This window comes from Nicotiana tabacum, chromosome 17, assembly GCF_000715075.1.
Source record: "Nicotiana tabacum cultivar K326 chromosome 17, ASM71507v2, whole genome shotgun sequence".
NCBI classification, from domain to species: domain Eukaryota; kingdom Viridiplantae; phylum Streptophyta; class Magnoliopsida; order Solanales; family Solanaceae; genus Nicotiana; species Nicotiana tabacum.
The window spans coordinates 105,007,279-105,079,367 of NC_134096.1; the positions used below are offsets into that span (position 1 = coordinate 105,007,279).

Sequence of the window (72,089 nt, forward strand, 5' to 3'; positions counted from 1 at the left end):
ATCTGAGAATCCATTTCACTGCATGACAATGTGCTTTACCAGAGCAAGCCATATACCGGTTTACCACGTTCACTGCTTGTAAAATGTCTGGGCGTGTACAAACTATTGCATACATAATACTGCCGACTGTACTAGAATAAGGAACCTGTGCCATGTACCTCTCTTCTTCCTCTGACTGCAGGGACTGAGTAGCTGATAACTTAAAATAAGCAGCAAGAGGGGTACTAACTGGTTTAGCATCTTTCATGCCAAACCTCTCCAAGACTTTCTCCAAGTACTTCTTCTGGGTCAGAAATAACCTGTTGGCTTTTCGATCTCTTTTGATTTCCATGTCAAGGATTTTCTTAGCTGCTCCCAAATCTTTCATCTCAAATTCACTTTTCAGTTGACTTTTCAAGTTGTGAATTTCTGTTAAATCCTTAGCAGCAATGAGCATGTCATCAATATATAATAATAGGTACACAAATGATCCATCATTTAACTTCAGGAAGTAAACACAACTATCATACATGCTCCTCGAATAATCATGACCCAACATAAAGGAATCAAACCTTTTATACCATTGTCTTGGAGACTGCTTTAATCCGTACAAGGATTTCTTCAACAAGCAAACATGATCTTCTTTTCCTTTAATTTCAAATCTTTCGGGTTGATGCATGTATATTTGTTCCTCAAGTTCGCCATGTAAGAAAGTTGTCTTAACATCAAGTTGTTCTAATTCCAAATCATACATGGCAACGAAGGCAAGCAAGATATGAATAGAGATATGTTTAACAACATATGAGAAAATATCATTAAAATCAACTCTTTGTACCTGACTATAGCCCTTTGCAACTAATGATGCCTTATACCTCGCATCTTCAACCCCTGGAATGCCATCCTTTTTCTTGAAGACCCATTTGCAACCAACAATTCTTTTTCCTGATGGCGGCTTCACAAGAGACTAAGTACCATTCTTGTGGAGAAACTCAATTTCTTCATTCATTGCAATCAGCCACTTGGCTGAGTCAGCACCAGAAACTGCTTCTGAATATTTTGATGGTTCTCCAATTTCTTCAGTTTCCTGTGCAACTGAAAAAGCAAATGCAACATAATCTCCAAACCTTAATGGTTGTTTACCTTCTCTTATTGGTCTATGTTTGGCTATAGAATACTCCTCTTCTTCTGGTTCAACTTCAGGAATCTCAACTTCAGGAATTTCAGCTTCTGTCTCAACTTCAGGAGTTTCAACTATATTTTGCTCCAAAGTTGATGAGCTTGGCTCAGAAGGAATGCCAATCTCAATCTCCACCTGGTTCTGTGTACTCTTTCCTTTATTTGTATTACAAGAACTAGAAGACTTTTTTCTAGAATGTAACATAGAGGATTCATCAAATGTTACATCTCTACTAATTATAAATTTTTGGTGTCATGGGATCAGGATACCATAGTCGGTATCCTTTCACCCCAGATGCATACCCAAGAAAAATGCACTTTTTAGCCCTTGGCTCTAATTTCCCATAATTTACATGCATGTATGCAGGGCAACCAAATATCTTTAAATCGAAATAATTAGCAGGAGTACCTGACCACATTTCCTCTGGAGTCTTAAAGTTCAAAGGTGCAGAAGGAGCTTGGTTGACAATATAACAAGCTGTAGAGATAGCTTCTGCCCAAAAGGCGTTTGTCAACCCAGTATTTGAAATCATGCAACGAGCCATTTCCAAAAGAGTTCTATTCATCCTTTCTGCCACACCATTTTGCTGAGGTGTCATTCTCACAGTACGATGTCGAGCAATTCCTTCATTCTTGCAAAATTCGTTGAATTCATCATTACAAAATTCCAAGCCATTATCTGTTCTAAGACGCTTAACCTGTTTTCCTGTTTGCTTCTCAATCAAAACTTTCCATTGTTTGAAATTTAAGAAAACATGACTTTTATTTTTCAGAAAATAAACCCAAACTTTCTTTGAATAATCATCAATGAAAGTTAACATATACCTGGCACCACCTTTTGATGGGGTACGTGAAGGACCCCAAAGATCTGAGTGAATGTAATCCAAAGTACCTTTTGTTCTATGAATCGCTGGAGATTTGAAGCTGACTCTTTTCTGCTTCCCGAACACACAATGTTCATAGAACTCCATATTTCAGAAGAGACCTCTTTTACTGAGGATGGAAAGACCCTTTTCACTCATATACCCTAATCGCATATGCCACAATTTGGTGATGTCAGAATTTGATTTATCTGATATTGAAACTGCAGCAATACCTGTAACAGTATATCCCAAAAGAGTATACAACGTACCAGATCTGCGTGCTTTCATGATCACAAGAGCACCATAAGAAATTTTCAGAACTCCACCTTCACCTGTGTACTTGCACCCAAGAGATTCTATAGTGCCCAAAGAGATGTGGTTTTTCTTCAAGTCAGGAACATGTCTAACATCGGTGAGAGTTCTCACCACACCATCATGCATTTTGATTTGGACTGTACCTTTTCCAATAACTTTGCAGGCATCATTGTTGCCCATTAAGACAACTCCACCTCCAATAGATTCATATGTGGTAAATAAATCCCGACTGGGATACATATGATAAGAACAACCCGAATCTAAAATCCACTTATTGTTAGATTTGAAACTATTATTAGTTGCTAAAAAAATAGTTCCCTCAGTCTCATCAACAACTACACTTGCTTCAGCAGTGTCAGTATTTTTGTGCTCATTTTTATTTTCTGTATGTTTTTCTTTGTTTTTCAATTTAAAGCATTCCGATATAATGTGACCTTTCTTATGACAATATTTGCACATGACATTTCTATATCTGGATTTCGACCTTGATTTAGGTTTCTCACTACTTGAATCTTTCTTATTGAATCTACCTCTTATGAATAAGCCTTCCCCTTGGTTCACACTAGTTTCCCAGTAATATCTCTATCTATTTGTTCTTTTGATTTCAAAATAGATTTGATATCTTTATAAAAGATATTATCATTTCCATAAAGCATAGTATCTCTTATATGCTTAAACGACTGGGGTAAGAAAATAAACAATAACACAGCTTGATCCTCATCTTTGATTTCAACATCTATGTTACTTGAATCCATAAGAAGAGAAACAAAAGTATCAAGATGTGTAAGTATAGAGGCACCTTCAGCCATACGAAAAGTGTAGAGTTTTTGCTTTAGGTAAAGCCTGTTTTCTATTGTTCTTTTCATATATAGGGTTTTAAGCTTTTCCCATATGCCTTTGGCTGAGCTTTCTGCTGCAACTTCACGCAAAACCTCATTTGAAAGATTTAAAATAATACTTGTTTTTGCCTTTTTGTCTATGACGACAAACTCCTCGTCCGTCATTTTATCCGACATCTTTTCCTTTACTTGCAATGCCAAATCTAAGCCATCCTGAATTAGTATAGCTTCCATCTTTAATTACCACATTCCGAAGTTTGCACTTCGGTCAAATTTCTCAACATAAGACTTTGTTAGAGTCATTTTAGCTTTTTAAACTAACCCGGTTAGATCTAGCTCTGACACCAATTTGTTAGGATTGAAAAATCGGGTAGTGCAGAATTTAGCCAAACAACATTATAATGATAATAACAAAAATAATGCAAATTGATAATAACAGTAATTAAAGAAGATAAAGAAGACACAAATTTAACGTGGTTCGGTCAAGGTGATCTACGTCCACAAGCGGAGAGAAGCAATTTCACTATACCAACAAGAGTACAAAATCAGAGTAAATACTCTAATTACCAAATACCCCAAGAGAATAACCTCACAAGATCACTCCAAAGAAAGGGTTCACACAAGTGTTTTCCAACACTCACTCTCTTACAAAATACTCTATAATGAAATAAAGGAGGAGAAATAAAGACAAGAGTGAAACGCTCTTGAATTGATGTGTTTTCAAATGAGGAGAAACTATTCTATTTATAACAAGAAATCCTTGGCCTAATAATGGATATTATGTCATGACAAATGTCATGAACTACAAATTTGTTATAATGAATATTATGTCACGGCAAATATCATAAAAATTTATCCATATTACAAGCGATTTAGAGTGGCAACTTGGTGTCATTTCTACAAGATTGAAGGCCTTTGCCATCCCATAACTCGACTACTTTAGCATCTCTGCGTCAAAGTGTTATTTTCTTTAGACTTGAATATCGTGTTGCTACTTATCGGAATAAAGTTTTATAGTTCCTTCAAAGTATATATTTGTACATAAAAAGGATGCAATTGCCGCACATGAATCCATAGAGTAATCTTAGATACAGAATTAGTAGGTTGAAAATCAGTGCAAATATATACATTGGTTGAATCGAATAAGCTTCTGTTGTTAGTTAACAAAAATAAATTTTATCTTCTTATTCCGTTAAAATTAATTTGACTCAAACTACTGACGGATGGTAAATCTAAACCCTTTCTAAAAGAAAATTTAGATCTTTTACCAAGAAAATATCAACGGGCAGAAGAATTTTCTATTCTCATTGAAGCGGCAGAAGAGTGACATAAAAAAGCAATGTGTCGCTGTCGCGTGCAAAGCTGAACAACAATTAAAGAATGTTTCATACATTTCCGCCGCGTAAGGCTTCGGTCATGTCCCACTCCACTGCCTCGTCGTTTTCAGTGACTTTTAATATATCCTTATCAAAACCTAATTACTTTTTCTTTAATCTTCTCCCTTGGACCCACTTTATTCTATCACACTTTATCCACCGTTGATGTACAAAACCAACGGCTAAAAACTGTTCTTGTAAAAAAGAATCTTGGGAAAACGATTTTGTAACTGATAATCAAAGGTCCAAATTAAATAAATCCAACGGTTGGGAATTGTTTGAGGAACGGTAGCTGATCTCAGCTTAGTGGGTCTGAAAGTTGGTTCCTTTTTTTCTTCTCTTATTTATTCATGCAATAAAGCATCTCCAAACTTCTATTCTTATTCATTCTCTCTGCTTTCTTGCTTCATCGAACTGGTGAGTAGTTGTTTTGTTTCCTTTTTCTTCTATTTAAGAAAAAATTAACTCTCTTTTTGTCGATATATTTTATCCTTTTTTTTTCTTTTTTCTTTTTTTGTTTCTGTGGGTATTAGAGGTTTTGTGCTTCATTTCATATATTTGTCTCATGATTTTACTACTTTCAAGGTTGGGCTTTTTCCTTAGCAAGAAAGAACTATTTCTGTTTATGTTTCATTTTTCTTTTGGACCTTGGTTTTCTGTTCTCGAGGATTGTATCTGTTAAAAATTGAAGTACTTTTTTTTCCCTTCATCTTTTTAATTGATGTTCTGTTTAGTGTTATTTTCACCTTTTATGGCATTTAGCAATGTTTGTGCTTTGACGGGTTGCTGTTATAAACATAAATTTTGGGAAAATAATTACCAGGTAAACTTGTTATTATGCAAGTGCAATTTGTGTGCGTGTGGTGGTTTTGTTGCTAGGGAGCAAGGCATGTGATTAGTGATAAGAGGGTTAAAAGGGGAGTAGATAAACAAAGCTCCACTTTTTAGGCTATTGTTTTTACTTGGGTTCTTCCATTTTTTATTATAGCTTGATGAAGTAATATGTAGCTTATAAATTTCCCAGAATAAGAATCATCTCTTGCCTTAGAAAAAATAATTTACCAGTAAGAGCAGAATATATGGTAGGATTCATCCACTCAACTCCAATTAGTTTGTGACTGAGGCAAAGTTGATTGAGTGATCGATTGAGTTTAGTCTCATTAGATTGTCATTTATCCATTAAAAACATGCAGCAGGCATAACATGAGTGATTTGATCTTCTGAGCATTTTCTCTTGTTTGTTGAATTTAATATATCTTCACTAATTGCTTGGCCTAAATTTTATTAACTCAAAGTGATGATTTGCCTAGGTCAATATGGGAGCAAAAGCTTTTCTTGTCACCATTTTACTCTCATCGCTGTTATTTCCTTTGGCCTTGTCTACGTCAAATGATGGCTTGGTTAGAATTGGACTGAAAAAGATAAAATTTGATCAAAACAATCGACTTGCTGCACGCGTCGAGTCCAAGGAGGGCGAGGCTGTGAGAGCCTCTATTAGGAAGTATAATAACTTCCATGGTAATCTTGGGGCCTCTGAGGATACAGACATTGTAGCACTGAAGAATTATATGGATGCTCAGTACTTTGGGGAGATTGGTATAGGCAGTCCCCCTCAGAAGTTCACTGTCATCTTTGATACTGGTAGCTCTAATTTGTGGGTGCCTTCATCAAAGTGCTACTTCTCAGTAAGCTTTCTATTACATTTTTACTGTCATAAAACATAACAGAGAAAGCTAATGTTGGCGTATGCATAATTAATATTTATGTTTCTCTATGTTTGTGCAGGTTCCCTGTTTTTTCCATTCCAAGTATAAGTCAAGCCAATCAAGCACTTATAAGAAAAATGGTCTGTTTCTGACCTTTGTCTATATTTGATAATTGCAACACGACACGTGCTTTTCTCTTATACTTGTTATTTATGCTCAATGCTTGCTTGTAAGAGAAAGCGTTCCATTATTGGCATTATACATGACATGTCTTAGGTTTTGAGATCAAAACTATTAACTCTGCTACCAACTTAGGATTTTTTTAAAAAGAAAATAAAGGAAACCCTCACCATTTTTATTGTTGTCATCCAATTATGTGCCTTGTATCAAAGTTTTTTGTTGAAAAATATAATTTGGCAAGTTTATGTTGTTGGCTTTCCCTGCCAAAAATGTGCTAATGTTATCTCTCTGATTTTTTTTACTCATGATTTGCAATAAAAGCTTGTGCCTTTTAAACTGTTTTGTCTATCAAGGAATCTGTTATGCTGGAGTTCCTTTATTGAGTTTTGATATCTATCATAATTTACTTTCCTGGAAAATTGATGTCTGCTGTGTGTTTGATATGACCTTTGAATATTCTTCTCTGTCGTTGAGTTGGTCAACGTGTTCAATTGGTTGTTGACCTAAGAACCTGTTCATCCAAACCTTTTTCTGTTTAATATGCCATACAGGGAAGTCTGCTGCAATTCGTTATGGTACTGGAGCAATATCTGGATTTTTCAGTCAAGATAGCGTTAAAGTCGGTGACCTTATTGTGCAAAATCAGGTGAATGTGGCTTCTCACTTCCTTTTTTTTAATTTTTTTTTATGTTTCTTGAATATATGGTCTCTCATCTGTCGAGATTGTTAATGACATCAGGAGTTCATTGAGGCAACAAGAGAACCCAGTGTGACTTTTTTGGTAGCCAAGTTTGATGGTATATTGGGTCTTGGTTTCCAGGAGATTTCTGTTGGAAATGCTGTTCCAGTATGGTATGTGGGTTTATTTTGTTTGCGTTCTCTTCTTTCCAAATGTTTCTTCAATTTCCTATTAACCAAGTGCGTGCCTTGTGAATTTCATTATTATTGAAATGATTTTATCTTCTGGATTGCAGAATTTCATGAACATTTTCTTCTATATAAAGTTTTAAGTGATACCGGTCTTGACGGTTTCTTCTGTGTTTTATAGGTACAACATGGTCAAACAGGGTCTTGTCAAGGAGCCTGTCTTCTCATTTTGGCTCAACCGAAATACAAAGGAAGACGAAGGGGGCGAAATTGTGTTTGGTGGGGTTGATCCTAACCACTATAAGGGAAAGCACACCTATGTCCCAGTCACACGGAAAGGTTATTGGCAGGTAAATATCCCTATATCTTCGGAAGATTGATGTTTTGCTTTCTGCAACTGTTTTCTTACTCTTCAGAATATAATATGCAGTTTGACATGGGTGATGTTCTGATTGATGGTCAAGCTACTGGTATGTTACGTTACTTCCTTTTCTATTTTTTTGTGTGTGGAGATTTCGAGGATATTGATGAGAGCACTTTCCCATGATTTCCCTGCTTTTTCGTTGTATTGACATACTGAATAATGTAGGTTACTGTGACAATGGATGTTCTGCAATAGCGGATTCTGGGACTTCTCTCTTGGCTGGTCCAACGGTATTCTCCAAAGCATATTCCACTTTTTGTCCCTATTATTCAGCTATTTTCAATAGTGAACTAGCTCAGAATATTTTTTGTACCTTCTTGTTCATGTGTAGCTTCAACAATCTTCGAGCGATGAATAGGTTTAGTTTTTGGTTGGAATATCAGTTAAATAATAATCAGCCATTCCTTTGAACTTTTCTCGTTTTTTCCTTTTCCTATTCAAAAAAAGGACGACGGGAAGTGCAGTGGAATTGATGTTCATCCCAGTATCAGGACAAACTACCTTGTTGATTGTCATACCTAAGAAATGTTTTTTTTTAACTTTTGCCTGTTGTTTCTGTCTTATTAAATTAATGCAACTTGAGAACTGCTTCTTTCTTCTCATCTTTAAGGCATGGTTGACAAATATGATACAAGGAAAAAGCTGCAGCTTTATTTGTCTAGACAATTGCAGTAGTGAAATGCTTTACTACTACATTTTCTAGTTCTCATCACTGTATCCTTCCTCCTCTATCTTGCAGACTGTTATCACTATGATTAATCATGCCATTGGCGCCTCGGGGGTTGTAAGCCAACAATGCAAAGCTGTTGTTGAACAGTATGGACAAACAATAATGGATATGCTTTTAGCGGAGGTGAGCAATTAATTATTTTAGTTGATAGTTTGTTTTTGTTTTTACCAATAGTTTTCCGTGGTATCTGCAAAGAGGGTGGTTTCGTGCTACTAGTTGCCTTCCCAATATTCTGATGGATTGGCGTCTTAACAGGCACATCCAAAGAAGATCTGCTCGCAGGTTGGGTTATGCACCTTTGATGGAACTCGTGGCATTAGGTTAGGCTAATCATTTCTTTCCTAACCTTGGCCAATCATTTGATATGTTAAATCCTATTATAAAATGTGTGCTGAGTGGATTTATGTCCTCCACGTGTAGTATGGGCATTGAGAGTGTTGTAGATGAGAATGCTGGCAAATCTTCAGGACTGCATGATGCTATGTGCTCCGCTTGTGAAATGGCGGTTGTCTGGATGCAGAACCAACTTAGACAGAACCAGACCCAAGAACGCATCTTGAACTATGTGAATGAGGTAAATAGCATCAGTCACATGCTTTCTCTTCTCATCTTAGGTTAGATTACTGACCATCTTTAACAGCTTTGCGAGCGACTACCAAGCCCAATGGGACAATCTGCTGTTGATTGTGGAAAACTTTCTGGCATGCCTAGTGTTTCCTTCACAATTGGTGGCAGAACATTTGACCTCTCTCCTGAGGAGGTATGTCTGATATCAATCTTCTGTAGTATACATGGTGTCTTCTCAACTTGTAAATGGCTTTTGATTCTTCTGAACGACGTGGTTGGTTGTAGAATCCTTTTGTCATGTTTCAGTTTGGCAGTTCAATTCTTTTTGGTTTTCACTAGATTAGCTAGCAAGGTGTTACGCTGCTTTCAAGAGAAGTACACTTGTCTTGTAGAAAATTTCAACCATGACAGCTAAGTGTAGTTTGGATAATTAATGATATTGAATGTGTCGAGCTTCAATATCAGTTTCTTTGCTTGATAAGTTAACTTATGATTGGATAATTAATGTCATTGAAGTGTGTCGAGCTTTGATATCAGTTTCTTTGCTTGGTAAGTTCATATGATTGTACTAAGCTTGCATGCTTGTCTTGTCACCAGTACATACTCAAGGTGGGCGAGGGTCCTGCTGCACAATGTATTAGTGGCTTCATTGCCTTGGATGTTCCTCCACCCCGTGGACCTCTCTGGTATGTTTTCTTCTCGTCTTAACACACGTGCAGATTCTGTTATTCTAGAAAAGTTATACCAGCTCCCTTTTGATAATGCTGTTTGCTTATGGCTTTGGTGGTGCAGGATCTTGGGGGATGTTTTCATGGGTCGATATCACACCGTCTTTGATTTTGGCAAACTTAGAGTTGGATTTGCAGAAGCAGCTTAGTGAAATAAAAAATGCAAAAGCCACCTCCACCCCCTGTTCCCTTGCTCCCAAATGTTGTAGTGACTTGCCCTTAAGTTGGTCATCAGCAAATGGGATTGTAAAAGTGTGAACCTAAGGTATTGCAAGAGAAAAACCTTGTAAATATTGGCTTCTCTCCTTGACAAGATATGTGGTACCGTTAGTGTATGCTTGTTCTTATTGTTGTTTTTCTTGTGTGTATGTATCGTATGGTAATACACTGGTTGAATGTGTTGTCGTGCATCTTAATTAAAATCCATTGCTGCAAAAATCAAATTTAGTATTGCCTAATGTTGGCAAGAAAGCTCAAGCTTAGACCTAGCTAATGAGGACCACATGGAAATAGGGTGCATTACTAAGCGGTATCAAACGACTGACTAAATGAGCAGCAGGTCTGTATCTTATGATTCGTCAATCCTTAGTTCCCATGTAGGTTGGATTGTAATCATACAGGGGAGATACAATTTTGCGGTGTTTACTTAATTTCAACTTTAAGAGTTACAAATTAAATAGATAATACAGGTCTTAATTATAGTACATTTAATGGAATCTTACATGCAAAGGTTTGGTAAATACTTTTTCCGACTAACAGATGTGGATGCATCCTATGTTGATTCATTTCCAAGTTCCAAGTCTTTATGACCTCCTGCGACTCACGTACTTGTCAACATCATGGTGCAGTCTCCATCTGGCCATGGTAAGGTATAATTTATTTGGGTGAAGAGAAATTAAATAAAACGTTCATTATCAGAAGAAAATGAAAAGCTAGAAGATAAATGCACAAAATTTCCTTGAAAATCAATTGCAGTTCAAGACATTAAAACTAGGATATCAAAAATCAAAACTACATAGTACTTTTCAGACAGCTGTCTTGACAGATAAATTTGGCAATAACAGCACATATAGACAAGTTGTAGTAAACTAATTGAGGAAAGATTCCATCAGGCAATGCAGCTCGCTAGGACAAATATTTGAAGTCCTTCATAGAGCCTATTCCGGAGTGAAATCACAAAAAATTATGGTAACTTAGAATTTCCTACACTCTGGTGTCCATATTTTGAGCACGAATGATACTAAGCTATTAAAAGAAAATCACAACATAACTTCGTAACGACGGAAGATATGTGAAACGAGATTCCTTATGAATCTTTTTTGGTATCAGATGACAATCTCTGATCCAGTGCTTGCAATTGAGCGCGGAGATTCTGGTTATCCTCAAGTAAGGAATCATTTTCAAGACCAAAGTTTTCTGATTGCTTTTTAAGAGCAACTGAATTGGCTTCTGCATCGCTTGTTTCTCTAGCCTTTTCCTCCAGACATAACTCCAGCTTCTTTATTTTTAAACGCAATGCACTTGCCTCTTCCTCCAAAGACTTCATATCGTCACAAGCTCCATTTTTCCCATCCTCAAAACCTCTGTTTTGCTTGTTCACAGCTTCCATGCTCTTCCTCCTTATACGAAGTTCTCTTATATAGTGGTGCAGTCTGTCAACCATCAGAGCAAGGAATAGGGAAAAACCTGCACAAAAATCCCATGTGAGACTCAGACTCGGAAGAAAGACGTTAGTGGGACAAGAAGAATGAAGAGAGAAAAGGCAACAAACTTATAACCCCTTGATAAGAGAGAGATGCTCATCAATGGAAGCATTAAACCCTTCAAAGTTAACAAATTCTTTAAATTACACCTTTCTGGTTTATTTCTCAAATTAATATGCATAGATAACATCCAACAGAAAGCACATCACGTTCATTGCAAGCCCTAAAGAGATCTTGATGCTCCCCTAATACTGGCATTTTTCCATTCTGTAGTGGTAGGACAAGGGAATTCCTTCCATTAGCATTTTGCACCAATATTTCAACTCTTCCCTCTTTCATCCAAAGAGCACCAAGGTTTGCGTGCTTTATAGTTCTTCTAATACCTCTTTATGTTTAAGGCAATAAAGATCAAATGCATCACTTCATGTTACAAAAGAGAATAATTTTAGATAATTACATAAACCATTGTGGTGCAAACAGAACTGTAGCTGAGAACTTAAACACATGGTATAGACATAAAATTCATTCCAAGTATCTACACTTATTGATTGGAGGGCTACAAAAAAGCCAGGAGAATTGCTTGTACAAGGAAAGGAAAATCACAAAAAGAGATTCTTTCTCATATTTTGTTTTAAATCCAGCTTATATCTCAATCTTTACGCTAAACAAGTTAAGAGGTCAAGCAAGTCCAGGACCTTTTGACATTAATTCAGTGTGTAACATCCAACTGAAACAAAAGCTATTCCCTCTGTTATCAATAGACATTCTTTGTAAGTGAAACCATCTAAAAGCATTAGTTTCCAAGTCGGTCATTGATGTTTATTTAAATTCCACAACTAATTAATACTGTATCAAATATAACTAATAGTTCAATTCATGGAAGGATCGAATCCAAAAAAAACTTACAGAGAAAAACAAATATGCATCAGTTTTGCAGTTAATACAAGAAAAAAAAGCTATTCATGTAGAAAAAAGATCAGTTAGTTGTTATTTTTGGGAGCCAAGATTTTCACTAAGCGAGTTTAAAACATAAAAAGTTAAACCCATGAAAGAGCTAAGGGGTGTTAATATTACAGTAGTATATACACATAGAAAATAATTTTTTTATCTAGCTACTCATTGTAATTGACACCCCTCGAATACATGTGGCTCCACCATTGGTTATTGAAATCCAAAACCTAGTACTTGTAGTGGCGGGGCCACGAATTTCACCAATGGAATTGAAAAAAATGCTCTCTTGCTTGTAGGGGTTCTACAATTGGCATATATACACATAAAGACCTTTTCACCTATATTGACAGCACAATGTCTAGGGATTAAACAATTGATATATATACATACAGATATTTTCACCTATATACAACAACAATCATCAGTTCCAACAAAGTTGAGTTTGACTATATGAATCCTCATAATACATAGTAGTATATTTTTTTCACCTATATACACAATATAACTTTGTGGCTAAGGGGATTCAGTTGAACCCCTTGCTCCGCCACTGGGAGCACAAACGCAACTGTATGATATACATACATATCTCTATAGCATAAATTACAATTAGGTGAGCACGTAGTACACATTCTTTAATTTTAGCAACAAAAGTTATAAGATCGTATATCAATTGCTAAATCACTCAAATCCATAGAAACAGATTCAGAAATTACCCATGAGAGAAGCTTCTAGAAGATGTTGAGCCATAAGAATCTGATCAGTAGGAGTAATATTGCCATCTTCATCGATCCAGCGTTTGCGGATCGACACCACACTGTAGATTGTTGAGAGCATGACAACGAAGATGGTGCCGCCAATGGTTTTGACAACAATTGGGCCGCGGCCTCTCTTAATACGGTCCAGGCCCATTATCACCAGCTTCCTCAATGGCGTCTTGAATACGAACATCACGATTAACGCCATTTCGGCGAATATCACACTGAATAACACTTGGATCATTCTCCTGGATTTTGTTTTGTTCTTTTCTTTTTCAGATCGAGAGAAAATACGTCGGGTGTGAGCAGTTGGTGAGCGTTTAGTGCAAAAAAGAATTTAATTTTGGTTCGAATCGAGTAAATAAATACTGACTTCGTTTAAGAGAGGAACAAAAATATATATTCCCATGTTACACAATCAATATAGTACATCTTATCTTAGTTTCTATTTTATCTTTTTTTAATAAATTTATAGCATCTTATTTGTTTGGTATCTTTCAATCATCTGAGTTTGAATTTTATCAATTTGTTAAAGTGAAATCGGATGCTGAGTTAATCATATCAATATAACGCAATAGTACGTTATAATCATAAGTCACTAGTTATTTAGTCTGAAATTTGGAAGGTAAAAAGTGTCAAATATTCTGAGTGGATAGAAATAATGTCTTTTAATAAAATATTCTAGGTATATAAAAAGTTATGTCTTTTAATATAATAAAATGTTCACATAAAATTGAAAACTTGTCTGTAATTGACTTTCGTTTAGAAGTTAAATTAAAACATTTAGTGGGTGTTGAAAGCTTCGTGTGCATCTATTAAACTAAACTTTATGCATTTTTTAAAATAGTTTTGTTGTGTAGTTAACTTCTAGTGATGGTGAATACTCGTTGGCAAGTTTTTAGTATTTCTTTTATATTTTGTTTGGCTTTATTAAGGGGTTACTTTATCGAATTACCTCATTTTTCTTGATGTTATCAATGAAAAATGTTACTATGTTTATTGATAACATTCCCTGCTCACCATGAGTTGTACATAGAAAATTGCAGCGATTTAGTATATAGATGATGGATCTATTTAAACAGATTTTTTATAGTCAGATCCACTTTTCCCGCAGTATGGCAAAATAAAAATGAACAATTCTCTTTGATCTCACATTTTTCCATTTCTGTCATCCGTCATTTTCCGTATAAAAATATTTTAATTTGGATTATTTTGCAAACAAGTTTAAAGGCATTTTAGTCATTTTTATAAAACCAAATATACCAAAGGCTTATTGTTAGTTTGATTAAAACTACACGTAACTCTTATTTATAGAATTAATTTTAACACTTAAATAATATATTTTAACAATTGATGTTTATCAACTACAATTCTAATCAGTATTTTTTGCAGGTTTTCAATTCATAATTGCTAGAAAAAAATTACCTGTAATTTGCTTTTGTATGGCTTCACAGTGTGGAAACTTTTTTCTTTCACTAGCAGCGCATAAAAGTTTAACTCTTTTATTATTGGATGAGAGGGTTATAAGGAATTTTTGGCCGTCCCATATAGATTCACCATAGAGGTTTATGAGAGATTGATTGATGGACTTAAAGCTAAAAAACTAATTTTTAACCTAAACCAAAATTTATAGGCTGAATTACTAGAGCAAAGGTTTAGTTCAAGACCAGGAAAGCAAGTTATATCGAAGTTTAATGCCAAGCAAAGTCCTAGACTACAACTGAAGAAATTGGGTTCAACTAGACAACTACCCAAGATGAGGTGGAGCCTTAACCCGACACAAGAGGGAGCCTCTTGCCTCTTGCATTTTCATATTTCCTAATACTTTCTCAGTAGCAGATGAGTCCGAGATAGAATAAAATGCATTTCTTAGTGAATCATAATCGCGAATATGGAAAGGAATTAAAGAGAGGCTCGAGCTGAAAAAATGGTAGTCCAATACACGAAATATATATCCCATATTTCGCATGGTCCGAGCTCGAGCTGAGTTTAAACGAATTACAAATAGATGTATTCTTTTGCAACTTCGTCATCTGAAATTACTTTAGAACTTGTGAATAATGAAAAGTTTGTACAATACGTGCAGAGGGTCTTTAAAGATTTTCAAGTGAAACTTTAGCTACATTCTCTCGCCTGAAATCATGGCTAAGTTGGCTTTTCTCAATCTCTGCATTCTTTTATTCAAAATCTGGTTTGGCGTTCACACTTTCTACCCAGCTAGACGTCTTTTCCTCTCTTTGGCTTCTTTCCCATAATTCAAACAACTCTAATAATAACGTTAAAAAAAAAAAAAAAGAATCAAAAGCAATGCTAAAATTCTCAAATTTCTCGAGTGTCTATTATTCATGCTTACGAATTATTCCAAACACTTGTCCATGTCTCAGCCAAGTCCTTATAGAGAATATTCCCCCTATTTTCTAAAACCACTCCATTCCCGTTTTCATCCCGAATTTTTTGTCCACATACGTACCATATTTTGGCTACATTCGGCCATATCTTTGGCCGTGAATGGAATTTGGGAATGGATTTCTCTCAAATTCCATCCATCCCACCACACTGCCAACGTAAGACACTTAGAATTTTTGCACCCACCCCACAAATTATAAGATCATACCCAAAGTCCGGACAACAGTGACATGAATAGTTTAACGTGTCATCGTTTAAAAATACCACGATTATACTTTGGTATGTTAAGATCTTAATGAACGGTCTCCTTATTCATTTAACGAAGTTATCACGAATGAACCGCATATAAAGAAACTTTTGAATGTGTCATCGCACGTCAATATTCATTGGCTCGGTCTAGCCAGGGTAACGTAAATAATGTTCTTCGCAAAAATAAAAGTAAAGCTGACTATACAGATGAGAGGGGGTCATGGTCTCCGAAATGCGGAATTAGAGAATTGTGGGAGATTTGGTATGTTTCCTTGAGGACATACATTTGCCTATGTCAGCCTCATCTTTTTCTTATTTGGCCTCACTTCACTACTCATCATTCTTGTTCTTAAAATACAGTTAATTAAATTGCCCAACAAGGAAGGTTACTCTTGTGCGTTTTTTTTTTCATCTTTTTTTTTCTTTCTAAAAAAAGAAAATATTAGTATATAAGTAATATTTATCATTATGAAGAGGTGTTAATAATAGCATAGTTATCCAAGCTAGTAACATCCAAGACAGTTTTAATAAAAGTAATTCCTAATTTATTACTATGTTTATAACATACAAAGGCCTGAAGGATGTGTTGGGATATATACTATTAACCATGAGTTTGGTTTGGATATAGTATTTATTATGGAACAATTATTCATTCAATTTTAGTAAAGTTTTAAATAGATCATATATTAGTCTGTGTCCTTTGCTTAATATAGTAGATGATTTAGTGTATAGAGTTTAGCTTATACACGGAAGATTAAATCATCGGTTCTTATAAGTATAAAGTTTGAGTTCATAATCTAATGATGGACTTGGACAAACCATCAGGAATGATTGTAGCATAAGATTAAATATAATTTATCTTGATTATGGGAATAGTTTAATTCCAACTTCTTGTGCTAGTACATTTTGTATGTATTGAACGGATCAAGTAGAGATAAGTATTTTATACTGACTTAATAAAATAAATTCTCTTGCCATTAAATGTACTTATACTCTTAAACTTGATATAATTATTATTAGATGTGTATATTATTATTGTTTTAATTTATTAAAAGGCGGGATTCTTTCATGGGTCAATATACCTGATAAATTGAATAATAATAATAATAATAATAATGTATATTGGCGAAATAATAGTTAGTTGATGGAATCCATGTCTCAGTTTAGAGATTGGTGATACACCTTTATGAAAGCGTATAAATTTTTATGTGTAAATCCAGCCGATAGATTTTGTATCCGACACATGAAATAAGTTAAGCGAAAGTCTAAAGGAAATAATCAATAAATTAAATTGTCAGTAATTTAATTTAATTGATTAGTATCTGGATCTTAACATGAGAAGTTAAGTAAGATTTAAATCTGGATCTTAACATGAGAAGTTAAGTAAGATTTAATGGATGAATAAGGAGTGCAATTACGAATTTTTAGTGAAATAATTCGTAATTAATTGTGGTGGATATTAATTTCGAAAATTATAAATTAATTCCATAATTGGAAGCCTTGTTAATTAAATTCGGTGATCCCCGATGTGCCTAAATAATAGAAAATAAAGGAATCCTTTTTCTGGTAGAAAAGGTGTCACGACCCAATTTCTTCTATAGGTCGTGATGGCACCTAACGTCGCCACTAGGTAAGCCTACGGTGAAGTTACTACATGATTTCTTCTTTTAAAAAATTTTCAAGTAATTACATCCCATTTGTTTAGAAACTTTGAGAAATAGAGAGTCAAATGATTAAAATGAAAATAACTGAATGCAAGCATAAATATGTAAATATCCCAAAATAGTAAAGTCTACTAGAGCGTGTGCCAAGATCTGGTGTCATAAGTTTATGAGCACTAATAGAATATACAAAACTCTAACCACTGTCTGAAATGACATAGACAGAAAATAAGTACAAAAAAAGGCTCTAGGTGCTACAGAACGACTCAGGATGAAGCTCACCACTAGGCCTCCGGGTAACGGGGGTTTGCGCCGATATGTCCACCAGATGCACCCGCCTCAGATCCTTCACAGTTAGTGCAGAAGTGTAGTGCGAGTACATAAACAATATGTACGCGGTAAGTATCAAGTCTAACCTCGAAGAAGTAGTGACGAGGGGTCGACATCGACACTTACTATGGGCTATAAATAAAATGCGAAAATTATAAATAAGCATGGATTATGTAAGAAATTAATACCATACAGTAATAAGTAGTGAATAATAATTTCCTTCACTAACAATAATTTCGAATCAATTTTCATACTTTAAATAATAGTAACCGCTCAAGCCATAAATTAATATCAAGTAAAAGTTAGGCTCCAAGTATTATCACGCACGATTTATGCCGAGGTCGTATGACCCGATTCAAAAATAAATTGTACACTGTCGAGGGTCGAACGACACGAACCATAGATGCATCTATTAACCTGCCGAGGCGAACCGCCCGTTCCCATGAGAGTAGAGGAATGTTTTACCTCGCTCGCGAAAATACTTGCGACGCGAGTGAACGTAAAATTATCAGAGTTCTTATAAATTCCTTCAATTCTTTTCAAACATAAGAAATCCAAACTAGAGACTTAAAATATTAAAATCCTTAATCTCAACTCATTTCAAAGCAGTTAATGTGCATAACCAACATAATAGTGCAACCAAAGTATGGTGTAAGCCTAAGACTACCCGGACATCACATAGAATATAGCTATGGACGGACTCTCGTCACCTTATGCATACGTAGCTACCTACACATATAATTCACAACAAATATATACCTAAGGGAAAGAGTTCCCTCTTACACGGTTAGACAAGAGACTTACCTTGTCTCAAAGCTCGCTTTCCGGTCTTAAATTTGCTCTAAAGCCTCCACTCGGTGCCGAAGAATCTGAAACTAGTCAAATGTTGTATAAATAAATCAATGTATGTTCCAAACTTCATAATTTAGCTATTAGAATAATTTCTCAACCCAAATTGGAAGATTCTTAAAATTTGCCCCCGGGCTCAGGTGCCCGGATTCCGTAAATTTTTTGAAGAAAATCGTTATCCATAACCTTAAGAACTCAAGTATATAGTTTTCATCCCATCCCATAACCATTTTCATGGTTAAAATCACATTTTAATCAAAATCTAGGTCTTTCAACTAAATCCATAATTTTCACAATTGACATGTTAACATCTACTCATGAACTATGTATTTAACTTACATTAGGTAGAAATTACTTACCTCAAATAGGTAGTGAAAATCCCTCTTTAACCATCTCCAAAATCGCCCCAAGAATGAAATGAATGAACCCAAAAATGCTCAAATCCCGACTTAAATGAAGGCTCTGCCTTCAGCGATTTTCGCACATGCAGAGGTAAGGCCGCTTCTGCGGAAAAATTCTCGCAGATGCAGTCTTTTCCAGTTGAGCCAAAATCCGCACCTACGGACCACTGGCCCGCTTCTGCGGGTCCGCTGCTGCGACTCTCGCGCCGCTTTTGCGGCTTTGGACGCTCTTGTGGCTTCCTCTACCGCACATGCGTGCCCGCAGGTGCCCAAATTCTCTGTTCCTACGATTTCTAAGCTGCCCTTGCTGGACCGCTTCTGTAGCTTCATGCTCGCTTCTGCGAGCTTGCACCTGCGGCTGACCATGTGCAGGTGCGGTCACACCAGAAGCTGAAAGCTTCAGCCATTTCTTCTTAGTCCAAACTTGGTCCGAGCCTAGTCCGATTAATACCCGAGGCCCCCGGGCCCCCGCCCAAATATACCAACAAGTTTGAAATCATAAAACGAACTCGTTCGAACCCTCGGGATGCTTAAAACAACATCAAAACTAAGAATCACACCCCAAACCAATTCAAATCAACTTATGAATTTCAAGTTCTTCCAATTTACTCAGAACGCACCGAAACATACTGAAACTACTCGGAATGACACCAAATTTTGCGTGCAAGTCTTAAATCACCATACGAAACTATTTCCGATGTCAGAATCCCGATTGGACCTCGATAACACCAAATCCTATTTCAAACTAAATTTAAAGAATTGTAAAACCTTCAAGGTACAAACTATCAATATTAAGCGCCGAAACGCTCACGGATCCTCCAAAACCCAATCCGAACATACGCCCAAGTCCGAAATCACCCTACGAACCTATTGGAACCGTCAAATCCCGGTTCTGAGGCCGTTTACTCAAAAAATTGACCAAAGTCAAACTTAACCCTTTTTGCTAACCTTAAGGAACCAAGTGTTTCGATTTCAACCCGAATCCTTCCAAATCCCGAACTAACCTTCCCCGCAAGTCATAAAATAATAAAAGCACATACAGAGAGTGTTATTTAGGGGAACAAGGTTCTAAAAAGCAAAACGACCGGTCGGGTCGTTACAAAAGGAAACCCAATAGGTTTTGAAAAAGGGTTTTAGCCCTTAAAATCTGTGCGATAAATACATAATGTTTTCCACCTAAAGGAAGAAGAGAAGGTGGCCGAATTTTTCAGCCTTTTTCCTAAAAAATTTCTCCCACACGAAATTATTATTTTTGGATATTATTTGGGTAACACGTAGAATACCGTGGAACGTTCGGAGAACGTGATTGTGCGGGTGGTGGAGATTTCTTTAAGTTTCTATGTAATTGGAGGCTTACGTGATAGGGAAGCTGTATTCACGATTCAAGAAGTAACCTGTGAAATCTCGTTTATACTAGTTATCTAGATTACATGTGATTTTGATACTGAAATTGCTTCTGCTGCTTATTATAATCCAATTGGAGCAACTGCTAGATAAACAAAAGGTTCAAATCTCATTATAAACTCGTACAAATGGTTCCACTTATTGCCTTTTGGTTATTCGATTGTCCCCGTGGGAACCAAACAACAAATTAAAGGTTAAATAATCTAAGGTATATATTACTAGTACCATTTTGGAAGTTTAGTTAACTTTAGTATATGCTAACATTAGAATAATAAGTAGAAAAAAATCCCTACGTTCTTAGTGAAATTTCTTTTCCAGATCTAGTTTAATTAGAATAGTTTTTCGAGATAATATATTATGATTCACAAGATTTAGCTAGGAATAACACATACTTTAGAGCTAGCATGACGTTTGCACGTTTTTTATTTTGTTTTTACAAGTGTAACCGTCAAAATCTTTAATTTTGTAATGACCTTTACCATAATAAATATAAAAATAGAGATTGTTCAGAACGCACCAAGAGGGTAAGAATTGAAAAGAGAAGAAGATTATACAGAAAAAGGAGATAACAAGTCATGTTGAGAAATTTAATTAAAGCTATATTTATTCACCCTCGAAAATGGATAACAGTTATATTTATATGTGGTTTTAAGGATACATAGATTAATTCAATACAAATGATAAATTACGTTAGATTAAACCGATAAAGGACATAATAAATTGTCAAACCAATTAAGGTGAGTAATCCCGGACTCAGTAACAACTTTAATGAAATGCCTACCTTCGATTCCGGGCTCACGATAATGAAGAACTGATGAACAAAAGTAAAAACTTTGAATAAGAGAGAAAATAAGAGTATATTACCTTGATATGCGTGTTACAATGACCCCTAATGAATAGTTAGACTTCCCTTTATATAGTAGGGGAATTTTACCCTAAGTACAATTCCAAAAGAGGTAAAAATCTTCCATTTTACTAATCACTGATTTTTTGCCGATACGTGTCGAGATTCACGCCGTAACATCCGGCTGGGCATAGATATCACGGCCTTTTGTTTATCGTGCTCGATTATCTGGTAATGCTCTCCGAAGTTTTGGGGTTCGAATCGGACTTGGGGGACGTGACCCCGATTCTTCCAAGGGCAGGTATTTTGCCCGGACCCCGACTCAAGGGGCTCCTTGCCCCAATTTTGGTTTCTTACAAACACATCTCTGCTCCGTTTACTTCATCGGGAACCGAGGCGTCCAAAGAGCTCGGTTTCACCTGTATATAGATAGTTCCCTCGTTTCTCGGAGAGTAAGTTTACGAAAATGACGAGAAACGACATATGCACTTCGATTTCTTTTTCAATACGCCGTGACAGAAATGACAAAGAATCTGAAACGTCTCGTCAATCGTGTCATTATGACTTCAAACACACGTCAGCCATCGGCAGGTCATCCCTGAATGAGAAATGGTGCGAAACCTCTATAAATACTTTTCTTCTTCGTTCATTTTTTACCTTTTGACCAAGCTTCTACCTTTGAGTTTTCAGGATATCACTACCCTTCTTCATACTCTAATATTTTCACCTCCGTTATTCAAAACGTCTTAGTAAGTTGCAAGTTTTTACTTATTTTCTACCCAAATCAGCGCACTTAACCTTTCATATTTCAACCTCTCTTCATATTTTTCAAGATTTTTCCAGATAACAATGGCTAAAACTTCCAAATCTGTTCCCCAAAAAGTCGTTTCTTCTTCTTCACAACTGGCTGCTTAAATCGACGTGACTACTCCCAATGTGTCGTCCTCGAGAGGTCCACTCCTTACGCAGGTTTCGATTAACCGACGGTTTACCACCGATTACCTTCTCCGCCTATACAGTCCCCGAATCTTTCGAGGGGGACTAATAAAGCTCACATGCCGGGCCAGCAAAGCCTTATTCTCGAGCATCGATGAGGACCGGGACCGAGGCTGGCAGGGGCATTTCATTCGGGTGAAGATCGAAGACTTGGTTATCCCCGAACTCATGCCGTTCCCCGAAACATTGAATGCATCTTGTAAGTATAGTTTCCCCTTGAACGCCATTTTACCTCCATCTTCCCTTTTCTTACTGGTATTTGTGGTGGTGCAGCCGTAGCTCGAGTCCCAAATGCGATCCCTAGGCTGAAGGAGTGAATCGAGAGCATTTGTTCACAGATGCCTTATTCCGAGCGCTCATGGCGCAAACTCTAGAGGGGCCGCTGGGAGGCCCGTTCTCACGGTAATACCCTTCCTCGAATAGGTAACATCTAGATCTGCTATTCACATCGTATTTACCCTATTTCCTTCATTTTTCCCTTTGCAGGTTTGCCTAAATCCATTGAGCTTAGGCCTGCAAGTAGGAGAAAAGAAGAAAAGGAAGGGTCTGGGCTATCCGGGCTCGAAGAAGAAGAAACCAAAGAGAGGGTTGGCCCATTAGCCAAAGGAAAGTTCTAGCTCTTGAGCACTCGAATCGGATTCATTTTTTCGACTCAGAGAAGAGCCCGGGGAAGACGATCTTTTCATGGCCCACGTACCAACATCCCCCTAGGAGCGGACAACTGTTGAAGAGGAGATCCATGAGGCCGATCTCCCTCAGACTAAGGAGATGATGAGGAGACCGGGACTGAGACTTCCCGGGATGCCGGCCATGCCCTAAAGGAGCTGCCCGGTGTAATATATATTTTAGGGTCGCCTTCTTATATCGAGTCTATGATCAAGGAGGCCCGAGCGGGGAAAGAGAGGTCTAACGAAGGGGCTCATGGTGTGGACGGTCCCCTTCATTCCTTTTTTAATGGCATGGACTAGTCCGTCTTGGAGGACTTTTCCGGGCTGGGCAACCTGGAAGTGCCGAGGAAAGATCCGTCTATAGAGGTTGGCGGGCTGAACTCAATCCCAAAGTTAATCAACTAGTTCCCCGTCCCGAGTATGGATCCCAGTCATAAAAGGTCGATAATCATCACCGTCCCAAAGGATGCCCGGGTTCTTACTGCTCCCGTGGGAGTAGCGAGCTACCTCCAGTGCCTGGTAACCGAAGAATACCAGGCGAAAATGAATGAGGTGGATGTGCCGTGCTTGTTCAACGAAGCGCAACAGGCGCTGAACCGAGTAAGGCACCATTGCACTCTTTTATCCTTCGACTTAGTTCTTGATATTTCTCATGACTTCTTTCCTTTATCTTTTCGCAGGCCTCGGTACTCCATCATGAAGGCCTTTTTCGGTACCGGGCTGAGATCTGAGTCCAGGGAGATTGCCGAGAAAAGAGACATGTATAAGCTTCTCAGCGAGCAACACGAAGGTGTCGTCAAGAGTCTCCGGGACGAGTTAGATGCAGCTCAGAAGGAGCATGCCGACTTGATGGAACATGTAAAGGTTTTCGAAGTTAGCCATGGCGACTAACGACCAAATCTTGTAGGCTCAACAGAAGATTGACCGGAGTGACCAACTCTGGCTTAAATGAATGAGGTCCAGCTGTCCAGGCCATGGCCAATGTCTGGAAGGGAAAATGGACTGGCTGGCTTCGGAGAAGGAGACTGTACGAGAGCAGCTGGCATTGGTAGAGATTTAACTCTGAGTGGCGAAAGAGAAAGCTGATGCACGGGCTCGACAAAATAAGAACCTCCAAGCTCAACTGGGCTCGGCCATTGCTGAATGGGATGCCCTTGGCAAGGAGCTCGAAATAATGAGGTTCGAGTCAGAAACAACCAGGGTTGATGCTGAAGAGATGGTGGCCCAGTATAGGGCTGATGTTAAGGCAGTCGAGGCCCACCTGAAAGTCACTATTGTGTACGTGAAGCAGTTGTCTCGAAGGGAGACCCTCGAAGAGATCCATGCCCGAGATTTAGACCTGTCGGCCGAGATCGAAAAGGTAAAAAGGCTCGAGGTCGAGGCTAAGAAGCTTGCTGAACCCGAGGGTGAAGAAGGCTCTGAGGGCTCCGATGAACCCGAAGATGGAGAAGACCCCGACGGCTCCGGTGTCGAGGCGAGTTCTGATGGAGATCAGGCATAGGTGCCCTTAGGAATTTTTTTCTTTGTTTTTGCATTTTGTACTTTTATTTTGTTGAGTCCGTTTTCATTGGCCTTTGTAAAGACATTCTGAATGTATACATAAGGATTTTTCCCTTTTGGCAATTTTCAAGTCTATTACCTTCAACATCTTTTTTATAATTGCAAAGATTTCAAATGCCTTAGCATGTAATAAAACATAGTAATAAGTTATTTTTCGGAGGTCCAAACAAGACTTGTTCTCGATGCAAGTTTTGTTTGAAACTTATGGGGGCTCGGAATGACCGGAAGCTTTTTCCAAAATAATTTTGACAAGGGTAACCTCTGAATTGGTTCAAAATTTTAAAGGCCTTATATTTTGATTACGGGCTTTGGACGTCTCTGAGCCTTTTTTAGGGTGGCCGTAGCCTTTTATGTTTGGGCACTGCCTAATAGGTCTTGTGCCTTTGGGTTTCGATAACCCGAGCCGTCTGAAGTTATCAAAGACGACAGTCCCTGAGTGGGGGTAGCCCTTTGGGCTCAGATAGGGGTGGCCCTTGGGCTCGATAATTCTCAGGCAGTAGTTGCCCTTAGGCTCGATACTTTTAAGAAGCAAAAAATGTTTGTTGGCAATATAGAAACTTTCTTTCATTTTTGTGCGTAACGTACAAGATTGTATAAAAACTCGTATTGCAGCCGGTATGACCTACGCGGGCACGGTTTATTTGACCGTTTGGCCTCTACAATGAATCCTAACTACCGAGTCTAGACAGATCGAGCACAGAGTTTCCTTCCTTTATAAAAATCATGACCCGAGGGTGATGGCCCTCAGTATTCGAGGTCGATCATCGAGAGGGCTTGGATACTGTTGATATGACCATCGACTCCGATTCAAAACCGGTCTTTGATTCTAAGTTAGCACGATCCACTGTTGCCTCGTTAAAAACCTTGCCGGAAAACCCATTTGGGACAAAACCGGTTCAAGGGAAAAAGAGTGCAATACGTGCTTTCAGGCCTAACAACTACATTATCCTTTAGTTGATACCTGCAAGTATTAGTCCAATTCACAATATATATATATATAGAATAAATGGGGTCGTACCTTAGCAGTAGTATCATTTTAAGTGGGTCACGTTCCAGTTATTCGGTAGTTGCTCATCGTTCCCTGCTTCGAGTTTTTACGAACCTTTATCAGTAATCTCGATAATTTGATATGGACCTTCCCAATTCGGTCCCAACCTCCCTTCGTTCGGGTTCCGGGTGTTCAATGTCACCTTTCTTAACAATAAGTTCCCAATATTGAAGTGTCAGATGTTGACTCTCCGCTTGTAATACCTTTCGATCCACTGTTTTCGGGCGGCTAACCGGACGAGGGAAGCCTCGCGACTCTCATCCAATAGTTCCAAGATCGTGCTCATGGCCTCACCGTTCGACTCTTCGGTTGCATATCGAAACTTGAAACTCGGTTCTCCTATCTCGACCTGTATTAGTGCTTTGGAACCATAGACCAACGAAAATGGGGTGGCCCCGATACTAGATTTTGAGGTCGTACGGTATGCCCACAGGACTTCGGGCAAAATTTCCTTCCATTTTCCTTTGGCATCAGTCAACTTTTTCTTAAGGTTTTGGAGTATGGTCTTGTTTGTAGACTCCGCCTGCCCATTCCCACTAGGGTGATAGGGTGTTGACAAGATCATTTTGATCTTATGGTCCTCGAAATATTTTCTTACCTTGCTGCCAATTAACTGCTTCCCGTTGTCACATACGATCTCGGCCGGCATCCTGAACCGACATATTATGTGGTCCCAAATAAAATCAATAACTTTTTTTTCTCTGACTTTCTCAAATGCCTGAACTTCAACCTATTTAGAAAAATAGTCAGTCATAAATAATATAAATTGAGCCTTACTGGGTGCCCATGGCAGGGGACCGATGATGTCCACTCCCCATTTCATGAATGGCCACGGTGACAAGACCGAATGTAGTAGCTCCCTGGACTGATGGATCATTGGTGCGTGCCTTTGATAGCCGTCACATTTTCGTATGAATTCCTTCACATATTTCTCTATGTCTATCCAGTAATAGCTGGCTATAATTATCTTACGAAGAAACAATTCAACCCCCGAATGATTCCCTCAGGTACCTTCATGAACTTCCCTCAAAACATATTTGGTGTCTCCCAATCCCAGACATATGGAGAGTGGGCCATCAAACATTCTTCTGAATGGGGTGTTATCTTCCACTGCTGATTTTATGAGTTGTACGACCGTTCCCAAGCTGAATTCATCATCGTCAACCGACGATCCCAAGTTAGCCAAGGCATCGGCTTCGCTATTTTGATCCCGGGGCACGTGTTGTAGGGTCCATTCCCTGAATCGATGTAGCGTTACTTGTAATTTGTCCAAGTATCTCCGTATTCATTCCTCTTTCACTTCGAATATCCCATTGACTTGATTCACCATAATGAGGGAATCATATTTAGCTTCGATCACTTCGGCCCCCAGGCTTTTTGCCAATTCGAGACCTGCAATCATGGACTCATACTCGGCCTCATTATTAGTCAATTTCACAGTTCTAATAGATTGTCTAATTATGTTACCCGTGGGCGGCTTCAACATGATGCCGAGTCCGGACCCCTTTGCATTCGAGACACTGTCCATAAAGAGGGTTCAGATTCCCTAGTAGGTCTTTGATGTTAACAACAATTCCTTTTGGACTTCAGGTATTAAGGCCGGCGTGAAGTCGGCCACGAAGTCTGCCAAAATTTGAGATTTGATAGCGGTTCGGGGTCGATATTCAATATCGTAGCCACTAATTTCCATGGCCCATTTGGCCAATTGTCTCGAGAGCTCAGGTTTCTGCATTATGTTCCTCAATGGGTAAGTAGTCACGACACATATGGGATGGCATTGAAAATATGGCCTTAACTTTCTGGATGCGCTTGGCAAAGCGAGCGCCAATTTCTCTAGGTGAGGATACCTCGTTTCGGCCTCGCCTAGAGTCCTGCTAACATAATATATAGAAAATTGCGTACCTTCTTCTTCCTGGAATAAGACTCCACTTACCGCTATCTAAGATACTGCTACGTATAGGAACAACTGCTCATCTACCTTCGGCGGATGAAGCAAAGGTGGACTCGAAAGGTACCGTTTGAGTTCTTCCAAAGCTTGTTGGCACTCTGGGGGTCTACGAGAAGATATTCTTCTTCTTCAATAATGAGAAGAACTGATGGCTCTTATCGGAGGACCTTGAAATGAATCGACCCAGGGCAGCTATACGCCTGGTTAGCCTTTGAACGACATTGACATTGTACACCACGGTTATGTCTTCTATGGCCTTGATCTTGTCGGGATTGATCTCGATCCTCGGGTTGGACACCATGAATCCAAGAAACTTTTCGGACCCAACTCCGAATGTGCATTTCTCCGGGTTCAGCTTCATATTGTATTTCTTCAGTATGTTGAAGGTTTCCTACAAATGTTTCAAATAGTCCTCTGTTCATAGGGACTTAACTACCATGTCGTCAATGTAAACCTCCGTTGATTTTCCTGTTTGCTCTTCGAACATCCAATTTACTAGGCGTTGGTAAGTGACACCAACATTTTTTAGTCCGAATGGCATTAAGCTATAACAATAGGTACCGTATTTAGTGATGAAGGAAATCTTTTCTTGGTCGCCCAGATCCATCCGGATCTGGTTGTACCTGAAATAGGCATCGAGAAAGCTGAGTATCTCATGGATGACCGTCACATCGATCATGCGGTCGATGTTAGGCAAAGGAAAAGAGTCCTTAGGGAATGCCTTGTTCAAATCTTTGTAATCTACACACATTCTTAATTTATTTCCCTTTTTAGGCACTACAACTATGTTTGCTAACCAATCCGGGTACTTAACTTCTCGAATTGAACCTATTTTAAGGAGTTTGGATACCTCGTCTTTGATGAATGCATGCTTAACTTTGGACTGAGGCCTCCTCTTCTATTTAACCGGGTAAAATTTCAGATCCAAGCTCAGCTTGTGGGTAGTTATTTCTGTCAGGATCCGTGTCATGTCAAGATAGGACCAAGCGAAATAATCTATGTTAGCTATAAGGAATTCGATGAGTTTTTTCCTGAGCTCGGGAGTTAGCCCCGTTCCCAAGTATACCTTCCGATCGAGCAAGTGCGCGATCAATCTGACTTGCTCTAGCTCCTCAACTGTTGACTTGGTGGCATCAGAATCGTCATTTTCACCTTTCTTATACTTTTCTGGCTCGGTCACGGCTGGTGTCAGTGATTTCTATTTGGTTCCTTCCTTGGTGACCGAACTCGGGTTCTTTGATGTTGAGAGTGCGGATATAAGGACCACCTCATCGACCGCGAGCATTTCTTTTGCGGTCGATTTCTCCCCGTAAACTGTTTTGATTCTTCCCAATGTGAGGAATTTCAACGCCAGATGTAGCATCGATGGTACTTCCCTCATGTTGTGAATCCATGGCCTCCCGAATAGAGCATTGTATCTCATATCTTTTTTGATCACGTAGAACTTTGTTTCCTGAACGGTTCCGACGATGTTTACCGACAGGGTTATCCCCCTTTAGTGGTCTCGCATGCCATGTTAAATCCGTTTAAAACTCGGACTATAGGCACTATTTTGTCTTGTAGACCCAACTATTCCACAACCCCCGATCTGATGATATTGGCCGAGCTACCTGGATCAATTAACACACGCTTAACTCGAGATTTATTTATGAGTACAGATATTACTAGTGCATCATTGTGTGGTTGCACGATGCCTTCATCGTCCTCGTCGTTGAAAGATACGGTTCCCTCCGGTACATAATCTCGAGTCTGTTATTCCCTTGTAATGGACACTTTAGTGCGCTTTAACATCGGCTCTTGGGGGACGTCAACTCCACCAAGGATCATGTTAATGATTTGCTATGGTTCCTCTTGCTCGATCTGCTTGTTGGAGTCCATATTCTTGAAGTGATTTTTGGTTCGATTACTCAGAAACTCTCAGAGGTGTCCGTTATTGAATAACCGGGCTACTTCTTCTCTAAGTTGTCGGCAATCTTCGGTTCTGTGGCCATGAGTGCCATGATATTTACACATTAAGTTGGAGTCCCTTTGGGCAGGATCAGATTGCAATGGTCGAGGCCACTTAGTATCTTTGATTCGTCCAATAGATGATTCGATGCCGGCAGCATCGATGTTGAAGTTGTACTCCGATAAACTTGGTGCTTCCTTAGACCCGATGGGTCTGTCAAAACCGTTTTTGCGCATGAGTCCCCGGTTATTATGACCTTGATCACTTCTTCTTTCACTCCTTGTAGGGTTGCGTCTGGACCCATTACTCCTTCGATCTCCATTGTGTGGTTGATACCAATCTCTGTTCGATCTTGATTCATGATAGACGGCTCTTTTGGATCTGTCACAAGGCCTGACGAGATAAACGGATCCGGAAGGGGCCCCGAGCTGATCGTCTTTGACCCTGATTTTTGGTAGGTACATGTTATGGATGTCGGCCCAAGTTATCACCAGGTATTCTATCAAATTTTCCTTCAACTGCTGCGAAGCCAATGAGATTTGGGGATTGAGTCCTTGGGTGAATGCCTGAACGGCCCAATCGTTCGCGACCGGTGGAAGATCCATCCGTTCCATTTGAAACCTCGACACGAATTCCCTGAGCATCTCATTATCTCTTTGCTTCACCTTAAAAAGGTCTGACTTCATAGTCTCGACCTTGATGGCCCCGGCGTGCGCTTTTACAAAGGCGTCTGCAAGCATAGCAAACGAGTCAATAGAATTAGGGGGTAAGTAGTGATACCATATCATAGCTCCTTTTCACAAGATCTCTCCGAACTTTTTCAGCAGAACATATTCGATTTCATCATCTTCCAAGTCGCTCCCCTTGATGGAGCACGTGTAGGAGGTCACATGTTCATTTGGATTAGTTGTTCCGTTATACTTCAGAATTTCGGGCATACGGAACTTCTTCGGGATTGGCTTCGGAGCTGCGCTCGGAGGGAAAGTCTTTTGGACAAACTTCTTGGATTTCTGGCCTTTCAGTATCGATGGTGCTCCTGGGATTTGATCGACCCTGGAGTTATAGGTCTCCACTTTTTTATCGTTGGCTTCAATTTTCTTTTCTCCTCATTCCACCCATTTTGCCAATTCCTCGAGCATCTTTATTATCTCGAGGTTGGTCCTAGGTTCAGCTTCACTCGGCCTTTCTGTGACTGGTTCATTTCTGCGAGTGTTTTCCCACGACGGTTGAGGCTCAACTCTGCTGGGGGCGTGGCTTTAGTTCTGCAACTGGGCTATCACTGTCTGTTGAGCCTATAACATTTCAAAGATCACCCGCAAATTGATTGGGCTCCCCTGTGAATGTTGTTTTCAGGGTCGGTTGGCAAAATTGCTTTGATGGCCATATGTGAGTTAGCATCAATCGGATCCGCCGCTGGAACTCCGTTGGGGTCAACAGGGGGCACCTCGTTGCTGGGCACCACATTGTTGTTCTCGCCATGGTGGCTGGATTCAACATCAACGTTCAAATGGATATTGGGAATTTGACATTTTTAATTTGACCTGAAATTAGTAGCTCAAAGAACAAGTGTAAAATATAGTGTGTTATGAAAATTTGTATCAAATTGCCACTATTATCCTTAGCCCCACGATGGGCGCCAAACTATTTACCCTAAAAAATGGATAATAATTAAATTTATATGTGGTTTTAAGAATATGCGGATTAATTCAATACAAATAATAAATTGCGTTAGATTAAACTGATAAAGGACGTAATAAATTGTCAAACCAATTAACGGGAGTGATCCCGGAGTCAGTAACAATTTTAATGAAATTCGCGCCTTCGATCCCGGGCTCACGATAATGAAGATATGGTGAACAAAAGTAAGATCTTTGAATAACAGAGAAAATAAGAGTATATTGCCTTGATATGCGTGTTATAATGATCCCTAATGATTAGTTAGACTTCTCTTTATATAGTAGGGGAGTTTTACCCTAAGTAAAATTCCAAAATAGGTAAAAATCTTTCGTTTTACTAATTACTAATTTTTTGCCGATACGTGCCGAGATTCACGCATTTAACTTCCGACTGGGCACGGATATCACGACCCTTTGTTTGTCGTGCTCGATTATCTGGTAATGCTCTCCGAAGTTTTGGGGTTCGAATCGGACCTGGGGGACGTGGCCCCGATTCTTCCGAGGGCAGGTGTTTTGCCAGGATCACGACTCGAGGGGCTCCTTACCCCGATTCCGATTCCTTACACACATTTATGCTCCGTTTACTTCATCGGGAACCGAAGCGTCCAAAGGGCTCGGTTTCACCGGTATACAATATTAAAACCTTAGAAACAAACACTTGTATAACTCATGTACACGATTGCACTCTTAATGTTTCGTAACTGACTTCCGAAGGCCTCACCAAATGCCAAAAGAGGTTTTCTCATACTTGTCCTTTAGCAAGTTTTATGAGGTCGATCATTACTAAGTTAAACAACCAGCCAGTGAATAGTCATTAATACCCCTTCTGATTTCTTGGTAGATATATCTCATATGAGGGCACAAGAATGTTTTGATACTGACTTCAAACAAAGAATGTCCTGAAAAGTAACACTCTATATGATCAATTAGAATCTTTTCTGCGGAATTATTTCTTTCCTTATTCATTTTCTTCTCCTTTTTTCTAGTACTCTTTCACTATTTTCATACAATAATGAGTGCGAAGGTTGAACATCTCACTAGAGTTTCTGAAATTCCGTGAAATATTTTCAGCTTCATAATCAAAAATTCAGTGGACTAAATTAAACTCTTCAAGAACTCAAATTTTTGTAAGAAATTCCATCTTCTTAAAGCCTGTAGAAGTAGACAAAACATGACAACAGTCTCACACTAATATTTATTCTGTTTTCGTTTTGGAATAGAGTATATGACTCTCCACCCCTGGCTGGCCTCTCCCTGCAACCTCTTCATTTCTTAATTAACATGATGAAGGGGCTAGAGTTCTGTGAAAGTTCTTCCAAAAATTCTCCTTCTTTATCCATTGAAAATAACTTGAAAGATCATAGCAATAAATCTGGAGGGGTAAGACCATATGTTAGATCCAAAATGCCGAGACTCAGATGGACACAAAATCTTCATCGCAGCTTTGTGCATGCAGTTGAGAGACTTGGCGGAGAAGATCGTACGCTTGCTCTTTTTTTCTTTTTCCTTTTTGCATGTAAACTACATGCATTTGAATGAGTTATAAATTAAAAATGCTTAAAAAGGGGCATTTTTCTTTATTAAGGAAAGTTTTACATTATTCTTTAAAAAGGGGAGTGGACCAATGATAATTAACTTAATTAAGGAGAAAAGTTTCCACTAGCTATCTAGGAAAAGAGTGAGATATGTTTCTAAATATTCTTGGCTGTTATTTATTATTTGTTGATTTGTTGTGTTTAATTAATTTAGGAGCAACTCCAAAGATGGTGCTACAATTAATGGATGTGAAAGGCCTGACCATATCTCACGTAAAGAGTCACCTTCAGGTTAGAGAGAAAGCTTTATTTCTTAAAGAAGAGTTTGGAAATGCATGTTTTGTCCCTTTTTGTTTTGTATATGTAGTTAATTTAAAGATGTATTTTGATATGAGCAGATGTACAGAAGCATGAAGCATGAACAGATGATACAAGGTATATATTTACTTCTTTGGATCAAACTCAAGTTTCCTTGTATGTTATATGTGAAGGAGTTCGGCAAAAATTAACTTCTTTATTTATTTGAGCTTCTTCTTTAAAATTTCTAGTCCTTAAAGCTTAAACGGATGAATTTAGAGGCAACTTGGTTTTATAATCCAAAGAAACAGAGTCAATTGAATACCATATGTCTTATCCGTTATTAAATAATACTAATAGTAATTAAAATAGTGAGTAATGATGATGCAATCAAGAAAAAATAGAGAATTCCATTTCAGGAATCTTTTAATGTTTTATTTGACCCTTAAACAAAGTCTGTATTTAATGTTGATGTATGGGGAGCAGTAGTTTGGCATTTATGTTGAAAACGTTAATTATACCCAAGTGTGAAAATAAGCAAAAATCTAATAAAAACGAAATCTAGAAAGTAAGAACTTGGATACATGCTTGGAAGTTGGAACCACATAATCTATTTTGGGATTATTTTCCACTTTTACATTCTATATTTACTTTTCGCAAAGATTTAAACGGAGCTGTATTGATTTTCTTTTTGTTAAAGCTGAAGCAGAAGCTGCAAATGGGAGTAAGAGGAATAGAATGGATGGTCGAGAGCAAATGAATTATCATCAGTACTACAATATTAATGGCAAAGTCTTGTTTGAAGCCCATTCGTCGCCTACTATTTTGCCTCCATGGTTCGTGAAACTTCTTTAATCTCTTTTCTTTATTTTTTAACTATTCGGCACCCACTGGCCATGGTCTGATCTAGCTAATTTGGAGTCGTATCGCGCGTAAGATTCATCAAGGGAAACACTCTTTATGAATAATTGGCTCCCATGATTTGACCTTTAATTTGGTTATAACAGTGAGAGATCTCATCTATCCCATCACATTTCTTGGTGGTCAAATCTTCTTCTTTTTCCGCTTTGTTAAATTTTTCATATATACGATAATTACTGGTAATAACCGGCAAGTTGTCCTTAATACGTCAAATTAGTAATATGACAAAAATAAGACGGACAACTTGTTATAACAGTCATATGTCAAATTATACAGATTGTGTGAGAACTCTTGCTTAATTACGTCCAATTTGTTTTTCTTGGTTACGCATAAACACTAAAAAAGAACGGCGCGGCATAGTTTTCACCCTTCCCCTTGTTTTAATTGAACAGGAAACATATGCAAGAGACCAAGGAAAATAAGATCATGGGATTGGAAGGAAAGTCTAATCATTACACCATGTTCTGGGATTTCTTCAATGGCTGCAGTGTTCAAGTAATTACCGAAATATTTGGCTTTTTTATATGTTATAATTCTTTAACTTGATACAAGCATTATAAGATTGGTACCTATGACTACTTAACTAATTAGTAGATTTTTTCTGCTTTTTTCAGGATAATGGCAACGGGAATAAAGTGGTTCGAGATGCTAGCAGTTTGTCAAATAAGAGCCCATCTGCTTCAATTATTGAAACTGCAGAAGAGGAAGATTTCTCCAGTAGCACCATGTCCTTAGAGCCATCTGCCAGTTTTGATGTCAATAATCTCTCTCTTGAACTCACCCTTGCTTAATATCTTTTGGTCTGTTCTAATCTCTGAAGAGAAAGGAAGAAAAAAAAACTCTTTTAATCCTTATTTGACTCTCTTTCTCTTTTTGTGGGCTAATCCAACGAAGTAATTAACCTTCTTGTTTTGTTCGTGGAATCAAACTACCGAGCTGGGCTAGAACTCAATTTGTACTTAAATCAGTTTTATAATTTACCTGAGACTAGTTTCAAATTTATGCACCTTAAGCTTCATTCTTATGGTTTTCCTATAGTGGAAGTACATTTATGGAGAAATACGTCTCAGTATAATTCTAGACTTATTAGTAGCTGACCAGCAAAATGTCTTTGATATATGTAAACTAAAACAAGTTGACCGCGGTCTGCCACCGGAAAAGTTTGACATCTCTCTACTATACTTTGTTCTGTCTTTCTCTTTTAGTCTAGCAAAACTATTGTACCTAATACGTTACGAAACAATGAATGTGACAAGTACTCGTATTTTCACTAGGATGAATTCATGACTAGCAATCTTCCTAAAAATTGATGCAACAATTACCAGTGACATCTTACTCAGTTTTTTTGAACATTTTTGAAGTATCTTTAGTTTAAAATTAGATTCTGTGATCAGGATTGAGCTCTATCCTCTAAGCTAAAACAATAATTAAAGTGATAAATAAATAAACAAATATAACATGTAACGATTTTAGTATGACTTAAACGGATTTAGTACTATAATGTTGAAAAAAAAATTACTTTTCTTTTGTTCTAATGTACAATTTATGAATTCCGGATTTGCTGGTGGTACTCTTCTCAACTTTTTACCTTTTATGTCATTTTAGTAATTTATTTTTTAAATGATGACACCGCTTGCAGAAAATTCTGCGTACGCCCCTGAGTTGGGTGTTAGACTCGACCCCTACCATGTCTATTCACAAGAAACCGAAATTACAAAGAGGAGGGGGACATTGACCTAAACCTCCACGATTGAAAAGTGCACTATACGACTCTTTCTTAGCAAACTATGTATTCAACTTATAAAGAAATTACATTTGTTAGGAAGTTGCCACTTATCTAGTTGAAAGTGTCTCTTCACCTCTTTTGGAAGATGCTGAAAAGAGTAATAGAAGGTACCATTTCCACCAGATGAGGCAAGCTTAGCTAAGAAATCTGCCACTTGATTGACTTCTCTAAAGCAATGTTTGAGATGTACCTTTGTTCTATTAACTGCAGCAATGATGTCTGTAATAAAGTATTATATATAGATGTTGAAGTATGTGATTATTTTATAGAAAAGCTTAAACTTAGAAATGACAAATTTTTATATACTCAACAATTATATCTTCAACAATGGAGAATTTTGATAGTAATGTTATGGGTGATTGAAGTATGAGATTTCGTTTGCTGTGTGTTAAACTAATTAGGTTGATCACGAAGTCGAGAAGGGGTTGATTAAGTTATCTTAATGAAAGGATCGATGTAGTTGGCTTCTTCTCTTTCCTTTCTCTAATACATGAATGCACGCACTATATGCATGAGCTACTGATGTTCCTACCTTTAACATTCTTCATTATTGTATCAATTTCTCGACACCTATATAACTTCAGCTTACAAACCCAAATTTCTCACACTCAAAACATCATTTATCTCTCTTAAGTTTATACGACTACAGATCGAAAATGGCAACCAAGATTCTCGTTATCGTTCTTATGATCACCAGTGTTCTTGTTTACCCTACAAACGCAAGGAGCCTAGCAATGGAGGCAAAATCAACAGCTGATGAGCAAAAAGAATATTTTCGGCATCATTTACCACCATTTTTTGGTGGCTTTGGTGGACTTAGAGGTGGAATAAGGCCTCCGTTTGGTTTAGGAGCAGGTGTTGGTGGGTTTGGAGGTGGTTTTGGTCCATTTATTGGAGGTGGTGGAACAAGTACTGTTGGAGTTGGAACTGGAACTGGATTTGGTTCTAGCATTGGAGGAGGCTTTAATATTGGTGACAATGGTGGCAATAATCCTGATGCTAATGCTGAACTCGGTGCAGGTCATGACCTAAGTGAAGGAGGTGATGCAGCAATTGGACATGACCTGCCTTGAATTAACGCACAAACTATATAGTATGTTTAATTTATATGAAGTAGAACAAATAATAGTAGTGACTTCAAATTGCACCTAGCTAGGATAACCATATATTTTATGTTCTTTTACCCAATATTTTAAGTTTTTCGAATGCTGTAGCACGAAATTTCGTAAGTAGATCTCTAGTTACTCTCTGATTAATATGCAAAGTGCAATGATACGTTTGATCAAGGATATTCTTGGATGCTCGGTTCGCGAAAGAAGAATTGACACACATATCCGCACACCTAACTTTGTTAAACTAAAAATAGCCGGCGAAGATATAATATATATATAATATATGTGAAACAGTATATAATCAATGTATAATTAATCTATATATATCGGTAGTGGCTGCATAAAGGAAACCGACAAACCGCACCAAACTGATAATCCGAATCAAACCGAAAAAAAAACCCGACTATGGTTAGGTTTGATTTGGTTTGGTGTTTGGAAAAAAAAATCCGACCATAATTGGTTTGGTTTGGTTTTAACTAAAAAAAGTCAAATCGCAATCAAACCAACCCGTCACTACATGTATATAAGTTTTGAATATATTTAATACATAAAAGTATTTATTGTAGTATAATTTATAAATATTATTTAAACTTTTTCATAGTTTTATCTTTTAACATATTATTTCAATTTTGGACTTATAATTTTTGAATGCTCCAATAAATTTTATTCTTCATAAATATTAGTAACTCAAATAAAGTCCAAAACAAAATCAAATGATCAATATTAATGCTAGCAAAAGATATTCAATTCAATTGAACTAGGAATGACCATAGTGTTAAATATCTATTTTTTAATTTTTTCATGATTAGAAAAAATGCATTTTTTTAGTGTTTACTCATGTAATTAATAATACTTATTAGTCGTACTTATTTTAGCAACTTTATATTTTAGATTATGTTCATTTTTATTATGGCTTATTAATAATATTTTTATGCGATTTTATTATCGTTATTTTTGAATATTTTAGTGCAATGTCATGAATCAGCTCATATTTTATGTTATTTTCTTGAAAAACACCTTATATAGTTCTGTCTTACTTGGATTAAAGAAATATTTGGTTCACAAATTTTATATTTTGTGCTATGAAGACTTTATGAAAAAAAATTCGAAAACCCAAAAAATTCGTGAAAAATCGAGATTAAAAAACCCGACTTTTATTGGTTTGGTTTGGTCTTTAGATTTAATAACCCGGCACAATTGATTTGGTTTGATAATTGAAAAATCAGAACTAACCCAATTTTTATACACCCCTATATATCGGCTAGAAAAAGTAAACAACGAATATGACCGGCTATTTGTGTAACAAGAATTCTCTGTCTTTTCTCATCTATTTTTTTTCCCTTTTCTTTCTAAATGGGATTCATGAAGTAAATCGATGTCTTTTTATTAAGAGAAATACGTCAATTTTTTTTTTTGGCCCTCCCTACCAAAAAAAGAAAAATAACATTGGCCCTCCAATATTGACCTCAAAACCAACCTTAGCTTGGTATATTTATGTTTTTTATCTATGAAGTATGTAATCCTAGCATAATAATTAATTTAACGGAAAATAATTCCAGATCAAGCTCAGGTCCAAGAAGAATATTTATCTTTCTTGTCAAATATGAAATGTTTTAAGTTGTACCAATTTGTTGAAGTTTGTGGTTTGATCATACAAGTTCCAATGGCTCTCCAGAGACGTTACGTTGCTATTCTTGTGTGACGTTCTTGTCTTTCTTTCTCATTCTGTTGTGTACGTACGCTAGTTTGATCACGAGAGATGCTCTTTGATTAAAGTACTGATCATTTACTGATGGGCGAAGGTCCAAATATACCACTGTACTTTCGAAAATAGTTTAAGAATATCTTTTATAATACTATTAGGTTATCTATACCCCTGCAGTCATACTTTGGGTTCAAATATACCCCTCATTTAAACGGAGGGACACGTGTCATCGTCCTGTTGGTCAATTCTAAATATCTCCTAATTAATTAAAAAGACTCATTTACCCATACCCGAAAAATAATTTCCTAAAGCAATTTGTTTTTGTAAAAACTGAAAAAACAGAATTGTTTTTACTAAAAACTGAAAAAAAACGAAAATATTTTTTTTTCCAGTTTTTACAAAAAAAACTGCTTTAAAAAAAACTGAAAAATATTTTCTAAAACAATGTTTTTTTAAAAACTGGAAAAAAAACTAAAAAGTAATTTTCTAAGGCAATTAAAAACTGGAAAAAGCTGAAATTTTTTACCTAAAAACTGAAAAAAAAGAAAATATTTGTTTTTTCAAAAACATTGCTTTAGAAAATTATTTTTCATTTTTGTTTTAGTTTTTACAAAAAAATTGCTTTACAAACTATTTTTCAGTTTTTTTAAAGCAATATTTTTCTAAAAACTGGAAAAAAATATTTTTAATTTTTCAGTTTTTAGTAAAAAACATTCAGTTTTTTCCAGTTTTTATAAAAATATTGCTTTAGAAAATTACTTTTCTCAAGTTTTTACAAAAACATTATTTTAGAAAATATTTTCAGTTTCTTTTAAAACAGTTTTTTTGTAAAAACTGAAAAAAAAATATTTTCGTTTTTTCAGTTTTTAGTAAAAAAAATTCAATTTTTTTCCAGTTTTTATATATAAAAAAAAAATTGCTTTAGAAAATTATTTTTCGGGTATGGGTAATGGGTCTTTTTAATTAATTCGGAGATATTTAGATTTGGCCAACAGGACGATGACATGTGTCCCTTCGTTTAAATGAGGGGTATATTTGAACCCAAAGTATGACTGCAGGGGTATAGATAACCCAATAGTATAAAGAGGGGTATTCTTAGACCATTTTCGAAAGTACATAGCGTATATTTGGCCCTTTCCGTTTACTAATTGACAACAAACATTGCACAATTATCTATTTTTCCAAGAAACAAAGATTAAGAAAAACACAAAGGTACATTTGTTTAATGTTTGAACGCCGCTCTCTACAGACAAACATGTGTAGGAGCCCACCCTTTCGTTTATGAGTTTAATTAACTTTTATTAATTGACAACATAAAAGAATTTTTATAGTATACTATCAGATTAAGTAAATGACAATTACAGGTTCGTCCATAATAAGTGTAATTAATAGCTTGAAAATAAATTAGGCAACTTGCTATAATATGCTAAACATTATTGAAAGTGCAAAGATACTTTACACTGAATATATATATAAATTAAAACTTTCGCTTTTCCAAAAGGTACATCATTCGGGCGCATAATGCTATTTGATTGTATGGCTAAGTTCTAAAATATACATACAGACATACTCCTATTAACTATAGTTTTAAGGTCAAATACATAAGAAGACCCTTAAACTTGTCCCCTTTTTTTTTTTTTTTTTTTTCCATTTAGACATTTGAACTAAGCTTTGTTCCTAGTGAACCCTTGAACTAGAATCAAATTGTGCCAATTAGACACATCTTGCTAACATGGCAAAGTATATGTGCAACACTCATTTTGAGTGCGTCAAGCCCATATCTTTGAACAAAATATTTTTTTCTCCTTCTTCCTCACTCTCTTTCCCTCCCACCAGCTTCCACCACCCAATTAGATACATCTAGTAGGGAAACAAAGAACGACTGTAGAGCCACAAAAACAAAACAGAAAATACTTTTGTCATTCATCATTTTCCTTCTCTGAGTTTTCCTATTTTGTTGGTATCCAATCCTTAACAGTTAAGCTTAGAATTTTTTTGTTCAGGCTGGAACATCCACCATTTATCTTAATTGCAACTTCTGAAAATTTTTTATTGTCCAGTCAGAGCAATTCCTAACACCAATTGTGATACCTCCATCGCAATTCTCGATATTGGCGGTTGGTGATACAGTTAACTGAAAGCTCAGATTCTTTATCTCCGGCAATACAGAAACATGCAACTTAATAGCAAATTCATTAGACTCGGTTGTCACACCACATTCTTATTCTTAGAGTTGGGAACTCAACAAAGATAAAAATTTGTGGATAAATACCGTACCCAGTTCACATAATTCTTGAAGAACTGATATAAACCGATTTTCTTTCTTTTTGCTATATTTTTGTCATCCGATCAAAATCAAAACTTAGAAAGTAACTTTCGGTATGGAAATGGAAGACAAAGAAAAATAGAAGAAAGGGATAGGAGAGAGAAGTTATGAGAACAAGAAAGAATATGTCGAATAAATCTCCACAAAATTTCCATTACCCAATATCTTATCAACGTAATTTGGGGTCATCTCCACAAAATTTTCATTACCTAATTTAATATGGTAAAAGTGATAACTGATAAGGATCACAAGAAGAAGAGCAGGGGATGGGGGGGGGGGAGGAGAAGAAGAGAAAACGGGGAGGGGGGAGGATCAGATATTTTGGGGGAATTTCTTTTTTCACGTGTCACATACTGATTCGTCTATTTTTGCCACGTAGAAGGAGTTTGACAACACGCTCCTAAGCTATTTCTGAGATTGTGCCAAACGTGTCTGACAGGAACATTTAGACTTGAGTTTAGGGGTTCAATAGGAACAAAGTTTAGTTCAAGTGTTTAAATGGAAAAAAGAGACAAGTTTAAGGGTCTGCTTATGTATTTGGCCTAGTTTTAAATTAAACTGATAAGTTATGTGTCTTATTATGTTTTGATGATCTAACAAACTTTTTCTTTTTTAAAACCTCTCCCAAATTAGGAAGATCTATAGTGTTTCGACACTTCCCCTCCAACGTGACTCAAACCCAGGGCCTAACGGTCGTAGGTGGAGGTACTTTTATCAAATTAGGAAGATCTAACAAACTTAGTGATAAGAACCAGGTCGGAAACCTGTTACACCTCCTCAAAGTGCTCAAGAACAACAAGTCTTAAGTCGGGCATAAGTTCCAACAACTAGAGTCAAAGAAACGACAGAGGGAACAAATGGACATCAGTTCCCTTGCTGATTGTACCAGTCAACTCCCCACAGCTGTAAAGTCGTTGCAACTGTTCTTCTCCACTCACGCAATAGTTTAAACAGTGCATCAATCACTTTATGGGGAATGCCTTGTACTGGATATTTGCTTACATCATCCAAGTGACATCACTTGGATATTATTAACATGAAGTAAAAGAAAAACACACACTTCTCTCAAGTGTGTTGTCATCTTGCAAGTGACTTCCAGGGCTTCAAGAACAAAGAACAACAAAACAAAGGACCAGTTTTTAGTGTGTTATCATATGTCCTTAGTTGTGTTGTACTTTTGTTAGAGTGATCTACTTGTAATTCCTACTTAGCTTAGCTAGAAGCACTGTATAGGAAATTATTTGTAAATACATAAACCTTGTGTTTGTGTCTTGGCTACAGTTAGTCGAGTTGTGAGCTTTGTAATAGAGTTATTATAAAAAGGATTGTAATAGAGGTATTACAAGTGAGTAAGGGATTAAGAATTTAATTTCTTACAATAGGTTGTAATCTAAAGTTGCTCGATTAATAAAGTTAAAATCCTACGAGTGTAGGTCGTGGTTTTTAATCCAATGAATTGGGAGTTTTCTATGTAAAACTCTACTATGTCTTTTACTTATCTCTTATTGTGTATGTTCTGTGGGATCTGATAGAGAACCAGGTTCTCTATATAGTTTGGTGGATCCTAAGCTTCCATTAATTGGTATTAGAGCAGGTTCTTTCTATCATGCTAACACCTAGAAAGGATCCAAATGGTTGCTCCACAAAACTTTGAAGAAGGTCAATCAACCTACAGACCACCAAGATTCAATGGACAATACTACGGATGGTGAAAGGCAAAGATGCATGATTTTATTATGGCTGAAGATTCATAGCTCTGAGATATTATTTGCGATGGACCATCCCCATGAAAACTATTGGCGAGCTAGTAGTAACAGTTCCAAAGACAAGGAAGGAATACAACGATGTTGATCAAAAAGCCATAGAGAAGAATTTTCGAGCAAAAAAGATCCTCGTTTATGGTATTGGACTAGATGAGTACAACAGAATCTCTGCCTGTCAATCTGCCAAGGAGATCTGGGAAGCTCTCCAAACAGCATATGAGGGAACAACTCAAGTCAAGCAGTCAAAGATCAACATGCTCACCACTGAGTATGAACACTTCAGGATGAAGGATGATGAGTCCATTCAGAACATGTACACTCGATTCACCTCTATCATCAACGAGCTCCACTCTCTAGGAGAGATCATTCCAAGGAACAAACTTGTTTGGAAAATACTCAACGTATTGTCTGGTTCCTGGGAAAGCAAAGTAAATGCTATCACAGAGGTAAAGGATCTGCAAAAGTTGACGATTGATGAACTCATTAGTAATCTGAAGACTTATAAAATAAAGAAGAAGAAAGATCATGAAAGAAGAGAGCCCCAAAAGGAGAATAACTTAGTCCTCCAGGCATACAACAATGACTCAAGTGGTGAGGATGCTGATATGGCCTACCTGACAAAGCGATTTCAGAAAATGGTTCCTATGAATAGAGGCATTCCAAAAAGGGGAAGTTCCAGTAAGCCAAGAGGTTATGACTTGTGTCATAAATATGGGAATCCAGGACACTTCATCAAGGATTGTCCTCTCCTCAAGAAAGACTAGTACAAGCACAACACAGACAAAATAGTCAAGAGGAACCCGGTTCCTGACAAAAGATTTAAGAGAAAAGATAACGCTGATAATGTTGTGAAACAAGCTCTTGCTACATAGGGAGATTCTTCAAGCGAATCTGGAGAAGATGATGAATAAGGTGACACCTCCATGATGGCATTTGAAAGTAAAGAAGCTGAATATGACTCTATCTTTGCCCTGATGGAAAAATCTAACGATGATGATGAGGTAAACTTTCTAGACGTTCAAAGAAATTTGAAGTCTTATTCTCACAAGAAGCTTATATCTTTGGCAAATATTTTAATTGATGCTTATCATAGTTTTATAAATGATAAAAATACGTTAACTGTAGAACTAGGAGATGTAGAACTTGAGAGAGATAATCTGGTAGTCATAGCCTAAAAGAAACCATTAAGGTTATAAAGAAAGAAAAAGATGTTCTGACTGAGAAAATTGAAAACTTAGAACATAAGAGAGATAACCTGTTAGTAGTAGTTGTGGATCTAAAAGAAACAATTGAGGAACTAAAAAGGGAAAACAATTCCGGGAATAGCCAAAAGGGAAAGGAAGTTGCAAGTGAGGCACACATTAAGCTTGAAAATGAACTCAAATATGTGAAATCTAGTCTGTGTGCTGAACTTGAAAGAAACAAACAACTTCAAGAAGATCTAGGCACAGTTAAAAATGACCTAAAAAATTTCTAAAATGGACCTGGTCCTCTAATACAATCACTGCCATGTATACAAGCAATGCTGGGAACAGGCAGGGAGTCGGGTTCCAAAAGGAAATGACTCCATACAATCAACATAGCAAGCATGTTACTGTCCCTGATAACTGGCTTTGCAATCATTGTGGCAACACTGGACACTTTAAAGAAAACTGTAAGGCTAGAATTTAGTCCCAACATAAAAACAAGATTTTTGTTGAAAAGGTAACTACTGCTAAGAACCTGGTTCCTCCATTAAGAAATATGTGTTGCCTGCTTGGACAAAAAGAAGATTAATTCGCCCTTTCCCTCACTACAAGGGACCCAAACTTGTTTGGGTTCCTAAGTCTAATCCTTGAATTTCTTGTGCAGGGAGCACTAAAAGGAAGCAACCAAAAATGTTATATGGATAGGCTGCTCTAAGCATATGACTAGAAGCATCGATGATTTCCTTTCACTCAAAGCCCTGCAAGGAGGGAGTGTGTCCTTTGGCAATGTCAAAAAGGGATACATTCTAGGAGTAGGAAGAATTGGGAAGACGCTCACTCATTCAATTGAGAATGTGTACTATGTGAATGGCTTGAAATATAGCCTACTGAGTGTCTCTCAAATCAGCGACAAAGTAAACAAAGTGGATTTTTTATCAAAAACCTGCACAGTCACAAATATTGTTGTCACGACCCAAACCGTAGGGCCGTGACGGGCACCCAGTGCCTTACTCAACCGAATACCAACGTAAAATATCTTTCTTATCATACCATCATGGGTAAATGGGCCAGAAGGGGTGTCATGAGATAACCAGAATAAAATAAAAGGGAATACTAGACATATGACAACCCAACATGATATAGAAATTTATACATGTGACATACGGACCTATAAGGCCGACAAAATCATTTGTATACTCAATACATAGGCCTATCAAGGCCATACAAGTATCTATATAAATAACATCTGTCTACAAGCCTCTACGAGTACATAAATGTCATAAAGTTCAAGATATGGCCCCGCCATACCAATCAATACATGTCTAAATCATACTGACCAGATAGGCAACTCCGAAGTAAGTGGAGTGCACCAACAACTTCTGCTGAGCTGATAGCCTATTAGGAGGACTCTCAACCTGTCTACCGGGACCTGCGGGCATGAAACGCAGCGTCCCCAAGCAAAAAGGGACGTCAGTACAAATAAAGTACCGAGTATGTAAGGCATGATAGTAGTATATAAAAGACATAAAAGAAACATGGAGTAAAGAACTCAACCTTTAATTCTGAATAACTCTGTAAATCATGAAAAAATTATAATGTCATACATGTATGTATAAATGCCATACCATGCATAGGTATATGCGTACATGTGTGTATAATGTCGAGCCTCTGAGGGCATCCCATCATATCATCTCAGCCACTGTGGGCGAAATCATCAACGTATACCAGCTGATCAAGTGGTGGTGCATATATAACGCCATAACCTTTTCCCATATCCCATATACATATAATATATTCGTATATAACGTCATCTGGTTATGGGTCAATGTACATGTATAGATGAATACAATGCATAATGAAGTAAGTCAGTAAGATCTCTCGGAATGTCATAAGATCAATATGCATTCGGTTAATATCATGAAATAAACTTTATCAACTTACGTATTTTCTGAGACCCATGAACAGATGATAGAATAATAGGACACATGGGGAATCAAGAACAACAACCCTAGTACTTTTAAGAATAGAATCATTTGTGAAAGTTGCGTACATGCCAAAAGGAAAGAAGGGATAGCCTTAACATACCTTTGCAATCTTCTCTCCAATCGTCAACCAAGCTCAATATGATCTTCTTACGTCTACAATGAGTAACCCGACTTCGTCGTCATCATATAAGCATTGTAACTCTCATATTTCAAAACCAATATTCTACAAGAAAATGGACAGTACCTCCCATGTTTTTACTACATCCCCTAAGTTATTAAAAGTTACCAAACAGCCCAAACAACAACAATATAATTCACCATAATCTCTCTGATTACTTCAACAACCATTTTGAGCGGCAAGCTCGATTTACAATTAACAAAATATAATTTAATCCAATTCCTTTTCCATGAATCTACCTACAACTTATATAACATCATACTTATGCTTACCATATCATTTTCATCCCAAAACATCCTAAGAATAATCTTCAAAAATAGTCCACACGCCTAGCACCTTAACCTTTATCGGCAACCTCTTATTTTTCATGTTATCTTCTTCAATCCACTGAATTAGCACATACATAAGCTTAAAAACAGTAGCCACAACATAATCAAACTATTTATAACAATTTCCAGCCACAACAAACCATATATATAGCCTCAATACAGCCCACAAAAAAAAGATAATGATTCCTATGCCGTGTCAATTACTATCTTGAAGATTTTAACTCAAACAACTCAAACAACACATGATTAACCTCAAGAGCAACCAAGAACATGATTTACATACCTTAGGTAGTAGATACAACTTGAAATCCCCAGCTGGTGTAGCTCAAAATAACCCTTAATCACACCACAACACTATAGAGACTCTCTTCTTCACTTAGGCTAACTTTGATGTTTGATTAAGGTGTATTTCTTTGGAATTTGTTTGGAGCCTTTGGGGAACTATTTGGGAGGGTTTGGAGAGTGTGAGGCTGGAAGGAGGACGAAAAATGAGCAAAGCTCATCCCAAAAATGAGATAAGAATAAGTAAAGGTCGGGCCCCGACCAAGTGGGTCCCATAGGGGCTTCCTACGCAGTCTCGCAAAAATGTAAATATCTCTCTACACCAATGTCGTATTAACGAACGGTTTGAGGATTTAGAAACTATATTCATGGCCATTTAATTCCATATAAAGATCTCCCTATAACTCTCAATATTGGAAGAAAACTACCTCGCAACCTGGCCTATAAACCTACCAGTTTCTCTGAAGTGCGGTGACGTGACTTGGCGACCCTACTTTAAAAATCCATATTTCTCTACCCCGATATCGTATGAATAAATGGTTTGGACCGTTGGAAAATAGGTTCAAATACCTTCATTTTGATATAATATATGTCCCAAAATGACATCATAAAGCTTACAAATTAATTTCTCAAAACGGCTCGTTACAAGGCAAATCTTAGCTCGATGTTTTCCGCAACTTAAATTATATTTTTCCCACATTTTATATTTCATATCCATACATCAAATATAGTCATATCATGACTTTAAACTCATTTAAATCATGATTAATAAGTATCATATTCATCTTAACTTACTTAAGACTTCGGTAAACCTTTCTTATCCTTGTAGCAGGATTTGGTCCTTTTTGAGCCTTACATTAGATAATCTTATAATGACAGTGACGTCTGAAGTACGGGGTGTAACAACATGTCCCCTTAGAAACATTTGTCTCCGAATGATAACTCTTAAAGGCTTGCGAAAATGGGACGTAACATCATTAAATCACTTTATATACTGTCACGACCCAATTCTCCCTCCGTAAGACGTCATGACAACACTTAGTTTCTATGACTAGGTAAGCCTAACAAAATGCGGAAATAACAAAAATGGAAGTAAAACTTAACATCTAACTGCAATAGATAACTAAATAATTGGTAACAATGTCGCTCGACATGTACAATAACCAACACTCTAGTAATACACAGTAATTCCAAAACACGAAATATCATAATTCACAATCTATATAAGGGAAACTAGTATCTATATACACCAAAGTCTAATAAAAGGAGTAAGGAAGGTAAATAACATAGGAGAGAATAAAGGGGGACTCCGAGGTCTGCGGACGCGGCAAATGTACGTTGAAGTCTCCGTACAGCAGCAAACGCTCTCAGCTAATAGCGGGGCTGATAAGAAGCACCTGGATCTGCACACAAAACATGTGTCGAAGAGTAGCATGAGTACACCAATACGGTACCCAGTAAGTGCCAAGCCTAACCTCGGTAGAGTAGTGACGAGGTCAGGTCCGGGCCATACTAGGATATAACAATAAGAGAGATGATATAATAAAAAATGAAGTAAAATGGAGAATTTAACAGAAAGAATTCACAGAGAAATAACAACACAACACAACACAATGAGATAATAACAGGGGCGCTCCCGAAATACCGCCTCATAGTCCCAAAAGTAAATACTCAACAGGGGATCTCTCGAGATACAGTCTCGTAGTCCCAAAATATGCAGGGAGATCTCCCGAGGTACCGCCTCGTAGTCTCAAAATTAAATATGCAGGGAGAATTCCCGAGGTACCGCCTCGTAGTCTCAAAAGTAAACACACAGCTCAACCGACAAATACAACAGTTAACAACGAGAATCCTATGGTTAAGACTGATAAAAATCAAGGAGAAACAGGAAATCAACTAGGCATGCTGCACAGAGTCCAAATAAGCAGTTAAAGCATGTAGACATACGATATTAGACTAAGCAAGATAACTACACATGTTGGTATAACTCAATTAAGATGAAAACAGGTCACTACTCAGTGAAAATCGGGTTTTACAACAAATAGCCCATGTACGCACTCGTCACCTCACTTACACGGTGCTCACATATCACAATAGTACCAAATCCTAAGGGGATTTCTCCCACACAAGGTTAGGCAAGCCACTTACCTCGAACCAAGCTCAATCAATTAGTAAGAATGCCCTTTCCTCGATTATCCGACTCCGGATGGCCCAAATCTAGCCAAAAATAATTACATATCATAAATATAACTATAATAGACTAATCTAATTAATGAAATCAAGACTTTAACAAGAATTTCAAAAATCGTCCTAAAAAGTCGGCCAGGGCCCACGTCTCGGAATTAGGTAAAAGTCACAAAATATGAACACTCATTCACTCACAAGTTCACTCGTACCAAATGTATCCAAATCCGATATCAAAATCCCAATCAAAACTCAAAAACTTAGTGGAAGAACTTCTCCCATTTTTTTTTTAAATTTCTCAACCAAATTCCTTAATTAAATGATGAAATCAACTATAGATTAGTGGAATATAACCATAAACGAGTTAAGAATCATTACCCCAAAGTTCTATCTTAAAAATTCTTGAATTGTCGCCTCAATCCGAGCTCTCAAAGATAAAAAATGAAATTGAGATCAAATCCTCACAATTTCCCTTTTCTGCCAAGCGATCTCGCACATGCGGACTGATAACTTGGGGTTTTAGCCTATTACTTGCTCTCTTTTGCTTAGGTTTTGGGTCAAAAATGCGTAAAGGTATTCCCGAAAACTAACTTAATGTGCTTTTTGCAGGGTTTGGTCAAAATGAGGCAAATAATCCATAATCAACTCATGAAAGAGTCAAACCTGCACGAATCCAAGGCTGAGACTGGAGCGCTGAGAGCGGCAGAAAAGCACGGCCGCGTAAGGACCACCGCTGAGGCGGCCACTATTACATGATCCAAGTTCATGCTTTTTTGCAAACTGGGTAAGCTTATATGTTCGCGGACGCGGTGATTTTTCCGCGGTCAGTGGTTGACTTTACGCGGCTGCGTCCATAATTTTGCGGACCGCGTTCATGAGCTTCAGAGAATTAACAAATTGATTATGCGACCGCGTTCATTTTTAAGCCCTCCCGGGAGATTTCTGAAGGGGAAGTTGCACAACCCCAACAAGAGGCTCAATCATAACCCTACAGCCTCATCAATGAATCTACCTCATTGTCTTGGTCATTTGATGGCTCAGGAGGAGGTAGTGAGACTTCCACACCACCTGCCCCACCTGCTGCAACTCCGGCCTCAATATCGGCTCCAATTAATATTGATGATGAAGAGGATGTCCCGGTGATGGGAGAGGTGGTGATACCCGGGTTGGAGGTTTGGTGAGATCAAGAAATCCTGCAGTATGGAAAGATAGATTTGTCAGTGAGAAAGCTTACCACAAGTTCCGGGAATGGTGGCCACAAAGGTCGCTCACCCTCGAGAGGGATTTCATAGAAAGAGATCTTCTACCCCATAATCCCAATGTGAAGAGACAATTTGATGAAAGAGGGGGGTGGAAATTCTTCACTAGCAAGTTGCCAGAAGCAAATAAGTACCTAGTCAAGGAATTCTACACCAATGTCGCCCACATCAAAAAGGGCACCTATGTGACTAAGGTACGGAACCGGAAGATCAAATTTGACGGCAAGACACTGAACACATATGCCGAGTTCGATGATGTTGACGAATCCCTGTACTTGGAGAAGGTGACATTAGATGAGGCAGCCCGTCCATGGCTTGCATAGGTGATAGCCATTCCTGGGACAACACGGGCTTGACTTACACCGGGTGTCTCAATTGCCAGAAACACCCTTAGCTTTGAAGCCAAAGGGTGGTGCACCTTCATCTGCAGCCTCTTGATTTGTGCCAGCATGACAGCGATATTCCACTCTCCCGAGTGATCCTCATAGCGTCCATCATGGCGGGGTACCCAATAAATATGGGAAACCTCATGGCCCAGAACATATCTAAGGCAACCAGGAAGGAAGAAAGTTCCTACCCTTACCCTAATTTCATCACTATGTACCTAGAGGACCAGGGGGTTGAGGGGAGGCATTTTGACACGAAGGTAAAGCCGAAAAGGCCCTTCTCTTGGTACAGCCTTCAGGGAGCAGACAACCCAAAGTCCAAAGGCAAAGCCACTACCTCCACTAGCTAGTCTGAAGAGCCAAGGGTAGTGGCCACTGGTTCCGAGCCTTCCACAATGGAGGGTTCTTCGGCTGCTATGCCACCTCCCTTATCCGGGCCATCTGTCACAGCCCCATTATCTGTTCCCTCATCTTTCGCATATCCTCATACATCACTGCGGGTCTCTCAGACACTATCCAACATCAACAACTGGTTGCAGGCAACTAATCAAAGCTGTTTGTCTTATCCAGTGCAGTCACAGCACAGACAGCCCCAGCACAGCTTCAGGTACCTCCATTAGTGGAGGATTCATTGAAGGAGCTTCTGGACAACCAGAAGAAGCTCCTGGACAACCAAAAGAAAATCCTGGAGACATTAGATACTCATTGGAAGGTGATCAGGGAGCTGGGCAAGCAGGTCAAAAAGATGAAGAAGACTCAAGCTTTAAAAGAGTCAGAGGAGCTGCTGAAGAAGGAGGTAAAGAAGTTCACTTCTACCAAAGATATTCCACTGGACCTGCTTATGGAAGAGACTGCCCGTGCAGCACAGACAGCACAGGCATCAGAACAGGAGGCTGACAGAGAGCCGGTGAGAAGATTTATGGTACCCCAGACCGAGGACTTGGAGATTCAGTTAGAGGATCCTGATGGAACTGATGAGCCTACACAGTCTGAGGACCCTACCAGAGTACCTGATCCCATGCAGACAGAAACCACATAGGGAGTTTTCTTTACTCTCTATCCCTCCCCTGATCTTATTTTTTACTTTTAGCATTGAGGACAATGTAACTTCTATTGGGGGGGGGGGGGGTCTTATTTTGATTTGATGACTTTGATGACTGGCATGTAATAATTATGATATTATTTTTCTTTATTTTTACTTATCGTCATTTTCATTTTCGTTATTTTCATTCTCGTTATTTTTCACTTTTGGTATGTATATAACTTTACCATTCCATGTATATATACATCCCCATTTTGTGTATATTCATTTCACTCACCTATTGTACATATTCATTTTACTTTCTGTATTTTACATTATAACTTCTTTTGTAATTTTCCTTAATAGCTTAGCTTCTTATTTCCTTTAGTAGCTTCTTTTTTGAGTCTGTAGCCTTTTTTATATTTCTGCGTGATCAATAAGCCTTTGGATTCCTAATGCCATGGTTTTTTCCAAAGGTGGATGTTGTGTGAATCGAGTGGCTCTTCCTAACGATGGATGGCGTGACCACCTTCTTAAGGGATTGAGTCTGTTTTTCTCTCTGTTTTGATATATAGTAGTAATGAATAAAAGTGTCTCAAGTAGGCTTCACTTGGCACTTACACATTTACCTTTGACCTCATGGTTAGAGACAAGTTTGTTGACGAGATTAGCTCTAGTTGTGACCTTTAGACTCTTGAGTTGACTAAAACTATCATCAAGTGATTTCTGTGAGCCATCTGTGATCTTCAATCTTAGTTGGGGTTGTTATGGGCCCTCGACTCTATTCTCTTTAACAATCCAGTAGCTTGAGAGGTGAGGTATTGAATTGCAAGTCCAAGTCTCGTGACAACAAGTCTAGAACTTACCCTGAATGTTTTTCTAGACGAAATTCTAAGTGTAGCTCGACTTGAGAAGTGATTATAGGCTCTCCTTGGTCCCATTTGAACATTTGAAAACATTCGTAGCCTACCATTATGATATCCTTAGTCAACCCCTTTGAGCCTAAGCCTTTTTCATTCAATAACCACATTACAAGCCCTCATCCATTTTATAATGACCCTTTCTTGGCACCCAATCTTTCCTTAGCATTCATGATGAACATTTGGAAAAAATTATAAGTTTGGGGGAGAGACGAGGAATTTCAAAGTGATGAAAGGTTCAAAGAACAAAAAGAATTGATGAAAAGGAAAGGCAAAGAAAGGATGAAAAACCAAAAAGAAGCATGTCAAAAAGAAAATAAAGGTTGAAAGGATTCAAGAAAACAATGTTGAAAGGCATGGATTGACTCAAAAGACTCAAAAAAAAAAATGATTGTCATGAAGAAGAAAGAGTGACAATGTGTTTCTATAGTTCCCCTAAGGAAGAAGAAAATGACTCAAAAGAGTCAAGAACGTATGAGCCGAAATGAGAAAATGGAGTGCTTAAGGAAAGATGATACCATCATAGTTCATTATGTCCTACCTTGATCCAAAAAAACCTTCATTACATCCCGCTAAATCCCTATAGGATTTCAAGTTGAGTGAGCTTACATTAGTGGTGATTTACATGAGGGGCAAGCTTATGGTACTTAGAGCTAGACTTGTGACATTCTTTTGAGAGTGATGAGCGTACTTCTTTACAATCCCTATTTTGAGTGTCACATTCTATAAGGTGAGATTAGCTCATAGAGAGTAGAGGAGGAGGAGTCTGGGATCCACAATAACCTATGTGAGAGAGCAAGCTTCCTTGATGAATTGAGTCAACTCTTGATGCTTTTGTGTCACATTAGAACTATGGAACTCAAGAAGTCATAGCATGATGTTGTTGATAATGCATTTGTGTTGAGGGTAATTGTTAGTCCCAATTGATGCTTGATGAAGTCACCTTAGGAAAGCTGAAATTTTCCTTTCTTTTTCTTGTGGAGGTGGGAATTACCTTGTTTGCTTGAGGACAAGAAAAAGCTTAAGTTTGGGGGAGTTGATAACTAGGGGTTTTAGCCTATTACTTGCTCTCTTTTGCTTAGGTTTTGGGTCGAAAATGCGTAAAGGTATTCCCGAAAGCTAACTTAATGTGCTTGTTTGCAGGGTTTGGTCAAAATGAGGCAAAGAAGACATAATCAACTCATGAAGGAGTCAAACCTGCACGAATCCAAGGCTGAGACTGGAGCGCTGAGAGCGGCAGAAAAGCGCGGCCGCGTAAGGACCACCGCTGAGGCGGCCACTATTACGCGGTCTGCGAAAGTAGATTCAGAGAAGCTGCTTTGAGTACTAAAATCACCGCTGACCACGTTGGAAAGGCACGGCCACAAAATCTTTGGGCGCGGCCGCGAGGGGATTTTCGCTGAGAGCATGGTTCGAGGTTCAGAGACTCTACAAGTTGGGCTTAACTGAAGAATGCGGTCCGCGTCCAAATTACGCAGCCGCGATGGAAGCACACACGGATGTAGTTAAAATTATGCGGTCCGTGAAACTAAGCCCAATCCAAGCCCAGTATTAAAGAAACGCAGATCGTTCTCATTATTACGTGGCCGCGGTCAGAATTATGCGTCCGCGAATCCTCCGCAGGAGTATTTTTATCCGAAAATTTCAGCCTAGTATAAATAGATCCTTTTATCAATTTTAGTTTAAGTTTTGTTTATGAGAGCATGTGAGCGGCTGGCTTTTCCCTTTTGGGGCAAATTTAGAGTAGATTTACCTTCAAACTTTATATTTTCATCTTGTACTTTAATATTATGGCTTATATATCATCTTTATCTTTGATTTCTGCTGTTATTATGAGTAGCTAGACCCCATAGCTAGGGTTGTGACCCAACCCTAGTGTGGGTATTTAATAGGTCTTGAATTTTAGAGCTTAATTGTTTATGGGTTAGTGATATTTAGCCTATTTCATGCTAAAATTGTAGAATTAGTGGTTGAAAACACTGATTCATGCCTTTATGACTTAGGCTCTTCTTGAAAAAGAGGGACTAAGTCTAGGAAAATTAGGCTAACAAGGAATTGGGGTGAACTCAAGAGATTGATAGCCCCAATTAAAGGGTTAAACCTAGAAATAGTAATACCCGACTTGAGCCAATTTCACTTGTATTGTATGAACACCCATTTGGGCTTGAGAAAGCCAAATCGGACAAAGTCGCTCAAACTACCAAGAGGTATAGAGTGAGCACTTTTGTGTGATGGTTATATCACGACCCCAATCATAACAAGCTTGTCCTAGATTCTTGATACCTATTAGATACTCACCTAGGCGGAAGTCACTTCCCTAGTGCCTTTTAACACTTGAAAACTTTCACCAAAAATTAGAATAGAATCAATCGCAACAATGTTTGGAAGTACAATTAGGAACAACACGCACATCTAGATTAGTTAGATACCCAACTCCAAACCAAATTAACTCCTTGTGAAAATCGATCCCGACCTCATTGGGTAAACCTGAATCGACATCCTCGCTACTCTATAGTGGTGTAGGTTTGGACCCGATCACGGACCTCCAGTCACACCTGCGAAAATTCCATTGCAGTTGCGGAAATGACTTAAGAGGGCTGGGTCCGCTTCTGCGATGAGGTGGCCACACCTGCGTGCCTGCTTCTGCGTTCCTTTCACCGCTCATGCGAGTCCGCTTCTGCGAGACTCTGACCGCTTCTGCGGTCCCAGTTGGGCAGCCCCATAATCGCTTCTGCGGCTTGATGGCCACTTTTACGGTGCCGCACCTGCAGGCCAAAATGCGCAGGTGCGATTACACCAGGTGCAGCAACTTCAGCCAATCTAACATATTTCCAAATGATCTATTAACCATCCGAAATCAACCCGAGGCCCCCGAGACCTCAGCCAAACATACCAACAAGTCTTAAAACATCATATGAACTTAGTCGAGCCCTCAAATCATATCGAACAACAACAAAAACATGAATCACACTCCAAATCAAACTTAATGAACTTGAAACTTCAAACTTCCACAATCGATGCCAAAACCTATCAAATCACGTCCGATTGACCTCATATTTTGCACACAAGTCATAATTGACAGTTTGGACCTACTCCAACTTCCGGAATTGTAATTCGACCCTGATATCAAAAAGTCCACTACCGGTCAAACTTCCCAAAAATTCGACTTTCGCCATTTCAAGCCTAATTTAGCTACAGACCTCCAAAACACAATCCGTACACGCTCCTAAGTCCAAAATCACCCAACAGAACTAATAGAACCGACGAAACTCCATTCCGGAGTCGTTTTCTCACAGTTCCAACTACGGTCAAAATCCTAAGACTTAAGCTTCCGTTTTAGGGACTAAGTATCCCAAATCACTCCGAAACCACAACAAAAACCTCCCGACAAGTCACATAAGCAGAAAACTATACGGGAAAAGCAGTAAATAGGGGATCGGGGCTATTACTCTCAAAACGACCGGCCGGGTCATTACATCCTCCCTTTCTTAAACCAATCGTTCGTCCTCGAACGAGTATAGAGACATACCCGAAGTGGTGAAAAGATGAGAATAACGGCTGTGCATACCATGCTCGGTCTCCCAAGTCGCCTCCTCGGCCGGTTGACCCCTCCACTGAACCTTCACTGAACCAATGTTCTTTGACCTCAGCTGTCGAACCTACCTGTCCAAAATAGCCATCGGCCCCTCAACATAAGATAAATCCTTGTCTAACTGGACTAAGCTGAAATCCAGCACATGAGACAAATCTCCGACATACTTTCAGAGCATAGATACATGAAACACTGGATGAACACCCGATAGATTAGGCGGCAATGCAAGTTCATAAGCCACATCTCCAATCTTCTTAAGTATTTCAAAAGGTCCAATATACCTAGGACACAACTTGCCCTTCTTCCCAAATCTCATAACACCCTTCATAGGCAAAACTCGGAGTAGTACCTTCTCTCCTACCATGTAAGCAACATCGCGAACCTTCCAGTCAGCATAACTCTTTTTTCTAGACTGCGCCGTGCGAAGTCGTTCCTGAATCAATTTAACCTTTTCAAGGCATTCTGAACTAAATCAGTACCCAATAGCCTATCCTTACCCGGCTAAAACCAACCCACCGGAGACCGACACTATCTCTCATATAAAGCCTCATACGGAGCCATCTGAATGCTCGATTAGTAGCTGTTATTGTAAGCAAACTCTGTAAGTGGCAGAAAATGATCCCAAGAACCCCCAAAATCTATAGCACAAGCACGTAACATATCTTCCAATATCTGAATAGTACGCTCGGATTGCCCCGTCCGTCTAAGGGTGAAATGCTATACTCAACTCTACCCGACTACCCAACTCTCGTTGTACGGCTCTCCAAAACCGTGATCTAAACTGTGTACCCCAGTCAGAGATGATAGATACCGGTACGCCATGAAGCCTAACAATCTCATGTATGTAAACCTGAGCCAGTTGCTCTGAAGGGTAAGTAGTAACCACATGAATGAAATGAGCTGACTTGGTCAATCTATCCATAATCACCCAAACTACATCAAAATTCCTCTAAGTCCATGGGAGCCCAACAACAAAATCCATAGTGATCCGCTCTCATTTCCATTCTGGAATCTCTAACTTCTGAAGCAATCCACCTGGTCGCTGATGCTCATACTTTACTTGCTGACAATTTAGGCACCGGGCTACACATTCCACTATATCTCTCTCCATCCACCTCCACTAATAGTGTTGTCTCAAGTCCTGATACATCTTTGCAGCAGCCGGAAGAATGGAGTACCGCGAACTGTGAGCTTCCTGGAGAATCAACTAATGCAAAACATCTACATTAGGCATACATAGCCTACCTTGCATCTGTAATACACCGTCATGTCCAATAGTAACATCCTTGGTGTCACCGTGTTGGACCGTGTCCTTAAGGATAAGCATATGGGGGTCATCATACTGACGCTTCCTGATACGATCATAAGAGAAGACCGAGAGACCACACAATCCAATACTCGACTCGGCTCAGAAATATCCAATCTCACAAGCTGGCTGGCTAAGGACTGAACATCCAACGCCATGGGCCTCTCTGTTGCTGGTAGATATGCTAAGCTTCCCAAACTCTCCGCTCGGTGACTCAAAGCATCGGCCACCATATTGGCCTTCCCGGGATGGTACAAAATGGTGATATCATAATCCTTAAGCAGCTCCAACCACCTCCGCTGATGCAAGTTAAGATCCTTCTATTTGAACAGGTGCTGCAAACTCCGGTGATCGGTGTAAATATCACAAGGGACACCGTACAAATAGTGCCGCCAAATCTTCAAGGTCGTGGACAGGATAGTTCTTCTCATGCTCCTTCAGTTGTCTGTACGCGTAGGCAATCACCCTATCATCTTGCATCAACACTGCACTGATACCAATCCACGACGCATCACAATATATAGTATAAGACCCTGAACCTGTAGGCAATACCAATACTGGGGCTGTAGTCAAAGCTGTCTTGAGCTTCCAAAAGCTCTTCTCACACTCCTCTGTCCACCTGAACGGAGCACCCTTCTGGGTCAGCCTGGTCATAGGTGCGGTAATATATGAGAAACTCTCTACAAATTGACGGTAATACCCCGCTAAACCAAGAAAACTCCGGATCTCCGTAGCTGAAAACGGTCTAGGCCAACTATGCACTACTTCCACCTTCTTCGGATCCACCTTGATCCCTTCACTCGATACTACATGACCTAAGAATGCCACTGAGTTTAGCCAAAACTTGCACTTTGAAAATTTTGCATATAACTTCTTTTCTCTCAAGGTCTGAAGCACAGTCATCAGGTGCTGCTCATGATCATCCTGAGTCCGGGAGTACACCAAAATGTCGTCAATAAACACAATTACGAATGAGTCAAGATAGGGTCGGAACACATAATTCATCAAGTGCATAAATGTTGTTGGGGCATTGGTTAGCCCAAATGACATCACAAGAAACTCGTAGTGACCATACCGAGTCCTGAAAGCAGTCTTGGGGATATCTGGCTCCCGAATCTTCAACTGATGATAGCCTGAACGTAAGTCAATCTTGGAAAACCCTCTGGCACCCTGTAACTGATCAAATAGGTCATCAATACGAGGCAATGGATACATGTTCTTCACTGTTACTTTGTTCAACTGGCGGTAATCAATACACATCCGCATAGAACCATCCTTCTTCTTCACAAATAAGACAGGATCACCCCAAGGTGGCACACTGGGCCGAATGAAGCCCTTATCAAGCAACACCTGTAACTGCTCCTTCAATTCCATCAACTCAAGAGGAGCCATATGATATGGAGGAATAGAGATGGGCTGAGTGCCCCGCAACAAATCAATGCCAAAATCAATATCTCTGTTGGGCGGCATGCCCGGAAGGTCAGCTAGAAATACATCTGGAAAATCCCTCACTACTGGGACTGACTCAACTGTAGGGGTATCAATACTGACATCTCTCACATAAGCTAGATACGCGTCACACCCCTTCTCAACCATTCGCTGAGCTTTAAGAAATGAAATAACTCTGCTGGGAGTATACTCTAAGGTACCTATCCACTCTAATCGCGGTAATCCTGGCATAGCCAATATCACGGTTTTGGCGTGAAAATCAAGAATAGCATAATGGGGAGACAACCAGTTCATGGCCAAAATAATATCAAAGTCTATCATGCTGAGCAATAATAAATCGGCTCTGGTCTCAAAACCACTAAGAACAACCAAACATGACCGACACACACGGTCTACAACGAGAGAATCTCCTACAGGTGTAGACACATAAATAGGAGAACTCAAAGAATTACGAGATATGCCCAAATAGGGGGAAAAAATAAGAGGACGCATAGGAATACGTGGAGCCTGGATCAAATAAAACCGACGCATCTCTATGACAGACCGGAACAATACCTCTAATGACAAAGTCGGAAGCAACTGCCTTTGTACGAGCAGGAAGAGCATAATATCTAGCCTAGCCTCCCCCTCTAGGGCGACCTCGACCTCCTAAGTCACAGTATTCCCAAAACCCAGAACATCATAAGTCACAATCTATAGAAGGGAAACTAGTATCTCTATACACCAGAGTCTAATAAAAGGAGTACAGAAGGTAAATGACATAAGAGAGAATAGAGAGGGACTCCAAGGTCTGCGGACGCGGCAGATGTACCTTGAAGTCTTCGTACAGCAGCAAGCGTTCTCAGCTAATAGCAGGGCTGATAAGAAGCACCTGGATCTGCACACAAAATATTTGCAGAAGAGTAGCATAAGTACACCACAACGATACCCAGTAAGTGCCAAGCCTAACCTCGGTAGAGTAGTGACGAGGTCAGGTCCGGGCCCTACTGGGATATAATAATAAGACAGATGATATAATCAAAAATGAAGTAAAACGGAGAATTTAACAGAAAGAATTCCCAGAGAAATAACAATACAACACAATGAGATAACAACAGGGGCGCTCCCGAGATACCGTCTCGTAGTCCCAAAAATAAATACTCAACAGAGGATCTCCCGAGATACCGTCTCATAGTCCCAAAATATACAGGGACAATTCCCGAGGTACCGCCTCGTAGTCTCAGAAGTAAATGTGCAGGGAGAAATCCCGAGGTACCGCCTCGTAGTCTCAAAAATAAATGTGTAGGGAGAACTCCTGAGGTACCGCCTCGTAGTCTCAAAAGTAAACTCATAGCTCAACCGACAAATACAACAGTTAATAGTGAGAATCCTACAGTTAAAACTGATAAAAATCAAGGAGAAACAGGAAATCAACTAGGCATACTGCACATAGTCCAAATAAGCAGTTGAAGCATGTAGACATACGATATTAGACTAAGCAGGATAACTACACTTGCTAGTATAACTCAATTAAGATGAAAACAGGTCAATACTCAGTGAAAATCGGGTTTTACAACAAATAGCCAGTGTACGTACTCGTCACCTCATGTACACGGCGCTCACATATCACAACAATACCAAATCTTAAGGGGATTTCCCCCACACAAGGTTAGGCAAGTCACTTACCTCGAACCAAGCTCAATCAATCAGTAAGAATGCCTTTTCCTCGATTATCTGACTCTGAATGGCCCAAATCTTGAAAAAAATAATTACATATCATAAATACAACTATAATAGACTAATCTAATTAATGAAATCAATACTTTAACAAGAATTTTAAAAATCGTCCTAAAAAGTCGACCCGGGCTCACGTCTCGGAATTGGATAAAAGTCACAAAATATGAATACCCATTCACTCACGAGTTCACTCATACCAAAATTATCCAAATCCGATATCAAAATCCCAATCAAAACTCAAAAACTTAGTTGAAGAACTTCTCCCATTTTTTCTCAAATTTCTCAACCAAATTTCTTAATTAAATGATGAAATCAACTATAGATTAGTGCAATGTTTTAAAAGGCGGGGGCGTGAGGCAAGATGTTTTACCTCTAACGGGGCGAGGCGTAAGCCCTGATACATGGGGCGTAAATCCCACGGATCTTTAAATTTTATTAACTATAAGAATTTTAAGATAATATAAAATAAAAAATAATTATAAAAATTACATTAAAATCACAAAATTTAACAAATAATCTATTTAAAATATTTATGAATTATAATTCAACTATGAATAACACGAAAAGTATGACATATATCATAATATGCAAATTAGCTGCAACGTCGTTACAACTCAAACATCAAAAGTAATGTATTCAATACGAAATCTTACATGTATCTCTTAAGGAGTAATGAATATTGAATGAATTTTGATTTTATAATTTGATATTTTTTTTAAATTCTCCTTTTATTTAATATGCTTTCTATTTGAAAGAGAATTTATATAAAAACATAATTCATAATTTAAATATGCTTCTCTAGCATCATTTATTTTTAAGTTTCAACAAGTTAATAAAGTGACACATAATTCACCATACAATACCATGATAACTAATTATTTGTAAATAGTTACTAGTTAATACTGAGCTATTAAATTAATAAGTATTGTATCTCATAAACGTGAAAAAAATAATTTTTAGGAAAATAATTATAAAAATATTATGGACTATTATATAATAAAGACATAACAAAAGTTAATAAATAAATACTTTTTAAATGAAAGACTTATTTAAAATTTACTATCATAGCAGTCTTAGTGGATAACGTGCAATAATTTTTATTTTAATTATGACATAAAATACTCTCAACTTAATGATTTATGATTAAAAAAATAGTTTTAAATAGTCAACGATTTATTAAGAAAAATTGAGGATTTACAAGGTTAGTTACATGCAATTGCATAAAGTTCTATTAGGTGAGCACAATACACTGGGCGTTGGGCGTGTCCGGGGCGTAAGCCCCGACGGCCGAGGCGTAAGTCTCACGGAACTAAGCCCTACACATAAGCTCAGGGGCGTTTTACGCGTGCTCCGCCCTAGGGCGAGCCCCGGGCGAGTCCCAATTCTGCCTTTTAAAATAGAGGATTATTGGAATATAACAATAAACGAGTTAAGAATCATTACCCCAAGGTTCTCTCTGAAAAATCCTTGAATTATCGCCTCAATCGAGCTCTCAAAGACCCAAAATGAAAATGAGATCAAACCCTCGTAATTTCCCCTTTTCTGCCCAGAGATCTCGCACTTGCGGACCTCTAGTCGTACCTGCGACACTGCACATGCAAAAATTCCATCGCAGGTGCGAAAATGACATAAGAGGGCTGGGTCCGCTTCTGTGATGAGGTGGCCGCAGCTTCTGCGTTCCTTTCACCGCTCATACGAGTCCACTTCTGCGAGACTCTGACCGCTTCTGCGATCCCGGTTGGGCAGGCCCATAATTATTTCTGCGGCTCGATGGCCACTTCTGCGGTGTCGCACCTGCGGCCCAAAATGCGCAGGTGTGATTACACTAGGTGCAGCAACTTCAGCCAATCCAACACATTTCCAAATGATCCGTTAACCACCCGAAATCAACCAGAGGCCCCCGGGACCTCATCCAAACATACCAACAAGTCCTAAAACATCATATGAACTTAGTCGAGCCCTCAAATCACATCGAACAACAACAAAAACATGAATCACACTCCAAATCAAACTTAATGAACTTGAAACTTCAAACTTCCACAACCGATGCCAAAACATATCAAATCATGTCCGATTGACCTCAAATTTTGCACACAAGTCATAATTGATATTTCAGACCTACTCCAACTTCCGTAATTGGAATCCGTCCTCAATATCAAAAAGTCCACTACCGATCAAACTTCCCAAAAATTCGACTTTCGTCATTTCAAGCCTAATTTAGTGACAGACCTCCAAAACACAATCTGGACACACTCCTAAGTTCAAAATCACCCAACGGAGCTAACGAAACTGACAAAACTCTATTCCGGAGTCATCTTCACACCGTTCCAACTACGGTCAAAATCCTAAGAATTAGGTTTCTGTTTTAGGGACTAAGTATCCCAAATCACTCTGAAACCACAACAAAAACCTCCCGACAAGTCACATAAGCAGAAAACGATACGGGGGAAGAAGGAAATAGGGGATCGGGGCTATTACTCTCAAAATGACCGGCTGGGTCGTTACATATACTTTCAAAGAGGATCGCATTTTCAAACATACATCAATTGACTTACGACGTACTTTCACGTACAAAAACATGGGGTGTAACATCATTCCTTCCTTTGGAAAATTTGTCCTCGAATGTTGACCGATGTGGTTATCAGTCTCATAACCTATAGCTCTTGTGAATACTTTAATATTGTCATTTTCATCTAGGCAATTGTTCTGTGAATAAATTCAAAGACTAGGGCATTTCCCCTATAACGACCCGACCGATCGTTTTGAGCTCCAGCGTGTCATTCGGTGGTTTGAGGCCTTGAGTAGGTTCACTTCAAGTATTATGACTTGTACGCATGGTCAGAATTTAATTTCGGAAAGTTCGTAGTTGATTTGGAAAGAAAATTCTCATTTCATAAGCTTTAAGTTGAAAGAATTGACTAAGATTAGATTTTATAGTAAACGGCCTCAGAATCGGGATTTGAAGGTTCCATCAGGTTTGTATGATAATTTCGGACTTGGGCGTATGTTCGGATCGGGTTTTGGATGCCCCGGGAGCATTTCAGCACCTATTGTGGAAGTTAGCATTTTGGAAGAATTCCATAAATTTGGGTTGAATTGCATTTCAACATTATCGATGTCCGTTTGGAATTCCGAGTCTAAGAATAGCTCTGTATGGTAATTCTGGTATTGGGAGCATGTCCGAAAGTGGATTTGGAGGTCTGTAGGTCATTTTGGAGTCGTTTGGCGAAAGTTAGGAAATTGAAGGTTTTTGAGAAGTTTTACCGGAAGTGAACTTTTTGATGTCCGGGTCGGATTCCGACTCCAAAAGTTGAAGTGAGTCCATAATGTCAAATGTGACTTGTGTGCAAAATTTGAGGTCAATCGGACGTGATTTGATAGGTTTCGGCATCGAATGTGGAAGTTTGAAATTCTAAAGTACATTAAGATTGGAATGGGATGCGCTTCATGAATTCGACGTTGTTTGATGTGATTTGAAGGCTCGACTAAGTTCGTAATATGTTTTAAGACGCATTGGTATAATTGGTTGAGGCCCCGAGGGCCTCGGTGGATTTCGGATGGTCAACGGATCGAGTTTGGACTTGGAAGAAAAGATGAGGCAGCTGATATCTGGTGTGATCGCACCTGCGTAAAAGGGCCGCAGGTGCGAGCCATGGTCGCAGGTGCAGTTTGGGCGAAGCTGGGCAGTGATCGCAGGTGCGAAGGGTTATCCGCACCTGCGAAGGCGCATATGCGGAAGGAAAGGCGTAGGTGCGAAGTCGAGCTAGGCAGAGGGAATGTGCAAGTACGAGGTTTTGTCCAAACCTGCGAGACCGCAGATGCGACGAAGAGGCCGCAGGTGCGAACGTCGGGGTTGGGCAGTGTGTTCTTTAAAAACGAGGGCTTGGCTCATTTTCACCTCATTTTCTCCATGAGAGCCGATCTTGGAGCGAGTTTGGAGCTCATGCTTCGTCATCAATGCCAAGGTAAGTGATTCCCACTTATTATAAGTTAAATACATGGCTTGTATAAGGATTTAAACGTGGAAATTAGTACAAATTGTGGAGTTTTTGGTAAAAGACTTAGAATTTGGTATTTTTGGATTTTGACCACGAAATTAGGCATGGAATTGAGAATAAACTATATATTTGAGTTTGTGAGGTTATGGGTAAAGTTTATCTTTGAAACTTTTTGGAATCCGGGCACATGGGCCCGAGGGTGATTTTTATCGACTTTTCGATTGGGGTTAGAAATTATTATAAATTGAATTATATTGAGTATTTGAGTATATATTAACGGGTTTGCATAATTATTGGCTAGTTTTGGAGCGTTGTGCATCGATTAAAGGAGTTGAAATTGAAGAACTTAAGATTTAAAAGGTTTCATTTGAACTTCGTAATTTCGAAAAGAATTGAGGAATAATATAATAGCTGAAGAAATCTATGTGTAACCGCATCGCATGTATGATTCGCGAGCGGGATAATCTTCTTAAAACGGTACAAGATGAATTTTCCTTATTTTGAAAAGAATCAAGAAAGAGATATGATTTTAATGTTAAATTTATATTTGACCGCGTCGCAAGTATGATCCGCGAGCGGGGTGATTCCTTAAATTTATGTTTGACCGCGTAGCAGGTGTGATTCACGAGCGGGGTAATTCCTTAAATTTACATTTGACCGCATCACATGTATTATTCAAGAGCGGGGTAATAGATGCATCTATGGTTCGCGCCATTCGACCCTCTGGCAATGCACAGTTTAAATATTTGTTGGATCGGGTTGTACGACCTCGGCATGATTTGCGCATGCTTGTATTGCTTGCCTTGAAATTTATAAATAATAATATTGCCTCCTCGGCCTAAGTTAAATTGTTAAATAATGGGAGATAAATTTGGAGATTTCTTAATTATAAAAGAACTGCTTACTTACTTCAAAATATTGAGCTTAATTCATACTTAATTATATCATTGATATCTTATTTATAGCCCATAGTAAGTATCGAAGTCGACCCCTCGTCACTACTTCTTCGAGGTTAGGCGGGATACTTACTTGGTACGCGTTGATTTACGTACTCATACTACACTTGCTGCACATTTTTGTGCAGGTACACATATGTTTAGCGGCCTTGTGGATACAGATTCGCGATTATGGCGGGTACTTAGGTGAGCTGCATTCTATACGACGCTCCGCAGCCAGCAGAGTCTCCTTCAGAGTATTGTATTTTCTTTCCTGTCGAAATTTGTATTCCGGACAATTATTGTATTTTATTTTAAATTCCTAGAAAAGGCTCATGTACTTGTGACACTGGGTTCTGGGATGATTATGGGATGTTCGGTATTGAAATTGGAAAACATTATTATTTATTCTGTAAATTCATCTTTTACTAGATAAATGGAAGTAAATTTACGATTACAAAAATATTAAAATGAGAATTTAATTAACTATTTAGTGTTGGCTTGTCTCACGAGTCATGAGTGGGTCTAGTAGAATCTTGCGGATCGATACGGAGACATCTGTACTTATCTTCGAGAGGCTACAGGGCTGTTAGGAGCACATCCCTTCTTGATTCTCATCGTGCGATTTGATTCCTTTGAGGCTTATGCCTTCATTTCCTTCCCATTCAATCTTATGTGACGTGAAGCGCTTGCTATCAATCGAGAATTGAGGAATTGTAATGGTACTACAGATGTGGTGCGGGATGTTTCTCCCTGCGTAGTTGATTGGGCTATTGTTGTCGCCTTGTGGAAGGATATTCTGTCATTTCAGCCCAATAGATGTACTTCTGAGAGCTTTGAGGCTATGCACAGGTTGCTATGATGCTCATGAGTTATTATCACACAGTATTGATGTGATGGTAGGATGCTTGCCTATGTCTAGGAGCATTAATGACTTGAAAGGAGGTTTACTTAGTGCATGATTCAGATATTCGGTATTTTACTTCCGACGGAGGAAAGGTAATCGAACTAAGAATGTTCAAACTTGGGTTGATGGAGTAGCGGGACTCGATATTTTCGAGCGTGGTGGAATCCTCGCCTGTGATGTGCCATCGTCGACCTTGATTGGTTATAATGTGTTAAGTTTGCCGGTGTTATGATTTTATTCAATTCACCTTGGGGCAATGTATTATAAATAGTGTTGGGAAAGCGGTTGTCAGAGGTCACAGTGTGCAGTGGTTCAGGATCGAATCGGCATTCCTGGTATTGATGGCTCGAGAAAGATGATTTCCGAAAAGGTTTAAAGTTGGTAGCGATCTATCGGTTGAAGTGCTACAGAGGTAGATTTTGATTTAAGGCAACAACTGGGCAACGAAGGATGAGAAAGGACATGTGGGAGGTGTCTTGTGGTGGTTAAGTTCCTAGAAGGCCAAGTGTGAGAAAGAGAAGTCGAGTAGTTGCTTAAAGGAGAGGGTTTGACCAAAGTGGGAGAGTGGAAGAGTAGCATGTGGGTTCTGTGATGGGATAGCTACACGCCTTGAGGAAAGTTTAGAGTGATTTGGGAATTTTGGTGGATGGTGATTGGGTCTACGGACTTAATTTGAAATATTGGCTATTTTGCGGTAGGAGATTGGATACAACAGGAAGGAGTTGCTTGATATGAAGAAGGATACAACATGACTTTGGATTGGAATGTATTGTCGCACCTTTAGTTGACGTCCATGAGGAGTGAACGGACTGGTGCAGCTGGTGAATGAGCTCGGACTCAGGATGATCTATTGATTTTGTAGTAATTATACCTAGTGCAGCGACGTTGGAATATGTCGGCATGTAATTTCCACAGGTGGGTTATCTCCTGTGAGTAGGTTAGCGATCGCGTTGTGTTGATGATGCTTCTACGAAGAATTCTACTGGCTACCCGGTAAGAGATTGAATATGTAAATATGGCTAGTGGTTCGAAGTGTTCATTAAAGGTTAATGGAAGGATTTCGAGGAATTTGGCGGGTTGATTGTGCTAGATCATGTCGATGAAGGAAGAATCTTGGTGGGTTCCAGGTTCAGGCAATAGTAGCTTCAAGCTAAGTGGGAGAGTCCCACCGCCTACAGTTGGATTTCATGGTCGTCTATTTGTAAGATTTTTGGGTATCGGCATATTGATGGGTTGCTACGACTAAGGAAAGAGAACATCAGTGGTAATTTGAGCAAGCGATTTGAGGAATGCGTGCTATAGTTGGCCTTACCGATTCATGCTCAGGCTTTGGGAAGACTCAGGATTTATGCTTCGTGTAGAGGCGAGTTACAAGGAAGATGATTCGGCCAGATGCTTCTTTGAGAGGGTGCTCATGTGCTAGCGAAGCCTTGGAGTTGATTATATTTGGGACCAAGTTAGAGTGGGTGACTCTCAATAACAGTCTTAGTAGATTCAAAAGTTAAGGTGTGGTGTCTAAGGATTTCAATTTCATGGTATAGTTGAACATCGAGCTTATGCAGCGGATTATGATAAAGGAGCTTGGAGTGTTTCGTGTTACCTTTGGTCTACGGGATATCATGAGAGGAAGGGGAGTATGTAACTTTGGATTTATAGAAGAATTATCAGAATGGGTGTGTCAGTTGAAGACGCGATTATGCGCACAAGGAGGGTATGAAATGGTTCGTGCATTTTGGGGACAATAGGGTCTTGTGAAATGGGGTCACTCGGGATGAGTGCGGATTGAGTTTGTTATATTGATAAAGGAGTTGCTGTTATTTCTAAGGAAGATCCAGAGTAAATTAGAAAGAGTCAGGTCAGTTAGCAATGGTTGAATTGGCATAATGATGGCAATGATCAGCTCCTTCAGTGTGTTGGGTTATTCATGTGATTGGTGACGGTACGTGCAAGGTTTGACGGTTGTCGTAACTGATCTTATTTGGAGGCTTTCGAGTATTATGGCCTGTTATGGGCAGATGGATCCCGGAAGGGTTATGGTGGTTTAGACCACTACTTTAGGTTGGTATTTTCTACGGATATGAGGATTCAGTCGCCTATTGCGATGGTTCTCTTGGAATGAGTTAAGTAAAAGGTTTCTATGTGATGAAGTGTTTACCTTATTAGTAGTTCGAAAGTTAAGATGAAATTATTGTACTCTTGCGCATTGTCATGATTAAGTGCAGTGATCGGCATGGGATTCGGAAGTTGAGGGTCAAGGTTGCAGTTTGGTATCGACAAAAATGTCAAGAGCTCGGATGAGCGGGAAAGGATTCAGATGGTTAGAGTAAGTTGGTATTGTCTTTGGCGTCACCTGAGATCAGTGTTTGGTGTGAAAAGGCTTTGCATACTGAATGCGGATTCTTGAATTGCTTTACAGCATTGGTGTGGCCGGTAGTATGAATGTACAGGCTTGTTACCTGGTACGGAAGGTCATGGGAGCATATCCCACAGGAAGATTGTATAAGTGTGACGTGTAGTCACATTATTGATTGAAGAATGGAAACCAAGTATGAAGATTATGGTAATATCGCTAATTGGGAATTTATACCTGGAGGACGCTCGGTTCATTTGGTTATGGACTGTGGAAGTTTGTTCCGGTTATGATGGTTGTTCTCATGTGTTATGGGAAAAAAGGGTTATTATGGATCCTTGAAAGGTTATTAGCCTAGTACGGTGCGATCAGAATTGGCTTGAGGTCTGTGGATGGATTTAAATGTGAATATGGGCTCTATATCAGGTTGGATGTGTTCATTTCAGCATAGTGCTCCTTATGGAGGAGTATTCGGACGTTGGATGTCGTTTCATCGTCGGCTTTTTCATGTAATGCTATATTGTGCCGTGTGAGTTGTGAAACAACTTGATAAATTTCACATGTGCTAAGGTTCCGCATAGAAATGATGTTTTGTGAGCAGGATGGCTCTCGAGATTCAGATCATATATCGCACCTTAGTTGTGCTTGACTTTCGCAGCGTATGGCACTATCTGTCTCCCCAGGGATGCTATTATGCACTTAGCGTGCTTGTGGCCGATATTCTGGTATTTTGTAATAATGAGCATTCTAGCTTGGTAAGTATCTCCTTATATAGATTTTATGTTTGGATCAGGTTGCGCGCCGCAACAGTGTGATGTGGAGTACAGTTCCCTATATCTATTCTTGTGTGTTTTGTTTCTCATTTTCTGGGGAAGTTTCATAACGCTTTTTCGGCTGTTTAATTAGTTATGTGGGTTGAGTAGTTCTTTCCAGAGTTCGTTTTCCTTATGTATCACGTCGAGTTTGTAGCTTATTGGCACATTGTGGCATCAAATGAGACTTTTGGCAGCGTCTGAGGTGGCTTATTGCCTGAACAACTTATACTGGGAGAGACGGGATTATTGGACCTGGGGTCAGTGTGATAAGATCGGTATGAGGCATAGTTAAAAAGTAAGTATCGGCATTCAGTCTAGAATGAGGTAATGGTTCTTGTCAAGGGGAGAAACTCAATGAATGGTTGACTCGGCAGTTGGTTGTAAATTTCTATGCATCTTTTCCGTTGCGGCAGCATTATAAGAGTTGGAACCAGACTTATATATGTCATGAGGTGCATGGTGAGCATCAGGTTCGTAGAATTTCGACTATTGTTATCAGATGATGTTATTATGGTCATGTGAATTATGTGGTGCATGGTGTGAATTCAGCAAAGGTAGTCATGTTTTGTACATCGTGTGGTGATTGATACGGTGATCGTACGTTGGAAACAGGCCTGGCAAAAGATTCCGAATATTGGAGTTTGGCTCTAAGGCTAATTTGACTAAGAAAAAAAGGGAATCTTCAGATTTACTCGAGCCAGTGTGCTTGATTGAGTTGTGGTAGCACGGGTAGGTGCACGAGGTGCTAAGAAATGATTTCAGACAACTCTATAGCAGTTCTTAGCACGTTCGAGGACGAACTTATGTTTAAGTGGGAGAGAATGTAACGATCCGACCGGTCGTTTTGAGCTCCAGCGCGTCATTCGACGGTTTGAGGCCTTGAGTAGCTTCACTTCAGGTATTATGACTTGTACGCGTGGTCGGAATTTAATTTCGGGAAGTTCGGAGTTGATTTGGAAAGAAAATTCTCATTTTGTAAGCTTTAAGTTAGAAGAATTGACTAAGATTAGATTTTAGAGTAAACGGCCTCGGAATTGGGATTTGAAGGTTCCAGCAGGTTCGTATGATGATTTCGGACTTGGGCGTATGTTCGGATCGGGTTTTGGATGCCCAGAGAGCGTTTTGGCACCTATTGTGGAAGTTAGCATTTTGGAAAAATTCCATAAATTTGGGTTGAATTGCATTTCAATGTTATCGATGTCCGTTTGAAATTTCGAGTCTGAGAATAGCTCCGTATGGTGATTCCGGTATTGGGAGCGCGTCTGAAAGTGGATTTGGAGGTCCGTAGGTCATTTTGGAATCGTTTGGCAAAAGTTAGGGAATTGAAGGTTTTTGAGAAGTTTGACCGGAAGTGGACTTTTTGATGTTAGGGTCGAATTCCGATTCTGGAAGTTGGAGTGGGTCCGTAATGTCAAATGTGACTTGTGTGCAAAATTTAAGGTCAATTGGACGTGATTTGATAGGTTTCGGCATCGAATGTAGAAATTTAAAATTCCAAAGTTCATTAAGCTTGGAATGGGATGCGATTCATGAATTCGACGTTGTTTGATGTGATTTGAAGGCTCAACTAAGTTTGTAATGTGTTTTGAGATGTGTAGGTATAATTGGTTGAGGCTCCGAGGGCCTCGGGTGGATTCCGGATGGTCAACGGATCGAGTTTGGACTTGGAAGAAAAGATGAGGCAGCTGATATCTGGTGTGATCGCACCTACGCAAAAGGGCCGCAGGTGCGAGCCAATGGTCGCAGGTGCGGTTTGGGCGAAGCTGGGCAGTGATCGCAGGTGCGAAGGGTTATCCACACCTGTGAAGGCGCATATGCGGAAGGAAAGGCATAGGTGCGGAGTCGAGCTAGGCAGAGGGAATGTGAAAGTGTGAGGTTTTGGCCGAACCTGCGAGACCGCAGATGCAACGAAGAGGCCGCAAGTGCGAACATCGGGGCTGGGCAGTGTGTTCTTTAAAAACGAGGGCTTGTCTCATTTTCACCTCATTTTCTCCATGAGAGCCGGTCTTGCAGCGAGTTTGGAGTTCATGCTTCGTCATCAATGCCAAGGTAAGTGATTCCCACTTATTATAAGTTAAATACATGGTTTGTATAAGGATTTAAACATGGAAATTAGTACAAATTGTGGAGTTTTTGGTAGAAGACCTAGAATTTGGTATTTTTGGATTTTGACCACAAAATTGGGCATGGAATTGAGAATAAACTATATATTTGAGTTCGTGAGGTTATGGGTAAAGTTTATCTTCGAAACATTTTGGAATCCGGGCACGTGGGCCCGAGGGTGATTTTTATCGACTTTTCGATCAGGGTTATAAATTGTTATAAATTAGATTATATTGAGTATTTGAGTATATATTAATGGGTTTGCATAATTATTGGCTAGTTTTGGAGCGTTGTGCATCGATTCAAGTTGTATGAAGGGCTCGGAAGCCAGTTATGGAACTACTGAGCGAGGTAAGTCTCATTTCTAACCTTGTAAGGGGGAATTAACCCCATAGGTGAACTAAATTATTGTGTGTTACTATTTGTGGGGGCTACATATGCACGAGGTGAAAAGTCTGTACGTAGCTACTAGCTATGCCTACGTCCGGGTAGTTTTAGGCTCATATCATACCTTGTTGATATTGTTATTGATTTATGTTTATTGTTTGCCTTGAGAGGGAGCGAGATTGAGTCTGCTTATTAAATGTTTTGAAAG

The 72,089-nt window shown here is 38.8% G+C and overlaps 4 protein-coding genes across 6 annotated transcripts; 3 read left to right on the forward strand and 1 right to left on the reverse strand.

The window, feature by feature from the left end:
- The first annotated feature begins 4,839 nt into the window (after nucleotides 1-4,839).
- On the forward strand, nucleotides 4,840-10,095 carry LOC107787679 (aspartic proteinase-like). Of its 2 annotated transcripts, none has more exons than XM_016609282.2 (14): nucleotides 4,840-4,965; nucleotides 5,859-6,233; nucleotides 6,334-6,394; nucleotides 6,986-7,080; nucleotides 7,174-7,286; nucleotides 7,483-7,651; nucleotides 7,732-7,771; nucleotides 7,891-7,955; nucleotides 8,465-8,578; nucleotides 8,711-8,775; nucleotides 8,876-9,029; nucleotides 9,096-9,215; nucleotides 9,620-9,708; nucleotides 9,815-10,095. In XM_016609282.2, the coding sequence occupies exons 2-14, from the start codon at nucleotides 5,865-5,867 to the stop codon at nucleotides 9,897-9,899; spliced, it is 1,539 nt and encodes a 512-aa protein (XP_016464768.1). In that variant the 5' UTR covers nucleotides 4,840-4,965; nucleotides 5,859-5,864; the 3' UTR covers nucleotides 9,900-10,095. The 2 variants fall into 2 exon arrangements, with proteins under 2 accessions (XP_016464768.1, XP_016464767.2); XM_016609281.2 differs by lacking the exon at nucleotides 4,840-4,965 and adding an exon at nucleotides 5,248-5,371.
- Nucleotides 10,096-10,708: 613 nt separating this feature from the next.
- Nucleotides 10,709-13,521, reverse strand: LOC107787681 (uncharacterized). Its single transcript, XM_016609283.2, has 2 exons — nucleotides 13,118-13,521; nucleotides 10,709-11,436 (listed from the first exon to the last, which is right to left on the reverse strand). Exons 1-2 carry the CDS (start codon nucleotides 13,401-13,403, stop codon nucleotides 11,057-11,059), a joined length of 666 nt encoding a protein of 221 aa, XP_016464769.1. The 5' UTR covers nucleotides 13,404-13,521; the 3' UTR covers nucleotides 10,709-11,056.
- Nucleotides 13,522-32,037: 18,516 nt separating this feature from the next.
- Nucleotides 32,038-34,966, forward strand: LOC107787676 (uncharacterized). Of its 2 annotated transcripts, none has more exons than XM_016609280.2 (6): nucleotides 32,038-32,627; nucleotides 32,897-32,973; nucleotides 33,081-33,117; nucleotides 33,689-33,815; nucleotides 34,293-34,395; nucleotides 34,515-34,966. In XM_016609280.2, exons 1-6 carry the CDS (start codon nucleotides 32,429-32,431, stop codon nucleotides 34,689-34,691), a joined length of 720 nt encoding a protein of 239 aa, XP_016464766.2. In that variant the 5' UTR covers nucleotides 32,038-32,428; the 3' UTR covers nucleotides 34,692-34,966. The 2 variants fall into 2 exon arrangements, with proteins under 2 accessions (XP_016464766.2, XP_075089888.1); XM_075233787.1 differs by having other exon boundaries at nucleotides 33,680-33,815; nucleotides 34,515-34,958.
- A 7,649-nt stretch (nucleotides 34,967-42,615) lies between these two features.
- On the forward strand, nucleotides 42,616-43,356 carry LOC142172022 (uncharacterized). Its single transcript, XM_075235774.1, has one exon. The coding sequence runs from the start codon at nucleotides 42,616-42,618 to the stop codon at nucleotides 43,354-43,356; it is 741 nt and encodes a 246-aa protein (XP_075091875.1).
- The last annotated feature ends 28,733 nt before the right edge of the window (nucleotides 43,357-72,089 follow it).

Excerpts from the sequence above, each read along its gene's own strand:
- LOC107787679 (XM_016609281.2), top strand. The coding sequence starts at position 5,270 with ATGTTCTGTTTAGTGTTATTTTCACCTTTTATGGCATTTAGCAATGTT. Across the intron at positions 6,395-6,985 it reads AAGCACTTATAAGAAAAATG|GGAAGTCTGCTGCAATTCGT; the intron begins GTCTGTTTCTGA and ends TATGCCATACAG. Across the intron at positions 8,579-8,710 it reads TGGATATGCTTTTAGCGGAG|GCACATCCAAAGAAGATCTG; the intron begins GTGAGCAATTAA and ends GCGTCTTAACAG.
- LOC107787681 (XM_016609283.2), bottom strand. The coding sequence starts at position 13,403 with ATGATCCAAGTGTTATTCAGTGTGATATTCGCCGAAATGGCGTTAATC. Across the intron at positions 11,437-13,117 it reads TCTAGAAGCTTCTCTCATGG|GTTTTTCCCTATTCCTTGCT; the intron begins GTAATTTCTGAA and ends ATTTTTGTGCAG.
- LOC107787676 (XM_075233787.1), top strand. The coding sequence starts at position 32,429 with ATGATGAAGGGGCTAGAGTTCTGTGAAAGTTCTTCCAAAAATTCTCCT. Across the intron at positions 33,816-34,292 it reads CCTACTATTTTGCCTCCATG|GAAACATATGCAAGAGACCA; the intron begins GTTCGTGAAACT and ends TTAATTGAACAG. Across the intron at positions 34,396-34,514 it reads TCAATGGCTGCAGTGTTCAA|GATAATGGCAACGGGAATAA; the intron begins GTAATTACCGAA and ends TGCTTTTTTCAG.
- LOC142172022 (XM_075235774.1), top strand. The coding sequence starts at position 42,616 with ATGAAAACTATTGGCGAGCTAGTAGTAACAGTTCCAAAGACAAGGAAG.